Here is a 72,089-nt window from a genome sequence, read left to right on the forward strand (position 1 = left end):
ATCATTTAATGATAAGCCATATCCCTGGGTACAAAAAGCAAGAAACGCTCATCAAGACCGATACATTTGGTCTTTCACATATCCGATATCGACTATGATGGCTGTCCAAATGTCAAAGAGTTCAATGGTGGTCACAGTAGAACCTTTGGAGCAATTCAGTTGAAAGCACCATTTGCGCAGAAATTGTTTAAGAGCACCACAGTCTTTCCTTAGTGACATTTAAACGGCCGTCTGGCGTAAATATCGAATTCTGTAGACCAAAAATCATTCATTATGTACAAAAAACGTCAATGGAGGTTACATAAACATTTGGCACCCGCCTTGGCTAAAAGTCATGCTTTTCGTCGGATTTTGGTCCGATCGACCAAATTTTGCATCAGATTTGACATGTTTTAGACGATGAAAACTACCTCCAATATCATAAAGTCAGCTTGAGTTTGCTTTGCGAGACAAGTGGAATAACATTCCTCGGGATCACATTAAACGTCCGGGATGATCAATTCCACGGCGCTGTCGAGATTGCGCTTCACCACGGGGTTGTAACATTTTTTGTTAGGACTGTTAGTTGATGATTCGACATTGGATGTTTCGTTTACCTATTGCGCCCGAAAGATGACAAATTAAACATTTTTGTTTGATATCGATCTATTGTTAAAATAGTTAATTTTCAAGAACAATTTATTTTGAGAGATTATCATTTCTTATATAAATTTTATTTTTGAAAAACCAAGTGTTGCGTTTTCATTGGCACTCAGTATATATATTCAAAATGCAAATGATAGAATTATGGTCACTTTTGTCTTTTTCAAACTACAAAAAAAAAATGAAGCAGTAACCCTTGTTAAAGTTGGACGGCCATTTGATTTGTCGAGGTGTATAATTACCAACAAATGTCAGAATGGTTGAGCCAGTGTTGCAAGGATTTTTTGTCTTTATTCAATATACTTTTATTGTCCAGTGGCACTCCAAGTTTTATTGACCTTTTTTTCACCCCAGATGGCATCTATTGCAGGACCTACCTATTGTATTCAATGTTGAATTGTCCTCGTCCTTAACATAAATGTAATATTTGCCACTGGACATTTAACAAAATTACAATATTATAACTACTTCATCAATTCTAATGTGCTTTGTCTGTGTTTTTTTTAGCTCATCTCCCAAATGGGCCAAGTGAGTTTTTTCATCATTTGGCGTCCGTCGTCCGTCGTCCTCGGTGAACTTTTTACAAAAATCTTCTCCTCTGAAACTTCTGAGTAAAAGGGCCAAAATTAACCAAATTAGAACACAATCATCATGATTTGGGTATTTTGTTTAAAAAATATGTCCGATAACCCGGCCAATCAACCAAGATGGCTGCCATGGCTAAAAATAGAACATAGGGGTAAAATGTAGATTTTGGAATATATCTCAAAAACCAATTAAAGGTTTCCTTGTTACATATTTGTTTGTTGTTATAGTGATTAAGATTGTAACTAATTTGTTGACTGATATACCCCTATGTTTGACATTTTTACCTATTATCACTGTTAGTTTTGTTCACATATCGTTGTCAATATTTTATACCGGACTGTCATACATGGGATTTTTTATTTATATTTATAAACCCAGGTATAACCTACTATTTTTCTACATAAGAAAATGCTCGTACCAAGTCAGGAATATGACAGTTGTTATCCATTTGTTTGATGAGTTGGAGCTTTTGATTTTACCATGATTTCTCTATGGACTTTCCATTTTCCTCGGAGTTCGATACTTTTTATTTAAAATATTGTTCCGAATCAATTAGTCCGTGGCAGATTAGTGGGGTGTCGGACCAAGGGGGTGTCGGACTATTGGGGTGTCGGACCAATGAAGTGTCTGACTAATGGGATGTTGGACTATTGGGGTGTCGGACTAATAGGGTGTCGGACTAATGGGGCGTCGGAATAACGGGGCTGCCCCGGAAATGGGAAAATAGAGGTGTTGACATTATTTTTTAATCAGAATATAAAACAACTGTCCGTGACACTTGGTCAAAATTAAAACTGTTATATTAAAAACTGAAATATAGCTTCTAAGCAAATAAAGATATAAGATCATATAGGTCACCGATAACGAAAAAAATTAGTTTGCCTTAAAACCCAAAGTTTTGGCGGGAAAATGGTGAAACTGGGTGAATTGTCATTTTGAGTCTTTCACAGATACATATGATAACGATTTTTTTTAAGTGACAAAAATAAAATCATTTAACATCATTTATCAATCAAAATATTAAAAGAAATAAATTATAGTGAATTTTCGACACAAACGTTTCGTGTGCTTGCTAATTCAGGCGTGAAATTATGCGCAGTCGAATTGTCGGAGGATTTCAACTTTTTAATTGCCCAAATATAATAAACTTTATTTTTGCAAAGTATGGAACTGCTATATCGGCTTTTTTTAAATGCAGAACAACATGCACTACTGTAAAGATTATCCTCAGGAACATGATGAATCAAATAAATGTAATCATAATTAAGGGTCTGGATTTTCATGTAGAAACTGTATTCTTGTATTTTTAATGCCAGTTTTCTCTGAACTTTTTCTCTATTTTTAGCCTTTATCACTCTGCACCTTTTGTTCCTGATTACCCATTCGGGTATACCATCCGGACCCTTACAAAACCAACACGATACTTCGAACAATTAGAAATGACAATATTTTTTAAATTTTTTTTTAAGTGGTAACAAACTGCTTTATTCCCCCTTTCAACTACATGTATGTGTTATTTAATTTATTTTATCGAATGTCTTTTAAATTGAATTAAAGAAATTAATTGGCTTCCTGCTGATTGATACTTCGCTACAAACTTCTACATAAGAACATGCATACACAAAGTTAGGAATATGATAGACTTTGTTATGTCCTTTCGTGTGATGTGTTTGAGATTTTGATTGTCATAATTTGATTAAGGACTTTATCATAATATTGGTGATTGTACTTCAGAGATTATTTCACAAATATTCGTCGTATATATTAAAGTTAATGTGCTTGTTATGTTGTTAACGCGCTTAGCATTACCTTCAAGATATATATAACAAAAAATAGAATCATTTTTTTTTCTTTGTTCTATCATAAATGAAAGTGAAATTATAGTGAAATTATAAATTCGCTTGTAGCAGCCATTTGCCGTCTGTCGTCGTCAATCGTCGTCTGTTTACTTTTAATAATGTCTTCTCTGAAACTACTGGGCCAGATTTAACCAAACTCGGCTTAGCTACAATCACCATTGGCCAAGTTTAGAAAATGTGTCCAGGCCGTTGAACTCGCCTTCCTACCCCGTAAACATATAGAACATACATTGTAGGAGAAAAATGCAAGTGTTGTCTATCATATTAAAAACCGTTATAAATAGAGAATTATAACAAGGTCACAAGTGTTCAGAATGTTGAGTTCTACCACATTTCCATATACGTCCAAACTTTCGAAGTAATCCCATATGAGTTATTTTCCATAAATGACATTTTTTACCATTTTATATTTCAATTTTGCCTATTATCTTGAAAACTACAATTAATAGAAGATAAATTCATATGCAAAAATGATCTGCAAGACAAGTTCTACAATTAAGTAAATTTATGGTCAAAATCGTCAGTTGAATTCTGATTTAAGAGTCATTGCCTTTTGTTAAATATTTTTACTTTTATTGGCTGGGGGCGGGGGGGGGGGGGGGGCTATTTTGTTTTATGTTTTAAAAAATATAATATGGATAGAAAACTTGAATAAGCAAAAACGACGAACAAGACAAGAACTTCAATGAAGACAATATAAAGGAAATCGTTTGACGAATCCTTATTGGACTTATTGCCCTTAGATAACAAATTCAATCATTCTTTTTTATCATTTGGCCTTTACTGCCCCTTTAGACTTAGAAATTATAATATATAGAGAGAACTTTAAATTGCAAAAGCGATCAACAAGACACGTTCTACAAATACATGTAAGTTTCAAGGTCGAAATCGTAATTAAACTCGCTATATTATGTATTGCCCTTTGATAACGATTTTTTGTTTTTTTGCCTTAATATGTCTTGTTATAATAGACAAATAGAAACTCAAATAAGCAAAATTTATCAGCAAGTCGAGATCTGCAATCAAGACAATTGTCAGAAATTCCTTATTTTGGATTTTACCCTTAAATAAACGATGTTTTTTTATTTGTTATGCGTTTTGTTTTATATGATAAATAGTATAACAGACAAATAGAAACTTTAAATCACAAAAAATGATCAGCAAGGCGAGATTTGTTTTTTAGAAAAGATCGAGAGAAATTAAAACTGACTATGAATGCTCATGCTGAAGGCTGTACGGTGACTTACAGTTGTTAATTCTGTATCATTTTAGTCTCGTGTGAAGAGTTGTCTCATTGGCAACCATACCACATCTTCCTTTTTGATATTCACAATACAAGATCAACAAAAGACAGATTTTATTAATGAATTCTATGCTCATCTACAATGCTGGTAAGTTTCATTTGTTTTACCTTTACCGAAGTCTATATTAACTTTTTAGTTACACATTTGAATTACATCCACATCAATAATACATACAATACATACATATACACAAACTATGTAACAGAATAGCAGACGGTGTTGTAGTTATACATAAATTTTATTTTAATTTTTCGGTTCTAAGCTTAAAAGATCTAAATATGAACTTACCTAAATTACATAAGCCTTTATATTGTTTGTACACATTAGTTTGATAAATTTTTACATCGATGTTTATTTCCAGTAATGTGGATTAATCTAAAATGTTCAAAAACCTTTTAAAAAATTGACATTTGAGGATGAAATGAATCTCATCCTCTATATCATTTTTACAAAAAATACATGTAGTGTTATTTCTTGTTATACCATAACATCTTCCATTTTCTATAGCTAAGTTGTGGCTACTCAATCTTGTTTTCGTTCTACATGTTTTTAGTGAACATAAGGAATTCAGTGGTTTGTATAAATAAAATTGTAGACAAAACATATCTCGCATATATATATATTTATGTTTGGACATTTAAGAGAAGTATGTGAAATATAATCACATAAACCTATAACAAACAGTTCATTCTTTACAAAACACAACCAGTTAGCCTTCAGCCTTCAGCATGAGCATGTAACTGGTTGTGTTTTGTGCAGTAGGTCATTATGCATAACTCAATAAAGAATCGATATTACTAGTATCAAAAAGTGACATAGTTTTAAAAAAAAATATTTGGACACCTCTCTAATTCGCAATACAAGAATACAAGTAAGTATAATAGCTTTTCAATATATACTGTTTGAAGTATTTATCAATTTAAACTAAAATTTGAAATGTTACATTTTCCTGTGAAAATAGAAGGCAGCCTATCTAGTTCTTGATATAACATAACATTTTTGGTAGACAATTTAACACAAAAAATGTTCTTACAGTAGGTCATTATGCATAACTCAATAAAGAATCGATATTACTAGCTAGTATCAAAAAGTGACATAGTTTAAAAACATACTATTGACATTTCTTCTATAAGCAAACATAGCTTTTTTACCTTGTTCTGAAAGTTTCTGTTGTAACATCTTATATTTGTCATTAAAATCAAAAGTACACCAAGGTAGGTAAAATTATCAATAACTTTATTTTGTTTGGTTATCATTATACCATTCAATCAACATGAACTGTACCACCTTTTCTAAAAACTACCATTTTAGTTTTATTATTAACACTCAATGATTATATTGATGTACATTTACATCATTATATAATGTATCAAGCATATTTTGTAACCCTAAAAAAGTAGGAATAAATTCAATTCTTTCATTTCATATGGAATGGCATTACTGTTAAGTAAAGCCATTTCACAATCATTAATATAGCGAAAAACGTATGGGAGATAACACCTGTCCCTGCATCAAACCCAATTCATTGGTAAAGTAATCTGAATTAAAACCATTACCACATAAACAAGTAGACATATTAGTATGAATAGATTTAATAAAAGTTAGGAGTTTACCTTTGATCAGACTTGGGGTAATTGTAATTGTAATCGTTAATCAGCTGTAATTGATTACAATTTTTCAAGTAATCATTGTAATCAATAATCAGCCAAAAATCTGATTTCATGTAATTTAATTTAATCAATTACTTTTCAAAACACCCTGTAATCCTGATTACTTTTTGATTACATTCTGATTACAATGCATTTTTTAACTGTGTATATGGTCAAGAAATGAACCTTTTTGTTATACTTATTTAATAGATATTTAACATGTTAAGATAGTTTGGTTTACTTTATCATGTTTATAAAGCATGTTGATAAATGTGTATACTTCAGTAAAAAATAAACTGTTACAGTATTGAAAAGTCATCATTAGCCTAAGAAGAGACATATAAATACAATTATGTCTTTGGACTTAGTAAGAGATAATGCACATATATTGACAATTTAAATATGTACATATATATATATATATTTGATAATAACTGTTATATTCTAGTAATACTTCTCTTTAACCATGAATTATAATCTTTTGTTAATATTGTGATTTTTGTCAACTTTGAATTGACAGGTAGGAAACCAATTAAGGTTTGTTTTTATTGCAATTACCAATTGGGTATAACTGTAGGACAACAATTTTTCTAATTAGCACAAACTAAATCATAAGTTGTAAAAATCTGGTTTAAAAATAGTAAAATTGTATATGTATTTGAACTGGACATGTAAAATGCAATGATTTTTAGTACTTGTATTTTGTTTACAATTTGATTAAACAATTTTACTAAAATTTCACATAGATTTTTACTGGTAACTTCATTTCATCCATATTTTAACTTCCATAAACTGCACCTTGAAATACATATTAAGTCTGGAAGAGGTGTAGTGAACTTTTATGGTTTATTAAATAGATGAAGTTTAAAGTTATCATTTTATAATTTATGAAACATAGTCCTTCTAAAAATGCTGTAGTATATTAAACGTTTATTCATTCACCTCATTCAAAATGTGTTTTCTTTAAATTCATTGTAATCGGATGTAATCATGATTACTTTGCCAATGTAACCATTAATTTAATCAGACACTTTCAGAAATGATGTAATCATTAATTTAATTTAATCGTACAAATGACAAAGTAATTGTAATTTAATCAATTACATTGAAAGTAATCGAACCCATCTCTGCCTTTGATACCACTTTTTGACCATTTATACTATAACATAAGCCTTTTAACAGTATCGCATGCTTTTATGTAATCAACAAAACAACAGCAAAGTCCTTTGTTTGCTGGTTACGACATTACAATTACAGAGATAAGGGCAAATATGACATTTACAGTTCCAAAGTTCCAATTGGGAGTCAAAAATGACATCAGAAGAATCAGACCAGTCCACCATACGTTGATTTAATACGACAGTAAATAATTACTTACAAGACAAATACCTCTGTATAATATGTCCTTAGTCAGGAATCTGATGTTGAGTGGTTGTTGTCTGTTTATGTAGTTATAAGTGTTTCTCTTTTTCCCCGTTTGAATGGTTGTAAACTAGTGATTTTTAGGCCCTTTATAGCTTGCTGTTCGGTGTCAGCCAAAGCTCCGTGTTGAAGGCCGTACTTTGACCTATAATGGTTTACTTTTATAAATTATTACTTGGACGGAGGTGTTTTATTGGCACTCATACCACATCTTCCTATATCTATAGACCAAAGTAAGCGACACAGTCCCTATTTCAACCTAAAGTGCATCTTTATATCTACAGTATGTATACGTGCAATGCATTGGTATATATAGTTTATTTGTTGTCCTTTTTTAGCTTTGATTTGATTTTGGTTGTTTAATATTTATCAATATTCATATTACCAAAAGTGATAGAAACATCAGAAGACATTTGAATTAAAACAGTCGAATAAGATTACAATAATTGCAATGATTTGTTTACAATTATCTTCATGCATAAAATAATAAAAAAAATAACACAATACTGTACATTTATATGTTTTGACATTGACCAATAAAATTATCCTAAAATTAAAAAAAAATTAAATTTGAAAAAATATTGTGTTTTGTATGGGATCACTGTAGTCACAAAAATTGAAAATTACTAGTAGTATATAAAGACATTTACAACATATTTTTTCTTAAGAGTGAAAATAAGAAATTTAGCAAGTTTCTAAAAATAAGTTCTAACAATATTTAAACTATTGATCTAATTACATACTTGATTTGATATGCGACTATGTGATACAAACAAAGTCAACAGTAGTATACCGCTGTTCGAGATTCATAAATCGATTGAGAAAAAAAAAGAAAAAAGATGATTATACGTCACATAGTTGTGTTAAATACCAGCAGTGTCGTTGCTAACTTCGATGTCTATTTTTCTTTTACGTTTGTTATGTCGAATGTAAGATATGTTGCAATCTAATTAAAAACCGATCTCTCATCGCTCCTGTTTCTGATATGTCGCGTGGGAGATCTAACGAAACCCGTTTTGAGGTCACATGTGAGTGACCTCGTAGGTGTGTCTTTTTCGACCAATGAAATTGAGTCTTCCACGATCTTGGAAGTTTAACGTAAGGCAAAGGGATGTAACTCATTTTATTTACGACAAAATCGTCAGTCATAATAATTCATAAACTTTTTTGATTGGCTTATTAATAGGTCGTCAACTCATTTGCATATCTTTATAAATTCATGACTTTTAGTTCACTCACATGTGACCTCAAAGCCGGTTTCGTTAGATCTCCCACGCGACATATCAGAAACAGGAGCGATGAGAGATCGGTTTTTAATTAGATTGGATATGTTGTCACCATGAGCAACACGACAGGGGAAACACGTAGGGCATACCTAGATTAAACCTCCCGGGGGCTAATAGATCACTCCAAGTTTTCGTTCGGGTTTCTGTTGCTCATTCTTTAGTTTCTTATAATGTTTTGTAGAATGTTGTTAGTTTTTGTTCGCATTTTAAGTTATTTTGTCTTGATTCCATCAGTTTTTCATTGACTTGACAGTTTTTAATTTACCCTTTCGTATCTTGTTTAGGTGTCTGAATATTATTTTTTGTGGAATTGGTAGATTAAATAAGGTAGATTGAAAGTATTTGTGATCATAAAAACGATTTGTCAGAAAAATAAATACTAGTATACTGGAAATGATTTACATGATATATAAATAATTATGAGGTCTCGCAAGGCTAGTTTTATTTTATTTTTAATTTTCAAGGCTCGGGCCTATTCGAAGTTTTTGTCAGAAGTGCTGTATGTTTTGGTTTTTTAATCTTTACAGCTCAGAGTGAATCAAATTGGTCGAAAAAAATAGGGGTCCCAGACCACTTAGGCTCAAAATATTACTTCTAAACAGGTATGTAAAAGGAACCGGTTTTCAATGGATTGATAGGGAAAATAGGGGGTCGTCCCGATATTCCGACACCCCATTTAATAGTCCGACACCCCGCAATAGACCGACGAAGGCAAATAACTGCCGTCATATATAAAAGGAAAGAGAATAATGGCAAACCGTGAACTCATATGAAGATAATGACCAAAAAACGGCAAAATTTCCTTAAAATTACAAATTCAGGGGCTGCAACATAACAACGGGTTTTCCTATTCCGTTCCGAATGTGAGAAACATTTTCCAAAATGTCAGATTTGCTCTTTTGGTTTTAGAGATGATAAGCCAAAATCTAAATTTTACACGTGGTCTATGTTCACTAGATACAACATGCACTACTGTAAATATATATGTATCCAATTATTTTCAACAATACATATCTACCGATCAACCTTAATACTCATAAGTTGCATTACCTGTTCATAGTATTCGATGGACAAGGTCAAATGAGTTTTGATATATATTCAAAATGCAAATGATAGAATTATGGTCACTTTTGTCTTTTTCAAACTACAAAAAAATGTAGCAGTAATTAAACCCTTGTTAAAGTTGGACGGCCATTTGATTTGTCGAGGTGTATAATTACCAACAAATGTCAGAATGGTTGAGCCAGTGTTGCAAGGATTTTTTGTCTTTATTCAATATACTTTTATTGTCCAGTGGCACTCCAAGTTTTATTGACCTTTTTTTCACCCCAGATGGCATCTATTACAGGACCTACCTATTGTATTCAATGTTGAATTGTTCTCGTCCTTAACATAAATGTAATATTTGCCACTGGACATTTAACAAAATTACAATATTATAACTACTTCATCAATTATGTTATTTTATTATTATGAGGACACTCAGGAGGATAAGTTTTAACTAATGGAATTATCCTCTTGAAATAAAGATCCTTCATTCTTTCGTTCATTTTTTCCTAATGTGCTTTGTCTGTGTTTTTTAATTTTTTTTTAGCTCATCTACCAAATGGGCCAAGTGAGTTTTTCTCATCACTTAATTGGCGTCCGTCGACCGTCGTCGTCGGTGAACTTTTTACCAAAATCTTCTCCTCTGAGTAAAAGGGCCAAAATTAACCAAATTATACCACAATCATCATCATTTGGGTAAAATATGTCCGATGACCCTGCCAATCAACCAAGATGGCTGCCATGGCTAAAAATAGAACATAGGGGGTATAATGTAGATTTTGGAATATATCTCTAAAACCAAAGGTTTCCTTGTTACATTTTTGTTTGTTGTTATAGTGATTAAGATTATAACAAATTAGTTGACTGCTATACCCCTATTTTTGACATTTTTACCTATTATCACTGTTAGTTTTGTTCAAATATCGTTGTCAATATAGTCGAATTTTATACGACTGTCAAGAAAATGCTTGCACCAAGTCAGAAATATGACTGTTGTTATCCATTTGTTTGATGAGCTGGAGCTTTTGATTTTACCATTTCTCTATGGACTTACCATTTTCCTCGGAGTTCGATACTTTTTATTTAAAATATTGTTCAATTAGTCCGTGGCAGATTACAGTGGCGGATGCAGGAATTTTCGAAAGGGGGGGTGCTAGCCCAGGGCAAAAGGGGGGGGGTGCAGGGGGGTGCAAACATATGTCCCGATTCAAATGCATTGATCGGCCAAAATAAAGGGGGGTGCGGACCCCCGGAACCCCCCCTCTGGATCCGCCACTGGATTAGTGGGGTGTCGGACTATTGGGGTGTCGGACCAATGAAGTGTCGGACTAATGGGATGTTGGACTATTGGGGTGTCGGACCAATGGGGTGTCGGACTAATGGGGCGTCGGAATAACGGGGCTGCCCCGAAAATTGGAAAATAGAGTTGTTGACTTTTTTTTATCAGAATATAAAACAACTGTGTGTGACACTTGGTCCAAATTAAAACTGTAATATTAAAAGCTGAAACATAGCTTCAAAGTATAAGCAAATAAAGATATAGGTCACCGATAACGAAAAAAATTAGTTTGCCTTAAAACCCAAAGCTTTGGCGGGAAAATGGTGAAATTGGGTGAATTGTCATTTTGAGTCTTTCACAGATACACATAATAACGATATTTTTTTGAGTGACAAAAATACAATCATTTAACATCATTTATCAATCAAAATATTAAAAGGAATAAATTATAGTGAATTTACGACACAAACGTTTCGTGTGCTTGTTAATTCATGCGTGAAATTATGCGCAGTCGAATTGTCGAAGTTCCCACTTTTTAATGCAAAGTATGGAAATATATCAGGGTTTTTTTTAATGCAGAAACAACATGCACTACTGTAAAGATTATCCTCAGGAACATAATGAATCAAATAAATGTAAACATAATTTTGGACTTTTTCATGTAGAAACTGTATTCTTGTAGTTTTAATTAAATTTAATGCCAGTTTTCTCTTAACTTTTTCTCTATTTTTCACTATTTTTAGCCTTTATCACTCTGCACCTTTTGTTCCTGATTACCTATTCGGGTACACCATCTGGACCCTAACTATGATGAAGTATACAAAACCAACACGATACTTCGAACAATTAGAAATGAAAATATTTTTTTTATTTTTTTTAAGTGGTAACAAACTGTTTTATTCCCCTTTCAACTATGTGTTATTTAATTTATTTTATCGAATATCTTTTAAATTTGAAATTGAATTAAAGAAATTAATTGGCCACCCGCTGATTGATACTTCGCTACAAACTTCTACATAAAAAAGTGCATACACAAAGTTAGGAATCTGATAAACTTGGTTATGTCCTTTCGTGTGATGTGTTTGAGATTTTGATTGTCATTTGATTAAGGACTTTAACATAATATTGGTGATTGTACTTCAGAGATTATTTCACAAATAATTGTCGTATATATTAAAGTTAATGTGCTTGTTATGTTGTTAACGCGCTTAGCATTACCTTCAAGATATATATAACAAAAAATAGAATCATGTTTTTTTTCTTTGTTCTATCATAAATGACAGTGAAATTATATAGTGAAATTATAAATTCGCTTTTAGCAGCCATTTGCCGTCTGTCGTCGTCAATCGTCGTCTGTTTACTTTTGATAATGTCTTCTCTGAAACTACTGGGCCAAATTTAACCAAACTCGGCTTGGCTACAATCACCATTGGCCAAGTTTAAAATGTGTCCAGGCCGATGAACTCGCCTTCCTACCCGTAAACATAGAACATACATTGTAGGAGAAAAATGCAAGTTTTGTCTATCATTTTGAAAACCGTTATAAATAGAGAATTCTAACAAGGTCACAAGTGTTCAGAATGTTGAGCTCTACCACATTTCCATATACGTCCAAACTTTCAGACGTAATCCCATATGAGTTATTTTCCATAAATGACATTTTTTGCCATTTTATATTTCAATTTTGCCTATTATCTTGAAAACTACAATTAATAGAAGATAAATTCATATGCAATCATGATCTGCAAGACAAGTTCTACAATTAAGTAAATTTATATCGTCAAAATCGTCAGTTGAATTCTGATTTAAGAGTCATTGCCTTTTGTTAAATATTTTTACTTTTATTTGGGAGGAGGGGGCAATTTTGTTTTATGTCTTAAAAAATATAATATGGATAGAAAACTTGAATAAGCAAAAACGACGAACAAGACAAGAACTTCAATGAAGACAATATAAAGGAAATCGTTTGACGAATCCTTATTGGAGTTATTGCCCTTAAATAACAAATTCAATCATTCTTTTTTATCATTTGGCCTTTAGACGTGGAAATTATAATATATATAGAGAACTTTAAATTGCAAAAGCGATCAACAAGACACGTTCTACAAATGCGTGTAAGTTTCAAGGTCGAAATCGTAATTAAACTCGCTACATGTATATTATGTATTGCCCTTTAATAACGAATTTTGTTTTTTGCCTTAATATGTCTGATTATAATAGACAAATAGAAACTCAAATAAGCCAAAATTATCAACAAGACGAGATCTACAATTAAGACAATTGGTAGAAATTGTCAGAAAATTCCTTATTTTGTTTTTCAGCAATACAAGATCAACAAAAGACTGATTTTATTAATGAATTTTATGCTCATCTACAATGCTGGTAAGTTTCATTTGTTAAACCTTTACCGGATCTATATAAACTTTTTAGTTACACATTTGAATTACATCCACATCAGTAATACATACAATACATACATATACACATACTATGTGACAGAATAGCAGACGGTGTTGTAGTTATACATAAATATTATTTTAATATTTCGGTTCTAAGCTTAAAAGATCTAAATATGAACTTACCTAAATTACATAGCCCTTTATATTGTTTGTACACATTAGTTTAATAAATTTTTACATCGATGTTTATTTCCAGTAATGTGGATTAATCTAAAATGTTCAAAAACCTTTTAAAAAATTGACATTTGAGGATGAAATGAATCTCATCCTCTATATCATTTTTACAAAAAGTACATGTAGTATTATTTCTTGTTATACCATAACATCTTCCATTTTCTATAGCTAAGTTGTGGCTACTCAATCTTGTTTTCGTTCTACATGTTTTTAGTGAACATTAGGAATTCAGTGGTTTGCATAAATAAAATTGAAGACAAAACATATCTCGCATATATATATATTTATGTTTGGACATTTAAGAGAAGTATGTGAGATATAATCACATAAACCTATAACAAACAGTTCATTCTTTACAAAACACAACCAGTTACACTTACAAAAAATGTATTATTTGGACACCTCTCTAATTCGCAATACAAGAATATAAGTAAGTATAATAGCTTTTCAATATATACCGTTTGAAGTATTTATCAATTTAAACTAAAATTTGAAATTTTACATTTTCCTGTGAAAATAGAAGGCAGCCTATCTAGTTCTTGATATAACATAACATTTTTAGAAGACAATTTAACACAAATAATGTTCTTACAGTAGGTCATTATGCATAACTCAATAAAGAATCGATATTACTAGTATCAAAAAGTGACATAGTTTAAAAACATACTATTGACATTTCTTCTATAATTAGCGAACATAACTTTTTTACCTTGTTCTGAAAGTTTCTGTTGTAACATATTATATTTGTCATTAAAATCAAAAGTAAACCAAGGTAGGTAAAATTATCAATAATGTTTTTTGTTTGTTTGTTATCATTATACCATTCAATCAACATAAACTGTACCACCTTTTCTAAATACTACCATTTTAGTTTTATTAATATTAACACTCAATGATTATATTGATGTACATTTATATCATTATATAATGTATCAAGCATATTTTGTAACCCTAAAAAAGTAGGAATAAATTCAATTCTTTCATTTCATATGGAATGGCATTACTGTAAAGCCATTTCACAATCATTAATATATAACGAAAAACGTATGGGAGATAACACCTGTCCCTGCATCAAACCCAATTCATTGATGAAGTAATCTGAATTAAAACCGTCACCACATAAACAAGTAGACATATTAGTATGAATAGATTTAATAACAGTTAGGAGTTTACCTTTGATACCCCTTTTTGACCATTTATACTATAACATAAGCATTTTAACAGTATCGAATGCTTTTATGTAATGAACAAAACAACAACAAATTCCTTTGTTTGCTGGACAGTGGTTACGACAATTGCAAAGATTAGAGCAAAAATTACATTTACAGTTCCAAAACCTGGGCGACAGTACAACTGGGCGTAAAAAATGACATCAAAAGAATCAGACCAGTCCACTATACGTTGATTTAATACGACAGTAAATAATTACTTAAAAGACAAACATCTCTGTACAATATGTCCTTAGTCAGGAATCTGATGTTGAGTGGTTGTTGTCTGTTTATGTAGTTATAAGTGTTTCTCTTTTTTCCCGTTTGAATGGTTCTAAACTAGTGATTTTTAGGCCCTTTATAGCTTGCTGATATGTGTCAGCCAAAGCTTTGTGCTGAAGGCCGTACTTTGACCTATAATGGTTTACTTTTATAAATTATTACTTGGATGGAGAGTTGTTTCATTGGCACTCATACCACATCTTCCTATATCTCTGGACCAAAGTGAGCGACAGTCCCTATTTCAACCTAAAGTGTATCTTTTTATCTACAGTATGTATACGTGCAATACATAGGTATATAGTTTATTAGTTGTCCGTTTTTAGCTTTGATTTGATTTGGGTTGTTTAATATTTATTAATATTCATATTACCAAAAGTGATAGAAACATTAGAAGACATTTGAATGAAAACAGTCGAATATGATTACAATAATTACAAAGATTTGTTTACAATTATCTTCATGCAAAAAAGAAAAAGAAAAAATAACACAATACTGCACATTTATATGTTTTGACATTGACAAATAAAATTATCCTAAAATAATAAAAAAAAACTGAATTTGAAAAAATATTGTGTTTTGTATGGGATCACTGTAGTCACAAACTCATCACCACACTAATTGAAAATTGGTATATTAATACAATGAAGACATTTACAACATATATTTTTCTTTAAAAAGACAATAAGAAATTTAGCAAGTTTCTAAAAATAAATTCTAACAATATTTAAACTATTGATCTAATTACGTATTTGATTTGATATGCGACTATATGATACAAATAAAGGCAACAGTAGTATACCGCTGTTCGAGATTCATAAATCGATTGAGAAAAAAAACAAATAAAAAAGATGATTATATGTCACATAGTTTTGTTAAGGATGTTCGCTACTCTGTTAAAAAATAACAAGCTTTTTAAAAGACAGTTATGGATTGATAGTATATAAATAAAGAAACTAAAAGAGAAGAACAAAATGGAGGGTCCGTGTGCTCGTTTTCGAGATATAAGCCATTGAAAATTTGGCGGGAAATAAATCTCTCTAGATTTTTCATATATTTAACATTGGCACCTTATCTGTTTCAAAAGCTATGAAAAAATAACAAGAATTTTATAAAATTTTGAAATATGGCTTTTCAAGCTTCATGTAATAAAATTGTGAAAAAAAAGGAGGGGTTAGTGGGCAAATTTTTTTAATGACAATACATGAATAAAACCAGAGGATTTCGAAAATCTGGCAAAAAAATCAAAAAATGGAAGAGCAAACATCCTTAAATACCAGCAGTGTTGTTTACTTCGATGTCTATTTTTCTTTTACGTTTGTTATGTCGAATGTAAGATATGTTGTTACCATGAGAAACACGACAGGGAACACACGTAGGGCATACTCAGATTAAACCTCCCGGGGGCTATAAGATCACTCCAAGTTTTCGTTCGGGTTTCTGTTGCTCAGTATTTAGTTCATTATAATGTTTTGTAGAATGTTGTTAGTTTTTGTTCGCATTTTAAGTTATTTTGTCTTGATTCCATCAGTTTTTCATTGACTTGACAGTTTTTATTTACCCTTTTGTATCTTGTTTAGGTGTCTGAGTATAATTTTATGTGGAATTGGTAGATTAAATAAGGTAGATTGAAAGTATTTGTGATCATAAAAATGATTTGTCAGAAAAATAAATACTAGTATACTGGAAATGATTTCCATGAAGTGGGATACTTTATGTTTTTAAAAGACTTCTTATTATACTTATTACTGCTAAATGGTGGCCCTTGTGAAATTAGACCCATTTGCTCCGCTGCGCCGTTAACTACACTCTGCTGCCTAAGTTATTACATCCTTATAAATGACTAGCATATATCACGTCGAAGATACCAGTTCTTTTTCAGATATAAAAAAGGAACTATGCAATGTTATGTGTTGTTAGTGTAACGAAAATGAAAAAAAATGAAAATAAATTGAGGCGTCCGTATCACACGTTTATGGTCATATTTATAAATTAACTGTTTACAAAACTTAGGAATCATAAACACTAGCCTGTAATTCAGTGGTTGTCATGGTTGTCGTTGATTACTGTTTGCATTTTGAATGTTCCTTTATTGTTTTAACCATAAGTCAGGACGGTTTATTTAATGAATCGTTTCACTTATTTTTCACGTTGGGGTCATTTATAGTCTTGTACTATACAGTAATGATTTTGTTTATCGTTAAAACAGTGATAATTTATAGTTGTTTACATCTTCGTCCTTCGTTCTCTGATGAAAATTTGTCTAAATATGACATTTTCTTATTTTTATATGAAGCTTTGTGATTTCTATCGTCTATGATTGTTGGTGTGATAATTCACTGTTTCAGAGAAAAGAAGTTGATATCCCTGTGAGATTTTTCGTACACTGAATTTAAACAAAATTTATATATCAAAATAGATAAAACTAAAATCTTATAAGATATAATATAGAAAAAATCTTAAAGGTTAATGTATAACAAACGTTAAAGGTGAATGTAAAACAAACGTTGAGACCGTGTATATTTCATATTAGGTTTGTAGGGAGGCGGGGCTTATTTCATACACGGTTAGTAGTGGTTTTACATCCCTTTATATTCCATATTAGGTAAGAAGGGAGGCGGGGCTTATTTCATACACCGTCACGGTAAGTAGTGGTGTTGCGTCCCTTAATAAAAAAAAACGGTACTCAGAAAAAATCTTAAAGGTTTCAAAAGACGAAGAAATTGATGATTAAGATGGAATTAAATTTATAAAACACAATTAAACCTAACAAGTCGTTATTGTTGGCATCTGTTTTTGCTAACAGTATTGAAGACTTGCTCATTTTGATAGGTCACTAGTCTAAATTTTACACGTTAAGATAGTCGGTAAGATAAATTCGTTACATAGTGGCTTTGCTCTCACCCATATGGAATTTACTGACCCCATGTATACCGTATTAGGTCACAAGCACACTATGTGACTAAAAATACCCGTCATATTACATTTTCAATGGCGATCAAATTCGTGTTTGTAAATGTGATCGATTTATCAAAATAAATTCAAACCTTTATCAAAAGAGGGACGAAAGATACCAAAGGGACAGTCAAACTCATAAATCTAAAACAAACTGACAACGCCATGGCTAAAAATAAAAAAGACAAACAGAAAAACAATAGTACACACGACACAACATAGAAAACTAAAGAATAAACAACACGAACCCCACCAAAAACTAGGGGTGATCTCAAATGTCTTAAATCTAGTCTGAAAGGCTAAAATATATATTTTTTGTACTTAAAATGACATATACAACACTTAACTATATAACAGTATTGCAATGAATTTTATATGAAAACTAAGTATTTTAAGCATAATTATTTCATTCGCATTTAATAACCAAATAATTACTTTGTTCCAGGTAATGTGTCTCATTTCGTCTCTTCACAAATATTGAAAATGCAGCATCATCGAAATATTTTTTTTTTTATAAGACTCACAAAAACAAACAGTGTAAGGTCTTCGTCCTGATGTGTGCATGCATTTTCACGACACTTGGTACAATGCGACACTTCCATCCGTGTAGCTTAAACAGACAATCTTCTTTTGTTTGTTGTAATTCACTCCATAAGGATATTTAATTCCATCACGCTCAGTAAGTAAGACTTTGCTATCTTTCCCGTCATGTTGTATTACTATGAGGTTATTGGAGGTTTGACCAACAACAAATACGTTCTGATTAAGATCCACTGATAATCCTTTCGGTTTGACAATAGACTTATCCTTGAATACCCAGATTTCTTGTCCAGTCGTACTACAACAGTGTACTGTATTACTGTTGCGGTTTGTATAGTATATCCTGTCGCTAATCGTTGTTATATGATACACATTCAAAACATCGATATCGATTGCATTTAAAGTCTTCCCCTTCAGGTCCATCACTACTATGCCTTGAAACAATACAATAACATACAGCTTATGGTCCTGGTAAGATATTCCCCAGCAGTTAGCATCACAAATCACCCTCTTCCTTTCACTAGTATTCTTAGTGTTTATAATCTCTAGATACTTAGCCTGTCCATATGTGACAGCAATACATTCGGTATCTACTATTGTAAGACTATGTGGTTTATCAGAAACAGTAATGTCACGTATGTGTTGACCATCGTTATTGTATTCCATTAATTTGCCACTTCCATAATAGTCTGCAATTATAATTCGGTCGTCTGGTAATATGATGCAGCCAGATATTGGTTGTTTTGATCCTTTGATATCAAACTTCTGTTTCAGCTTCAGATTTACATTTTGAATACTTTGCGAATATCCATGTATCTGTATCTGAGCCTGGTCGATCTTTGCATCTTTTAATTGTAGATTGGCCATAGTTTCCATAACTTTGATTTTTCCAAACTGTTTTACCTCATTCACTAAGGAACTGATCACGTGATTGACCTCTATCTCCATGTTATAATTCGTATTATCCCTAATTTCTTCCTTGAGCGATCCGATTTTTTTACACAAAGATTGGTTTAATTGACGCGTTCCTAGAAACACTTGAAGATCAGATGCAAAACGTTTCATCTGCAGTGTCTGTTCTTTCAGTTTTTCTACCTCTTTCTCCATTTGCTTCAATTGGTTTAGAATTTTCACGACTTTAAATTTATAGTTTTCATGTTTGGATTTCAAATCTAGCAGCAGTTTTCTCTCGAGTTCATCCAAGTATTTATTGAGATTCTTCCGTGTGTCTGTAATAGTTTTGCGTATTGTTTGTTCATCTTCGTTCACAGTTTTCAACGCCATTTCTCGGTCTTTGATACAAAGCTTCACGTTGTCTATCGTTGTTGAGATAGTTCCTTCTAAGTCTAAGAGTGCACTTGATTGTTTAGCATTTTTTGTTGCATCATCAATGGAGATGACATCAGAAGAGGAACAGGATTTATGTTCTGAAGGAATACAGACTACGCATACTGCAATATCGTGCTTCTTGCAGTATAGATCAAGCTTTTTACCATGAATCTCACAGTTCAGATTTACTGAAATGTTTTTTATTTGACGAAAGTTCTCAATAGAAATCATCTTGTGACCTCTCGAAACTTTCATAGATTTGTGGTAATTTTCACATTCTCCACAAAATCCCTCTTCACATATAGTACACCATTTCTTTGCAATTTTCGAGATGTCCTCATATCCACATGAACCACATGATATGTTTAGTTTCGATGCCATGTTATTTTTCCTGCTCAAATATAAGGTACCTCAAGTAAATAAGAAGATCTAGAATTCATTGAGGTAAATTTTGATATAATTGGTTGCTGGTGGGTGATTGCTGTAACCTATATCTTGACATCCAGTTTTTATTTGGTGAGAAGTTCTTATTTAGATGCTAGTAATTGATTTGTGGTTTAAGGGAACATATCTTATAATAGCACTTAATAAATGGTATGTGCCGAAAAACATCTCTGGATTTACCTCCATCAAAAACGCTCAGAGTCAAATATTTGAAAGTCTTGTATGTCTAATGTATGTTCCAAAACACGCAAAGAGCAACATGACCAAAATGTTGGATGTGTTATGATTGATATTTTAATCTTAGAAACTTGATTTTTTTCTTGCTAGGTATTATTGGCTATGAACCGTCTGTCAGTTACTGCGAGATATCTCAGATATGTACTGTATGTAGTCGTGTTGTAAAGGATGTATAAATACCGTGCTACATCCGTGCTGTTATGTTTCTGCTTTATATCGATCCGATTGTTTTTTTATAATATTTTCTGATTTTGTGATGTTCCAGGTTATGGGAGGGTTGAGCGCTCATAAACATGATTAACACCACCATTCTTTATGTGCTTAACCCAAGTCAGATGCATGTCGTTCAGTGGTTGTTTTGGTAAAATTGTTTTGTTATAAACCAGGCCGTAAGTTTTCTTAATTTTTGGTCATGTCGTATCTTTTTAGAGCTTACTATCAAATAAGGGTTTTTCCTATTGATGAAGGCTGTACAGATATTTATACTTTCACAATCTCTTAATGCTCTATTTCGATTAAAATTAAAAGAACACATATGTGTTTTCATCTTTTTTTTTCAAATAACACACATACGTTTTTAAATAAACGATTGTTGTTTTGATATAATATCCAATCAGTATGGTCACCGATTTTGTTTTACTTTTAAATGTGTCGACTTATTCGTAAGTAGATCGAGTTACTTTTCTTTATCTCTTTTTTTCTTAGTTTTGCTATAGCTACTGGCTGTTAAGAAATGAGCATGATTTTTTTCTAAATCATTTTTTTTAAATAATTGTCGTTCCTACATTTTCTTAGTATTTTTTTTCTAAGGTTCACGGACATGGACATCTACCCTCACTTACTTTTCTATATATTTAAGAAAGCAAGAATTCCCTAAATATTTTTTTCTCATACTACATTTGTTGTTTACAAAGCTATTAACTGTGAAGAAATTGGTATAATTCCTCAACTTAACAATGTATGACATAAAGGTGTCGGGTATTCTTTCATTATGATAAACAAAAATAGTGGTAAGGCTTTAAGCTATACGATTCGTGCCGATATAAATATTATATGTTACTGGAACACCCCCGCGAAATCGCGGGTATTTAGAGCTTTGTTGAAAGTATGTATTTATAGTTGTAGAGAGAAGTTTTGTAAAATATTTTGTGTCAGGAGAATTTCAGTAAAAGATTTCATGTCTGTAGAATTTCTTAAAAGGTATCAAAATTCATTGGTACTTGGAAACAGTTTAACCCCGCTCCCTTGTTTCATTAGTCCGTTATTATTTTTTTCGCGTTAAATTCCATCATTTTCGCGTTTCTGTATACTATGAACATACGAAAACTAGAAACATAGTGTATTTGCTATTAACTATCAATTTCAAGTTTCTTTTCCTATGCGATCATTTGCTATATTATGTAGAGAGTTTATATCAAAACGATAATTATTGTCCTGTCCCCGCAAGTTTAAAACAGGAAGTCTTTTTGACTTAAAAGCGAAATCGCGAGCATTTTAAGCTTGGTTGAAAGTATGTTAACTATTTTAGGATTAGATTTGAAAATATTTAATGTCTGGGGAATTTAAGAAATGATATCAAGAATCATATATGTACATGGAAACAGGACAATATTTTTAAGCCCTCTGTCTTTTTGTAAAGTGCGTTATTATTTTGTTTTCTCTTAGATTCCATTATTTTCGCGTGTCTGTATACTTTGAACATACATATCTATATAATGAATATTAAAGTACATTTAATTTTCTATTAACTGTTAATTCTAAGTTTCTTCTCCATGGCGATCAGTGCTATATAATATAGAGAGCCTCATAGAGACAAAATGAGGTCTTCTCGTTTAATAGTAGAGATACGGGAAAACAACCCAACACATATAAAACGTTTTTACAATCGAAGTTAAGTAGCTAAAATGGTCGAGCGTCAAACTCATTATTATAAATTACAGCAGTGTTTCGTTATCGGGGACAACAAGTTGTCTTCTTGCCCTCGAGTATAATACCCCCGAAATCGAAATGATAAAATGCTTCCTTACTGTGGTCATCACGATGGTACGGTACCACTATAATTGAGTAACTATTACTTATCCCAAAACGCACAAAAACAGTTCAGTGGCGGATTCGAGGAGTCTCGGGGTTTGAACCACTAGCCCCCTATTTTTGACGATCAATACATTTGAATAGGGACATATAGTTGGAAATTGCATCTCCTTAATTCTGGGTTGGGACCCCCCATTACCGCCCCCACCCCCCATTTTTGTTAAATGACATGATCCGCCCATGCAACCCCGACTGCACTCCGGATTTACAGAGACTTACTGTCCAATCTTTTATATTATATAGCAAGTGACCACAACAACAATTTCTATCAAATTATGATAAGAGTTTGTTGGTTTCTATTACTAGTATGTTAACTCTGTCATCATTTTCAGTATTTGAATGATACCGTAGTTATGTCAGCATTAGAAGATAATTTCAACATATCATTTACCAAATTCTTTTACAACACGTCACACTATAACCATTAAAGTAAAAAGACAAAGATATTGAAGAGACAATCTTACCGTGCCACGGTGGTTTATCGTGTTATGACTCTGTGTTATGAAGCAGATAAACAGAAAGAAAGCTAGTTACAGTTTTTGGTGTTTACTTATATATTGCTGATACACTATTACTGTTATTTACCTGAGAATACAAACTATTACAGCAACAGGAAAACATACGATACTATTTTTCCCAACTTTCGTTTCTATCGTCAGTCAAAATGAGTGTCTGCCCAAATAAATCACATGACCGGATTGATTGATATATAAGATTAGAAAGACGCGGGTGTATTTAAAGAATGAGAGATAAAACGCTTAAAAGGGCACTAGCTGTCAAATTCATGTTCACTAATTTGGCTTAAATTTTCAAATTCTACTTATATCACACCAAAATGTATAAACCGAAAAAAAATAGTTTAAAATAAACAATTTATGATGCAAAATTATGTATCAGCCTTTCGTTTGTATTTTAGTCTAAGACGCCGTCTGATTTTTCATCATCAAGGTGACCTTCCGACGACTACCGACAGTTATATAATCCGTTGTAAACATAAACATAGATATAAATAGAGAGCGAACTTGTGCAATTGGATTTTTTCAAGTCTGTTTGATTTCATGTGTTAGGTTTAACCAATATGTTAAATATCTTTTTACCTGTATAAGAATGCGTTTTTGTAGATCAAATCAGTCAATCAAATGTTTAACCCTTTTTCACTTTCAATGTTGACTTTTTTTCCTTTTACTGAGCATGCCTACTTCATGCGTAACCAATCTGTAGGTAGGAGGTTTAATTTAAGTTAACTTAATTACGAATGTAGTGAGATCGAATTGGTCACTTGGAAGTGAACAATTCATCAGCCATGTTTTATGCCTATTTTGACAAAACTAAACCTGACTGGCTATTAAAAGCGAATTTTTATTTTACTATTTGACTTGCATTATTGATTGAACCAAACAAAATCATATTTTATAGTTTTCTTCATCTCGTAGCTAGCTATATATAGTTCTCTTGTATCATATGTATTCGTTATCACATTAAATACATCAATAGTTGTTCAACGTTAATTTCAATACGTTATATTCTGCATTAAATGCAATGAAGAATAAAATACATATCCCAGAATTATCATATTTGATGGTGCAGATATTTTTTTTTAGAGTAGACAATGATTGGGGAAAAAATATAAAAAATAGAGAAAAAATAAACAAAAATTAAATATAGAATAGACAAAATTGAGTTGCTAAAATATGAAGAATAAATAATGATGGCCAAAATTATAAAGAATAGAAAATATGAACCATACAGACCCTCTTATTTCAAGGAAGAGTTTTGATAATATTCTGTTTACTATGAGAATTACCAATGTCTAAGTTTCATACTTTGGAAAGTTCTATTAAAACAGGATGATCATCTTAAAGATCTATGTACAAAAAACCAATGCTATTTAAAAATAGCCGTTTCAAAGAATATCATTGAGAATCAATAGACTACTGACAATGGGAGCACTATAAAAACTAAATCCAAACATTGAACTTGCATAAACTATTAAACTTGTGGATAGCAAAATTTAGAATTCACAAAAGGGGCTCATAGAAGATCTAGATATCCGGACAAAACCAAACAGCTCCATGGTAAAAGGACAAACAAATTCCAAAGAAAACTAAAATTCGGCCAACACAAACCACAACAAACACAAGGCTTTTACAAGCACAACACTGTTATATCCCTGTTGTAGATAAGTACACATAAAAAGTGGTAGAAGAAATATGTTGAATAGAACCAAAGACTCTACGGTATGATAAACTCTAAAGTATGACTGTTGAGCTTATTAATTCTATGTAATGTACAAAGGTTGTCACTAAAGTGTGATGGCATGCATTTTAAAGTGCATTGTTTTAGAATGCTAAAACATGTTATGCTGCTTTAGCTAGAAATCTTTGTTTAATGTGGTTGTCTCTGACAATTATTGCATAAGAAAAATCACAATCTATTAACGCCTATGTCAATAACAACACAAACAATAATGGCACAGAAAGATAAAATATCGAGTACAGTTATCAATTATGGACTTTAACGAGGTCAATACGTTATATATAGACATGTTCAGATTATAATGACAAGAGCAAAGTCCTAGTGTATAATTTAATAGGTCCATATATAACGTATTGACTGAGTGACTGACTTAGCCTACATTATTTTGAAATTATTTATTAGAAAAATGACGTTCGTTCTGTATATTTTTAATTCTATTTTGCCAGAATTTTAACATGTTATTGAAAATGTTTTTTTAACAAAATTTTAGCTTATTCATTAGCATTCTTGTATTCTTATCGTCTGCATTTAACATAAAATATTTTGAAATCTCCTGATGAACTTGCACATTTTCTTTTTTGATGCGGCGCTTCCTCGGTGGTTGTTATGTGTGACGTCATGACTTCTTTAATCTGAATTTAGCAACATTTTTTTTATATTGACCACCACTATACGTCTAAATAGAAACATAGCGTCAATATAAGTAAAAATAGAAAAAAGGCGTCAACTACGTAAAATAATTTTTAAAACGCGTGATCGTCATATCCAATGAAAACAGTAGAATGCTACACTATATGCAAAATTATAAAATACATTCAAATACAAAATGATATAAATTGATATAAAACGGGTACATGTACGTGTAAATAAATCAAACAACCATATATAAGAATAAAATGGACAAGATTTCTGTTTTTATGTTTTTGTTTCAAGCTGTCCGTCTTTTTGACGAGGTTAAAACATCGTTAAGCTGAATTTCAATTTTGCAGTTTAATTAAATATAATGTTATTCATTGTTTTTATAAGGATCTTTTTTTTTAATGTAGCAAAGTCGTGTTGGATACAGTCAAACTTCCCTGAAGTTCAAGCTCTGATTTGCATACAACTTTTTACAAATGGAGAAGAACATAGTCCGGGAACAGAATCAATCTTTGTTAAATTATTAAAGGTAGAAAGAATATCTAATGATCTATAGATAAAAGGTTGTGTCATATCTACATCTATTTTGGTGTTTAAAAACTTTGCTTAATGAATAATCTTGAAGATTGTTTCTGTTTTATGGTCTTTGAATTATTTAGAGCTTTCTATAATGAATATGTTGAATATAATGTTATTTATTATGTGACATATTCAAAGTAAATAATGATATTTTTATCATGTGACAGTTTAAAGGTAATATCATCAGCTTATTTCATCTCAGAATGGTCTTATTACTTGCAAGACTTCGGCTTTATTTTTAGGTCCTTTTTGGTTTGCAAAAAAAATCTACATTTTTAATAAGCTGTGGGTTTTCAAATATTTTGTCCTCGAACATCACTAAATATACTTTAAATGTAAAAATACTCATCTGGTGCAGCAAAACTGGTACTGTTAATGTAATAACTGTTACCCCAACATCATGTTGGGAAGCGGGAATGTAAACATTTCCCGTATTTCTATTTGTGTGACTGTTCATTATTTTCGGATACTCTTTGCATTCTGTGTTTAAACTATATCAATTTCATCAAAATGGCAAAGTAAAACAATTTGGATTTAAACAACGAGAGCTGGAGGTGCTTGTTGTGTGTGGCCGGATAAAAAAGTATATGTACATGACTATATATATAAAGTGCATGTGTACTCGCTATGGAACAACATGAAAGCTCGTCAATACTCCCTTTTCTGTCTTTCTCTCTAATCATACAGATAAATGTTCTATTTTCCGACAATGAACCAAATTATATTATATATCAACTCAACAAAATCGTTGTAAGTGTCAATTTCTGTATTTTCATTATGATTACATAGGATATCAGTTAGAAAGTTACTTTAAACAACACGATGGCGGGTGTCACACATTTTCCTGGTCTAAGCACCCCTCCGGAGCAGGTGAGATCACTCCCATTTATGAATAGGTCCCTGTTAATTAGTTTTTTAGCATCTGGTGTAGTGATTGTAGGATGTTATGGTTTTATTTTGTTTTTTGTTGTAATTGTTCATGCAATGATTTTGCCAGTCTCAAATCGACTTTGAAATTTGTCTAGGAGCAAAAGGCGTTTGAAGAACTGTGGAACTGTCAGATAAATTTATAAAAATTGAAAGTTATTGTGGTCATTAAATGATTTGACAAGGACAAAAATACTAACTACTAATAAATAACCAACCCTCCGACGTATAAGGCTTGGGATATCTTGTGTTCTTAAAAGACCTTTTTATATTGTTGAAGCTAAATCTTGCCATTGTGAAAATAATCTTATTTGTACCGCTACCTCGTTCATTCCACTGCCTGATTTATGACATACTCAACGCGTTATCATACTTCACGTTGAAGATACAACTACTATTTCAGATATCAGATAGGAGTTAAACTTGCAGTTCATCATGTAAATGTCCGATTTCTATATCTCAATTACCTTTGAATATGAACGCTCAAACTTAACATTTTAATTCCAACCATTTATATTTAATTCCGTGGTTGCAGTTAATTTCAGTATGATCAGTGTCAACTTTGATTGCTCCTTGGACGTATCATATTTCAAAAAATGTAATTCGATATCATTATGCAATTTTCTATTCACTCAAGAACATCTCAAGAACATCTGTATCGTTTTAAAAGACCCCAAAAATTCAAAAGTATCATTTACCAACACCTTAAGAAGCACAACCATCCTTTTAAATATTTAGCAGTTCAACCTTTAGAAGTAGTAAATAAGCAGCCTGGTGAATCTCATTCAAAGTTTGTACGATCACGGAAAATAATTGAATTAAATTGGATTAAACCGATTCCGTTAACATTTTGGATATAGTTTCTTAAACTGTTCGTAAAAACCGTTCTCACGGTAGTAGAAAAAATCGCAATCAAAGAAAATTTCGGACCAATCATACCAATATTTCGGACCTAATTTCTATTTCAAAAAACAACGGCAGACATTATCTGTTAACAAACCTCTGTTCATTACCGGTTAATAAGTTAAATAAAATTTTGGAGGATTGCAACACAATTTCATATAGCAGTCCTAAGTATGAAATTGTTCAAATTATTATGGCATATTGTTATTCTAAACTATTTCCCAAAACTGATCGCCCTGAAGATCATAAAAAACATTTTATTAAAATAAAGTATGTCAATAAAGGTTTTGTTTTTGTAAATATTGCCGGTATATTAAACGACCATTCTGTTAAAGAACAAATTCCTGGATATTTTGACAATAGTGAGCTACCTCTTATTTGTTATATTTACATGAAGTCTACCCGGAAATTTGTGTTTAATTATAGTCAACTGTGTAAAGATGTTAATATCAGTGAAAATACACCTATATGGAGTTTGATGCGACTGTCATACAAGTGAGAGGTTTAGCTAGCTATAAAACCAGGTTTAATCCACCATTTTCTACATTAGAAAATGCCTGTACCAAGTCAGGAATATGACAGTTGTTATCCATTCGTTTGATGTGTTTGGACTTTTGATTTTGCCTTTTGATTTTTGATTTTCCTTTTTGAATTTTCCTCGGAGTTCAGTATTTTTGTGTTTTTACTTTCTACTTCATGTAATTGTAGTACCTCCGAATATATTTATGAACCCATTTCCCATGTTATAACAGGAGATCTTAACATCGTTCAAGACCCAGAGTTAAAATCATTCCTCAGTAAAGGACCTAAATATCGTCCCCCGTCAATTATTAATTGGAATGAGTGTCGTAATATCATCCACGACTCACTCCATACTTACTGTATGAAATGGATAAAACGGGAAAAAGCTGACAAAAAATCTTTGGACTCTTTTTTTAATTCAGTAATGAAGATAGTTGATATACGTATTCAACATTTTAAAGAACATTTTACTATTAACAATAACCACAAAAAACCTATTTCTCGTATCAAACAAACTAAAAGAACTAGCCAAGAAATTTGTTTTTGTCCCGGCCGATAAAGCTGCTAATAATATTATTATTGTTTGACGTAAATTTTACATTGAGGTTCTGAAAAAAGAAATCACCAATTCATCAACATTCCAACTGACTCCATTTTCAGAAAACGACATCTGTAACAAATATAAACTTTTAGCTACCGCTTTACAAGCAGAGCCAAATACAACGAACGTCCCAACTATGTACTGGCTTCCGAAGCTACACAAAACACCTTACAAATATAGATTTATTTCGTCTTCAAGCCATTGTTCCACTACTAAATTGTCTATTCTTCTTACCAGCACACTTGGTACAATTAAAAACCTGATAATAAATTGTGCAAATAAGGCCTTCGAAAATAGTGGAATTAAATTACTTTTGGAGTGTCAAGAACTCGTTGGAAGTACTTGATAAATTGCATGCTTATATTGGTGATTTTGAATCTGTTTAAAGTTTTGATTTTTCTATCCTGTATACCACATTGCCTCACATTCTCATTAAGAAAAAATTCACACACCTAATTAAATGGGATTTAAAAAGTCAGAATGTGAATATATATGTTCAAACTCTTTTAGGTCATTTTTTAGTAGCAATAAACAAAAAAACTATGTCAATTGGACATGCTTTGATACTATATATGCCCTTGAATTTTTACTAGATAACATTTTTGTTCGCTTTAGAGATTCCGTTTTTCGTCAGATTATCGGAATTCCAATGGGGACTAACTGTGCACCACTTATTGCGGACCTGTTACAATTTATGACATAAATAAGCAAAGACCCATCGAAACAACATCTGATAAACAAATTTAATAATACTTTTAGATATTTGGATGATATTTTGGCTCTCAATAATGACGACTTCAGTATGTATATTAAAGAAATTTATCCTGTTGAACTTACTTTAAATAAAGCTAATACTAACAATGACCACTGCCCTTTCCTCGATCTTGATATCTATATCATTAACAGAAAGCTGAATACTAAAATTTATGATAAAAGAGATGATTTTTCATTTCCTATCGTTAATTATCAATTTTTAGATGGTGATGTTCCCTTGTCACCATCTTACGGTGTTTATATATCTCGACTTGTACGATTCGCTCGTGTATGTAACAATGTTTTAGATTTTAGATTTTAACGAGAGAAGTTTATGTATTACTGAAAAATTATAACACCAGGGTTTTCGATATCACAAACTAGTCAAAACATTTACTAAATTTTATCATCGGTATAAGGACATCATTCGTAAATATAGCTCAACATGCAGACTTCTTATACGTTCAGGTATTTCACATCCAATTTTTTATGGAAATATTCTTTTTAAAGCACAAAGGTATCAGTATTCGCCTCAAAAACTAACAAAACCTTTGAATAGACTTATCAAGAAGGGATATAGTTACGATACTGTTGTCAGGTCATTAAAGATTGCATATTTTGGCGTTAATATTGATTCACTTATAGCGTCTTTGCATCGGAACTAAACACATTTATTCAAAAACCAGTTGTTGGCATGACACGGGTTATGTTCTTCTCATATATGTTATGATGGTATGATACTAAACCCCCAACGGAAAGGATTGTGCCTGATGTTCATATGATGAAATCACAATCTTTCAGTCAGTTTAATTGAAGTCTGGAGCTGGCTTGTCAGTTAACTGCTAGTAGTCTGTTGTTATTTATGTATTATTGTCATTTTGTTTATTTTCTTTGGTTACATCTTCTGACATCAGACTCGGACTTCTCTTGAACTGAATTTTAATGTGCGTATTGTTATGCGTTTACTTTTCTACATTGGCTAGAGGTATAGGGGGAGAGTTGAGATCTCACAAACATGTTTAACCCCGCCGCATTTTTGCGCCTGTCCCAAGTCAGGAGCATCTGGCCTTTGTTAGTCTTGTATTATTTTTAATTTTAGTTTCTTTTGTACAATTTGAAAATTAGTATGGCGTTCATTATCACTGAACTAGCATACATTTGTTTAGGGGCCAGCTGAAGGACGCCACCGGGTACGGGAATTTCTCGCTACATTGAAGACCTGTTGGTGACCTTCTGCTGTTGTTTTTTTCTATGGTCGGGTTGTTGTCTCTTTGGCATGTTCCCCATTTCCATTCTCAATTTTATTCTATGCATTTTACATGTATAAAAAAAAACTATAAAAATGGACATTTTAATAATATTTTGAAAGGTATAACTCTTTTTATAAAAGTTCATCGGAAGATAACAAGACCTCGATGATAAATATTTGTATCTGCTTAATTCACATATAATACATGATGGCCTTGAATATAAAAAAAAAATAGGTGTGGTATGATTGCCAATGAGACAACTCTCCACAAGAGACCAAATGATACAGAAATTAACAACTAATGGTCACCGTTGTAGGTTGGTGTATAGTTCCAGGTACTGATGTTCTTTAACATCTTTATTACGTGTTATAGTTTTCTTTATATTTTTCTGTTTGTTTTTAACCTTTATTAATTCGTCCATTTTTTGGAAATATCCTTTTGGTGGGACTCGGTATTCATACATTTCGCCATTTGTTCTTTGGTTATTGTCTATCATGTCTGCCTATGTGCTTTTTCTGTTGAGTGTTTATATGTTATTTTGTCTTTCTTTGTTGAAATAGTTGTTTGTTTTTATATGATTAAAAATTGTAACACATTGTTGAATGCTGTACCCAAACGTTTTCACCTATCATGTCACACATATTTTGTTTTTCTTTGTTCTGTTGTTGAAATAGTTGTTTGTTTTTATAATGATTAAAAATTGTAACACATGGTTGAATGCTGTACCCAAACGTTTTTACCTATCATGTCACACATTGTTGTAAATATAATGACATTCTACGCGACTGTCATACATGTGAGAGATTAAGTCAGCTATAAAACCAGTTTTACTCCATAATTGTCTACATAAAGCTAGGGTTACACTGATGCTCAGATCAACTCGATGATCCCGATTTTCCAAATTTCCACGACCAAGCGAAACCAAATTCTTGATCGGGCCTGTTTACGACTTCAACCAGACTGCTATCCGACTGTACACACCTTAACACGACCATTCACGACTCCTTGAGAACTCCATCACTACTCCAACCCGACCACTGATTGAATACATATTCGATGATTCCGACCAATTCACGATCTCTACACGATCATTACTCGACTAGCTACACCAAATCAACTATACTCGATCTCAGTCTGATCTCGGCCAGACCAGATCGACTTGATCGTATAGGGGTCGTAAGGAAAGTCGGGCATTAGTCGGGTATGTACAATGTCAGTTTAAAACGTCTGCATTTTTATATTACCCGCTGCAGCGGAGGGGGTATCAATGTTACTCTTGTCCGTCAGTAAGTACGTATACGTACGTCCCAACAATTATTGTCCGTTATCTAATTTTATTTTGCCTCAATCATGAAACGTTTGGACAATGCTTAACACCATAACACAAAGATTGAGTGCAAATTTGGGAGCGTCACTTTTATCGTTCTTGGGTAATTATATAATGTCTCTTTATAGCGTTATATGCAAGCTGGGGCATTTTCTGTGTCCCATATGGAAACATTCAACGTTTATTTGATTAGATTCAGTAGTTCACAGAAAGTCGGAGAAAAATTATACATTTAAAGTATCTACATGGAAATTAAACAGTTGGATTATTTGGCAAGGTGGTAAGAGCTTAGATAGACAGTTAAATAGCTGTGACGGACCCTGACGAGAGCATAGAAGACGATCAAAAAGGGGTAGACAGCAAAGGGTGCCGAGAATCTGGATGATGCAGTGGCTAACACGGCGACCACTATGCGGACAGTATAAATTGTAATCACAAAAATACTGAAATCCGAGGAAACGGGAGGTCCCTAATCGAATGGCAAAATCAAACGTAAGAGAGATGTGTAGGTGTTCAACAAAGAGGATCCCAATAGTTATAAACACTTCCTAAAAGTAAAGTAGGACGCTGTTATTGGAGTTTGACTGCTCTTTGCTTGAGATTTGTCACTCGATAAGTACTGACGCAATATACATTAATTTTATCATCCCCTTTATTAGCTTTCTTACAAATAAAGCTTACTGTTTGTGTCATATATGTGCATATGTATGACTATGTAATCAGTATTTTCCAGAGATCGTATACCCAGTAGTTGAATGATTCAATATATTTCTTTTTGGTGTATCCATTGCAACAACCTACTTGTTTTACTAATAATATTGCAAAAAGGGGGTAAAGATGTCACATGTTTTCCCAAAATTAGAACTTCAATCTCCTGGAGGATACCTTTTCTGAAACTGTTTACATATATCTTTCCCGAATTCAAATAAAACTCATTTGTCTTACGTGCCATTTTTTGGGGGGACAAAATTGCATCAAAAAGCGTATGAAAAAAGTTTTTTGTAAACATTCGACCGTACTGTGACATAAAGCTGTTAATTTCTGTGTCATTTGGTCTCCTGTGAAGAGTTGTCTCTGTTTCATCCACAATTATTCCACATCTTTTTTTCTACTCAGACATAAGGAAAATACGGACAGTCAAACAAAAATAGCTTATTAAACAGGTAAAATATAATATGGATGTTTTGAATAACTAATCTTGGAAGCTAAATTAGTCTTCAGCTGTCTAATAGATAGTTTAATGCACATGAAAAATTCTCTTGACCAAAATTCGGGATCTTCTTTCCTTCCAAAACACCTGAGATCATCATGAGGTGCTGCTTTTTCAGTGGAAAATTTCACAAAACAATTTGTGTTCATATTGCAATGAAATAAATAATTATAATCATTTTTTCATTACATGTTCATATCATAAAACATTCTGGAAATCAATGAAAGTTTTATTTAAAAAAAGTCTTCATAGGCGAACATGTAATAAGTCTTCATTCGCTGGTTATAGGATACAAAATTCATGACGATGCATACTATGCATACTATGCGCTAAATCATCTGCTAAGCTTAATGCTCTTTTCAGTCTATAAAACACATTATGTTTCTAATAAAAAAAACCAAGGCAGTAGACACAAGAAGAATTTATGAATATGAGGTAGAAAATACTGTAGAACTATATAGTATGACCAATATAGAGATCAGCAGTTTATTAACAAAGGTGTTGAATATTTTGAAGAATAATAATGAAATCATTTTATAGTTAACTTAAGTTACATGTATAGTAAAAAAAAAACCAGATGCTATAGCTCTAGATTATGTGTGATTGTATGTGACTTTTTTCCTTTATTATAAATGTACTATGCAAGTAATTATCTATAAGTACTATGCCTAAGGTATGAGTATGTGTGAAAGTTATGGAAAGAAATTTGTTTGTAAAATGTATCATGTGACACTGAACAAGAATGCCTGTATGTGCAGAAGTTTGTTTGTACAATAATGATTACTATGAATGTTAATGGGGGTAATTCAGATATAATTAGTATATGTAGGTGTGTGTGTGTGTCTTTGTCAATTAGTAGGTACTTAGACACTTGTACTCTACATTTGTGTACATTGTTTACAAACTTTGGCAGGTAAAGGTCACGACACGGTACTTATCTGAGTCAAATCAATAACAAATTTAATAAAGATTGAAAGTGCAACTATGAAAAATATATTTACGCTCCAACTTACCTTTTCGCAATATTATTCCAAGCTTTCAAAATCACATCGAAATTAATAATCCAAATTCTCGAAACACTTCAAAAAATATTGTCCAAACACGAGGAACAGCAAAGTCGTGTGAGGTCACTTGACCGCAATTCGTTTCTGATTAGATAAGAAAAGAATCCCAAAAGTCATTCCGGATGAATGATCAATTTCCGTAAAACAATTATTGTGTAGATATTTTTTTATGAATATATCTAAAAATACTTTTTGTGAAGTAGCAAAGACTATTTGTAACAACTATAATAATAGTTTAATGTGTGAATTAAACCAATGTAATGTATTAGTTAATTTTACTGAATATTATCCCTGGGTATTCAGTGGTAATTTAACGGGGAGACTTGATGAAATGCTGTACACCACGTTTAATTGTTAAACAGCAATATGTGCAATAAAGAATCAATTAGAGTGTTAAAAAAAAGAGATCATCCCAGGCTGTATTGGGTTTCGTGTTGCTAAGTTTTAAGTTTTCTATGTTGTGTTATGTAGACTGCTGTTTGTCTACTCGTCGGCTTTCGTTTTCGACCTTTGAGTTTTATTGCTCCTTTAATATCTTTTGTCTCTTTTAAAATTTTACACCTCCTTGCAAAAATACAGACGCGTAATGTACATGGAAGAATTTGTGCATTGTTAAACAAGAATGTATCCATTGTACATGGATGCCCCATCCGCACTAAAATTTTCTATGTTCAGTGGATCGTGAGAATGGGGTAATATCTCTAATTTGGCATTAAAGTAGAAATATTATGTCATATGGAACATGCGTACTACGTTTCAAGTTGATTATACTTCATCAAAAACTACCTCGACCAAAAACTTTAACCCGAAGCGGGACAGACGGGCGAACGAACTGACGAACGAACGCACAGACCAGAAAACATAAATTGGACATAACAATAAATAGAGACAATATATAGTTTTGCAGAAGCAAAGTTACGGGAGTTAATCAGAGCTGCACACATATTTAGAGAATCGTGTATGGCCGAGCAGTGATCGAAGAGTGGTCGAATGTGGTCGCGTAGAGATCGGGTATTGGTCCAGTTGTTCTGTAATGAAAAAAATATAGAAGTCGCAATGATTAAGAAGCGATCGGGCATTAGTCGAGTTATCTGGACCTCATTTCGAACAGGTTGGCGTTGATCGGGAAATTATCGTAAATAAGTCGAGAAAAAGATCGAAATTATCGAGTACTAAACGGTAAACTATTTGTATTCCGACCAGACTCGATCTCTACTCGATCAATTCGACCACTACTCAACAAATTTTCGATCTCTCCTCCAGTGACTGACTTCTCGATCCTTACTCGAATGTTTTTGACATGTCAAAAACTCTCGGGTTGAAAGTCAGATCGATGACGACCATTGTAGACCACCCCGAACATTCTTATCGATTGAGTCAGAGGCTTAATTTGTCTTGATCGGGATTGATCGAGTTGGTATGATCGGCAGTGTGAATCTAGTTTAAGGCTCTACTAGTCTCGACGAGTCTTGACCTTCAAATTTAGTCTTTACAAGTCTGAATCAGTCCATCTAACTAAATTAAATAAAGATCTTACAACATTCCAGGTAATTTGGTTTTTTGGTTCATTGCTGTAAAAATTCAATTCATAGAAAGAAAACAAGTGTTAAATTCAAATAGTCATCTTTGATTATTTCTTTTTCAAATCTACTCAGATTTTCATAAAACTCTACAGCTATTTCAATTATGCTTTGATCTTACAGAATGACAGGTTGGTTGGTAGTTTGATATATTGGTTTCAAATTTCAGAATTTAATAAATAGGTTAAAAATAAGCTAGAATTTTCAGTCGGACCATATAATCATTGTACCCATGGGTCATAACTCTTTTCAAAATAATTGATCAGCGCTAATTTTCGATCTCGCCCAAGATATAAACCTTTACTATATGTTTCTTAAAAATCAGGCAAGAATTGCAAACATGAGAGCGCTATCAAGACAGTACGATCAGACAAACAAACTGATGGACACCGGGTATTTAAAAAAAGTCCATAAAACCTAACACAATCAAGGGTAGCCCTGTATCAACCAACGAAACGATTGAAAAACATTGGTCATATTCCGGACTTGACACAGACGTTTCCGGAGACAATATAGCTAGCTAAACCTCTAACTTGTATGACAGCCAGCTATTTATAAGTCAATGTTATTGGCTGAACCAGGTGGGCAACCTAAACAGGCATAGTTGGTAAATATAACAATAATTGGCATCAATCAACCAAAAATGTGTTAACATATTTCACAGACCTAAAACAAACAACGGACTAACACGTTTAAACATACACACAAATACAACTGATAAGAGAGACGTATAATATCAAAAATACATCCAAACTCATAAGTCACAACAAACTTACAACGCTTTATCTAAAAAAGAAAAATACAAACAGACAAACTAGGGATGATAGCAGGTACCGCGGAAGGGTAGGTAGATCATGCCTCACACATTTATCGCTTATCATGTTGCTCAATTTAGTACAAATCCGATTGTAAGCATGATTTGGTAGGTCATATTCGTGGAAAAATGGAAAAGGAATGTATTTCAAATTTGGAACATACTTTCTATCATCTGTGAAACGGATATTCCGTAAGGGTCAACCAACTCGTAATGACGTCTGTATAATTTAGGAAGGAATGAGTTTGACTTGAACATTTGGACCCTTGGTATAATAAGTTCAATGTAAGCAGCAAACTTCATGAAAGAGAATAATGATTATATTTTTTTTATTATATTACAAACCTGGAAAATCGCATCATCTCAGAGATATTAAAGGTCCGTATACCGTATTTGTTGCTACTAAGAAATGAAAAGTTCACAATTTGGAAGTCATCTTGATGTAACTCGTGATATAAGGCAGACTTATTTGTATCTGTTGTATCCTTTATATCAAGTTCAATGGGATACATCCGTTCAAAATGCATTAACAAAAGAGATATTGTAGTTGGTAGTAAGGAAAGATTATCCTTATCGGTAAATGTTTGATCGTCTTTGTAAATGGATTTGAATTAAATGCACATTTTGGAGAATATTATCAGCCGATTTTTTATAGATACAAACAGTATTTTACTTCTGTGAGCGGTCCTTAGTGTCCATCATCATCTGTTCATGGACTTCATTTTTATCAATCGACCAGTGGCAAGCAAATTGTGTCAAAATAAATCACTAAAATCAATTTAGTTTGAAAAAATAACCAAAGATCTGTCTAAATTGACATTATGCAATGTTGAGAGTGACGCGCTGTTTTGAAGATCTTATACCTTGTCCTGTTTGAATTTTAATCTCTATCATATTTCAGATGTGATGGTATATGGTGTTGTGTTTGTTATTCTTTCATTTTGATTGGTACTTGGTCAATTTATCATTTCTTCTTGTACTATTGATGATAGAGACAATAGAAGTCGAAAACTATTTCAACACCTCATCATCAAATATGTGTATCTCACTTGCATTAAAACCAGTTGAATATGATAGTCCAAGTTCGAAATATTATTGTTAATAAAATACCATGAAGACGCACATTACAGACAAAATTTTAAAATTAAATTTGGTACAAATGATTACAATGGTTGCAATAACTTGGCTATAGTTATATCATAAATAAAAGAATAATGAAAATAACACAATACAATATATATTTATATATCTACGTTTTGACATGGTCAAAGACATGTATCCTAGACTATAGAAAAAAAGAATTAATGAATCTTCAAAAGAATATATTCTCTTTTGTAAAGGCCGCAATTATCTTATGCTTTTAAATATCACAATTGTGAACAGATGTAATAACCAAATTCATAGTTTATAAATTATTCATGACAAATGTGTCTACTTACATGAAAAATAAAAAAGAGTCTTAATTGTATTTATAATGTAATTTAAATAATTGTTTAAAAAACATGCTTGATTTAATATGTGACTATTTGATACAAACTATGAAGATGAAAGTCTGTTAGAAAATTATTTTTATCCTGTGACCAGTCAATTATTGGCAAATATAAGATACAAACATGTACATGTACACAAATTCACGTTTACCTTATTTGTAAGGTTACCGATAAAGCCTACTGGGGGTATCCTAAATTCGCTAAATAAATACAGACTTTGTGTTTCAAATATTTGCTGTTACAAAACTTGTAGTTAAGAAATATATCATCCTCGTCCAGTGCTTGGCCTTGACCGACTTTGACTTTACTTCGTAGTCCTGTTTGGTTTATCAAGAGAGATATTTATTTTTTTCAATGTTTTTTACTAAATATTTTTGTTAAGAGCATTACTGTAGAGATATTATCGTCAAAATGCTTATCTGGTGCAGCAAAAATTGTATTGCTAATGTTATCAGACTGAATTAAATTCGCTCCTCGGAATCTGTAGTTTATTGAAATACGTTTTCATGTGATACTTGCACCTACGCATGTTAGGCAAAAAAATTATTTTTCGAATTTAAAACCATTGAAATAGGGTCCATGTTTCAAACTCTTTTAGATCATTTTTTAGTAGCAATAAACAAAAGAACTATGTCAATTGGACATGCTTTGATACTATTTATGCACTTGAATTTTTACTTGATAACATTTTTGTTCGCTTTGGAGATTCCGTATATCGTCAAGTTATTGGAATTCCAATGGGGACTAACTGTGCACCACTTATTGCGGACCTGTTTTTGTATTGTTATGAGTTACAATTTATGACTAAAATTAGCAAAGACCCATCAAAACAACATTTGATACAAAAATTTAACAATACTTTTAGATATTTGGATGATATATTGGCTCTAAATAATGACGACTTCAGTATGTATACTAAAGAAATTTATCCTGTAGAACTTACTTTAAATAAAGCTAATGATAACAATGACCACTGCCCTTTCCTCGATCTTGATATCTATATCATAAACGGGAAGCTTAATACAAAAATTTATGATAAAAGAGATGATTTTTCATTTCCTATTGTTAATTATCCATTTTTAGATGGTGACGTTCCCTTGTCACCATCTTATGGTGTTTATATATCTCAACTTGTACGATTCGCTCGTGTATGTAACAATGTATTAGATTTTAGCGAGAGAAATTTATGTATTACTGAAAAATTATTACACCAGGGTTTTCGATATCACAAACTGGTCAAAACATTTACTAAATTTTATCACCGGTATAAGGAAATAATTCGTAAATATAACTCAACATGCAGACATCTTATACGTTCAGGTATTTCACATCCAAAATTTTATGGAAATATTCTTTATAAAGCACAAAAATGTCAGTATTCTCCTCAGAAACTAACAAAACCTTTAAATAGACTTATTAAAAGGGGATATAGTTACGATACTGTTGTCAGGTCATTAAAGATTGCATATTTTGGCTTTAACATTGATTCACTGATAGGGTCTTTGCATCGGAACTAAACACATTTATTTCTAAAAAAAAACAGTTGTTGGCATGACACGGGTTATGTTCTTCTCATATATTTTATGATAGTATGATACTAAACCCCTAACGGGAGGGATTGTACCTGATATTCATATGATGAAGACATAATCTTTCAATCAGTTTAATTGAGGTCTGGAGCTGGCATGTCAGTTAACTGCTAGTAGTCTGTTGTTATTTATGTATTATTGTCATTTTATTTATTTTCTTTTGTTACATCTTTTGACATCAGACTCGGACTTCTCTTGAACTGAATTTTAATGTGCGTATTGTTATTCTTTTACTTTTCTACATTGGCTAGAGGTATAGGGGGAGGGTTGAGATCTCATAAACATGTTTAACCCCGCCGCAATTTTGCGCCTGTCCCAAGTCAGGAGCCTCTGGCCTTTGTTAGTCTTGTATGATTTTAATTTTTAGTTTCTTGTGTATAATTCGGAGTTTAGTATGACGTCCATTATCACTGTACTATTATGCATATTTTAGGGGCCAGCTGAAGGACACCTACGGGTGCGGGAATTCTCGCTACATTGAAGACCCATTGGTTGCCTTCGGCTGTTGTTTGCTCTATGGTCGGGTGGTTGTCGCTTTGACATATTCACCATTTCCTTTCTCAATTTTATGTATTCGTCTTTTGAAAAATTTATAATATAGGATGATTCAAATAGTGTACACAGTGTCAAGCAATCCATAACACACAGATAAGTTCGTCCTTATGGTGTACACATGTATTTTACGACTCTTGGTACAATGCGACTCTTCCTTGTTCGTAGCTTAAACAGGCACTTTTATTTTCTTTGCTGTAATACATTGCTATCGGATTCTCAAGTCCATCACGATCAGTAAGTAAGATCTTGCTGTCCTTCCCGTCGCATGTAATTACTGTCAGGTTGTGAGACTGTCCACCAACAACAAAAACATTCTGATTACTATCTACTGATATACCTCGCGGTTGAGAAATAGACCGATCTTTGAAAACCCAGATTTCTTCTCCAGTTATATTACAGCAGTGAACTGTATTATTTCCCACGTCTGTATAATATATTCTGCTGCTTGACGTTGTTAAATAAAACACATTTGAAACTGCTATATCTATTGTATTTAATGTCTTCCCGTCCAAGTCCATCACTACTATGCCTTGTTGAAATACACGGACAAACAACTTTCGATCCAGGTAGGATATTCCCCAACAGTAATTACTACATCGTATTTTCTTCCTGTCACTAGTATTTTTAGTGTTTATGATCTCTAGGTAGCAAGAGCGTCCATATGTAACAGCAATACAGTCAGTATACGTATCTACTAATGTAAGACTATGCGGTTTATCAGAGACATGAATGTCGCGAATATGGTTTCCATTGTTATTGTATTCCATTAATTTTCCAGATGCATAGTCTGCAATTATAATTCGGTCGTCATGTAATACAATGCAGCCAGTGATTGCATGTTCTGATCCTTTGATATCAAACTTCTGTTTCAATTTCAGATTGACATTTTGAATACTTTGCGATAATCCGTGGATCTGTATCTGAGCCTGGTCGATCTTTGCATCTTTTAATTGTAGATTTGTCATGGTTTCAATGACTTTGATTTCTCCAAACCGTTTCACTTCCTTCATCAAGGAACATATCATGTGATGTATCTCTATTTCCATTCTGCTTTTCGTGAAAACTTTTGTTTTAGCTTTGAGCGGTCCAATATGTTTACTTACTGACTGGTTTAATTGACGCGTTCCTAGAAACACCTGTAAGTCAGATGCAAAACGTTTCATTTGAAGTGTCTGCTCTTTCAGTTTTTCTACCTCTTTCTCCATTTGCCTCATTTGATTAAGAATTTTCACGATTTTAGATTTACAGTTTTCATGCTTAGATTGCAAATCTAGAAGCAGTTTTCTCTCAAGCTTATCCAAGAATTCATTTACATTCTTTCGTGTGTCTGTTATTGTTTTACGTATTGTTTTTTCATCTTGATTCACATTTTTTAACGCCATTTCTTGGTCTTTGATACAGTGCTTCACGTTGTCTATCGTTGCTGAGATAGTTCCTTCTAAGTCTAAGAGTGAAGTTGATTGTTTTGCGTTTTTTGATGCGTCATCAATGGAGATAACATCAGAAGAGGAACATGATTTATGGTCCGAAAGAATACAGACTACTCATACCGCAATATCGTGCTTTTTGCAGTATAGATCGAGCTTTTTACCATGAATCTCACAGTTCAGACTTACTGAAATGTTTTCTATTTGACGATAATCCTCAATAGAAATCATCTGGTGATCCCTCGTAACTTTCATAGATTTGTGGTATTTTTCACATTCTCCACAGAATCCCTCCTCACATATGGTACACCATTTCTTTGCATTTTTCGAGATGTCTTCATATGCACATGAACCACACGATAGATTCAGTTTAGATGCCATGTTATTTTTCCTGATCAAATATAAGATGTGTTAAGTAAATTAGAAGATCTAGAATTCATTGAGGTCAATTTTGATATAATTGGTTGCTGGTGGATGATTGCTGTAACCTATATCTTGACGGCCAGTTTTTATTTGGTGAGAAGTTCATATTTAGATAATTGATTTGTGGTTTTCGAGAATATATCCTATAATAGCACTGAATAAATGGTATGTGCCGAACAACTTTTCTGGATTACCCAACATTTAGACAGCATAGAGTCAAATATGCGAAAGGCATGTGTGGCTCATATGTAACAAAACACGCAAAGAGCAACATGCACAAAGTGTGGGATGTTTAATGCATGATATTTTTTTTTATCTAAGATAGATGATTTGCAGGTCCTATGTATTTTTTGGCTATGAACTATCTGTTAGTGACTGCGAGGAAGATCGGTTCTGTACTTTGTGTCGTCGTGTTGTAAAGGAGGTATACATATCCTGCTATGTTAAATCTGTGTTTTTGTTAGATATGTTTCTGCTTTGCTTCGATCTGATTAGTTTTTATATTATTTTGTAATGTTGTGATGTCCCAGGTTAACGTTATTGGAGGGTTGCGCGCTCACAAACATGTGTAACCCCAATCTTTATGTGCTTAACCCAAGTCAGATGCATGTAGTTAAGTGGTTGGTTTTGTAAAATTGTTTTGTTATAAATTAGGCCGTAGGTTTTCTTAAGTGCATATTTCTCATGCTGTAACCTTTTAGATCTTACTATACGATGAGGTTTTTTCTCGTTGTTGAAGGTCGTACAGCTATCTATACTTAAATCCACTTCATTTGTATATTTGTTTAAAAGTTTGACTTTTTCGAATTGCAGTTTCACAATCTCTTCATGCTTTATTTCGATGAAAAATGAAATTAGCACATTATGTGATTTCATCCATTTTGCAAATAACACAAATACATTTTTAAATATACGATTGTTGTTTTAATACAATATCAGATCAGTATGGTCACCGATATTGTTTTACTGTTGCATTTGTCGACTTATTTATAAGAAGAACTACTTTTCTTTATTTCTTGTTTCATTAGTTTTCCGATAGATACTGACTGTTGAGAAATGAGCATGTTTTTTTTCTAAATTATTTTTTCAAACAATTGTTTCATATTCATTCTCGACTCGTATGGGTGTTAAGCCTAGCATGTTGTGTAGACGATTATTTGTTATTAAAGAGCTATGTTGTTTTCTAGGTTTTCTTTTGTTTTTTGTTTTCGTTTTTTGTTTTCAGGTTCACTGACATGGACGTATACCCTCATTTCTTTTTATATATACTTGAAAAAGCAAGATGTCCCTAAATAATGTTTATCTCATGCTACATTTGTAGTTTATCAAGCTATTTTAAAACTCTACAGAAATGGAAGTAATTGCTCAACTTAACAATGTATATAATAAAGGTGTAAGGAATTATTCCATTACGATACGATTACGATATGAATGGGGACATATAGTTTGGAACTGCACCTCCTTAATATTGGGTTTGGACATCCCCCTTTTTTTAATTGCTTGATCTGCCTATGCAGCTCCTACCGCATCTCGGATTAACAGAGACCCTACTGCCCAACCTTGTGTATTATAAAGCAAGTGACCAAAACAGCAAATCTCTATCAAATAATGATAACAGTTCTGTTAGTTTCTGTTATGAAAATATGTTGACACTGTCACCAATTTCAGTACACATTTGAATGGAACCGTAGTTTCGTCAGATTTAGCAGATAATTTCAGCATATCATCAAATGAATACCAAATAATTCTTTTACGGCACGTTAAACTATAACCCTTTAAGTACAAAGACAATGATATTGAAGGGATAAGCTTACCGTGGTCGATCGTGTTATGACTCTGTGTTATTGTACTGGAAAATAAACAAGGAAGCTAGTTTATAACATTTTTGGTTTCACTTTGTTATTTAAAAATCTTATTCAAAATATGTTTGATGATATATTATAACCGTTATTTACTGTGAATATAAACTACAACAGCAACAGGAAAACTTACGATACTATTTCCCCAACGTTCGTTTCTATCGTCAGTCACCCTTATAAATCACATGACCTGTTTGTGTAGATATTTAAAATGTGAAAGACGCGGGTAAATTTGAAAATTAAGGGGAAAAAACGTTTGACATATGTATCCGTTAATCACATAAAAGTTCTTTAACGTAGAGTTCATGAAGTTATATCCCACATTAAAAGTGATGAAAAATGAAATACAAATCCAAGAATGATCGTATTACGGGGTGTAGATGTGGGTTTACAGAATAGAGAATTATGAACCAAAAAATAAAGAATGCTAAACTATAAAGAAAAGAGAACAGTGAGCCAAAATTATAACAAATTGAATAATACATATATGGAGCGTCCCCTATAGACAGACCCTCATATGCTGTTAACAATAAAGATAGACAATGTCGAAGTTTCTGATTCGGGGAAAGGTCCATTAACGCATGACGTTGATGAACTGTGTTTATTGCATGAAAGCGACATATATTTTCTACATTATAAACAAACACGAAACGAACGCACTCTTAAATAAACAGTTTAGTCAAATATAAAGAATAAATATAAACAGAACTCAAAAAATAAACGAAGCAAAATTTTTAAGAAAATGACAGATAAAAAAAATAAAAAGAGGAGAGAACCACTTTCAAGAAAAAACAATGCTATTAAAAGAGGTACGTAATAAAAAAAACAAATGAGAAAATCGTAATATATTGTAACATTACAAACCTACAGTTATAATCTGTAATCTGATGACTAAAAAGTGTCTCATTGTAAATTGATATACCCATGATCTCTGGTTAGTATACGTAAATTTGGTAACATCTCTCACAGCTGTATGCATTTCTTAATCTTAAGTCTTTCCTCCTGTTAGAGTTTTAGATGATTTTTAGTATTTGAGTTCTTAAAATGTTTATTTCAACTAGAAGATACCGTACATTTGTACACACCATACGATATTGTCATGTAGAAGAGATGATTCCAGCTTTCTCCATTTAAGATGATGTTTAGTATTTGACTGAGTTCTTAAAGTGTTCATTTCAACTAGAAGATATCGTACATTTGTACACACCATACGATATTGGCATCATTGTCATGTAGAAGAGTTGATTCTAGCTTTCTCCATTTTTATGCCCCACCTACGATAGTAGAGGGGCATTATTTTTTCTGGTCTGTGGCTCCGTTCGTTCGTCCGTCCGTCCGTCCGTCCGTCCGTTCGTTCGTTCGTTCGTTCGTTCGTCCCGCTTCAGGTTAAAGTTTTTGGTCAAGGTAGTTTTTGATGAAATTGAAGTCCAATCAACTTGAAACTTAGTACACATGTTCCCTATAGTATAATCTTTCTAATTTTAATGCCAAATTAGATATATACCCAATTTCAAAGTCCATAAAACATGGAAAATGATAGTGCGAGTGGAGCATCCGTGTACTTTGGACACATTCTTGTTTTTTATCATTTACCCTTATTATTTTTGTTAATTGTTGTTATTTTATCTATATAGACTGCAAACATGGTATGATGATGCACATGCGCCTGGTAGATTGTTTGAAAAACCGGGGATCAATTAAAAAAATCATTAAAACAGATAACAACAACACTCAAAATTAAACCACAGACAATTGTATAAAAATGTAGAGTTAAATCGAATGCTGGACTGAAGTGGTCATATGTTCGTTAGTCTGAATAGCAGAAACAACACCCAAAGATAGAGCAATAAAAAGAACGATGCAAAATCAATATAGGGAGGCGACAAAAGCTCTATTTGATACAACAAGTGAGAAAGCAAAAAACCTACAATTTCCATGTGAGGAAAATGGAGCACATTTCAATTGATTAAAATACGGAAAATTTTATATTTGAATTTTCAAAATAAGCACTATAAAGAGACTAATATTTAAAGAGAATAGACAAAAAGAAAGAGGGGACTATGAAGGGGAAATAACTAGGTCGGAAAAAGAACAGGCTAAATAAATGCTGCTACAAGGCAGCACTCGCACCCGCAAAGTTGAAAGGGATTAATATAAGTTGCGATAACTTGTTTCCATATCCACTATAAATAAAGATGTTTAAACTAACTATGTCGGATTTAACATATTTTGTAATATTGCGTTTAGATTCTTGTGTTATTTGAGAGGAATAAAATGGATACAATAATGTAATATAATATGTATTTGAGATTTTATACATAATCTGTGTATAATACTGAAAATAAGATTAAATATCCAAATGGTTTAATCTTTCTTTGCATGCAACATTTACAGATTTATATTAACGCTTTGTTCTTAAATAGGGAAAACAATAATAGTGTGACACAATGTAATAGTATATAGTTAATCTCAAATCAGAAAGAATAATTCACGAAACTTTCAAGTACTGGCGTACTAAATTATAATCCTGGTACTTTTGATAACTAATTTCAAATAATCCTTAAAAAGTTTTTTAAATATTGTACACCAAAACGAATAAATAGTTAAAAAGAATATTGTTGTTTACAAAAGTCAAAGAGTTTCTAACATCCAGAATGCTTTATAACGAATTCGCCATCATTCATACGATTGGTGATAGTTATATAAAAACTTGCATAACGTCCAGTGACAAATATTTCATGCAAATGCAGGAGGAGTAAATTAAAATTTAATGCACTAGATGGTTTACGAATATCTTATTCGTTTAAAATAATCCTACATTTTGGCTGCCCTTATTTTGCAATTTAAGTAAACTGTCAACTAAAAACTTCATACAGTTTCTCTTTACTGAACAACAGTAATCCACAAAAGTAATCCAAATGTGGAAGAATATACGAATTGTAAAATAGAATTTAAATCATCAGAGAATTCTAAATTGTCTTCTTTGAGCGGTCGGACCACACAAAGACAGAACTTGACTCGCACTCTTCAAAAAAAGACTGCATTTCTCCATATAAGGTGGAAGAATTAAAATGTTGAATTTATTGAAGTACAAATTGAAATGGTTGTGTCTATAAGAAACATTTGATGAATCCGCCAATTAAGTTTAAAAAGACTGCTATTGGTTGAATATTGAAATAGAATCAGTATCCTGTTTAAATACACATTATCAATGTCTCATACCCTGTATATAAATATTAAATTTATAAAAGTTCCAGTTGTATGAGTAGTAAGCCGGACAAACATTGATGATTATAAGTTTGTAATTTGTTTGTCATTATATATGCATATACCATGTACACGATGTACAGAGTAAGAACTATCTTATGAAGCGCGAAACAATTATTTTTAATCTATTTATAAGAAAAAAGTTGGTTTTTTATTAATTTTAAAACTGTTAAGATAGATACGAAGTACTTAAACTTTTGATTTACAGTAAACCAACACCTGAACGTCAAAAAAAGCAGACAGAGTTATAATAAGATGTGGTATGAGTGCCAATAAAACAACTTTCCATCCAAGCCATGATTTGTAAAGGTACACCATTATTATATGTCAAAGTACGCTTTCAACAGGGAGCCTTGTCTCACACCGAAAGGCAAGCTTAAAAGGTCAAAACAATGACTAGTTTAAAGCCAACCAAACACGAAAACCAGCGCTAATCATTAAAACAACGGGAAACAAGAAACACTTATGAAACACATCCACAAACGACAACAACTGAACACTAGGTTCATATGCATGTCCAGATACGGGATTTTCTCGCTATGCTGAAAACACATTGGTGGCCTTCGACAGTTTTTCTGCTCTTTGGTCGGGTTGTTGTCTCTTTGACACATTCCCCATTTCAATGACACATTCTTCAGTTCCATTCTCAATTTTATATAACTTCAACTTGAAACTATAGTCAACAACCCGTCGCCTTTCCATGGTGGGAAGTATTCAGAAAATTTACTTATTCACAGAAAATATAGATTTGTAGTCCAGAGAAAGTGTTTATCTGCAAGCCAAAGATATTGTACATAATTGTCCGGTTAGGGCTGATTTTGGCCTCAAAATTCAGGTTCATCTGACGAATGATTTTGGACACTTTTTAAACAATTAGGTGTCTATTTCAGTTGATTCAATAAGTTTTTTGGGAAAGATTTTAACTTATTCAATCATTTAAAACGCTCCAATTTAAGCTTTAATGTGAAAAATCTATCAAATATGCCCAAATTATTTTTTTTCAGATGTTTTTTGTCCATATTGAAAGTGGCCACAACCGTGTTCATCTTCAACCTTATGTATAATCTTTAAATACAACTTACATTTCAATATTAAGGATGAACACAAATGCGGCCACTTTCATTTTAGACAAAACCCAGTCAAACATTTAACTAAAATGCTAGAAGTATGAAGATTTCAGTAATTTAGCATGACTTAATGATGCCATTACCCGATATATGTGCATTGTATTATCAAAAACAGCCCATATTTATGTAGCAGAAGCATTCTCCTTTCCAATAAATAACTAAATAACTGCTATATTTTGGGGCCAAAAAGGGGTCTTACTGAACCTACTCCTTTGTTTTAATGGAGTTCGTTGGTCCAACACTTTGACTAAAGCTCGTATGACGTTCATAACATTTTAATAGATATTAACATTGCCCTGTTGTCAAATGTGTATACAAATTTAACACAATTTACAGAAATAACTAAATTTAATATATGTAGCAGTTTGACAAACAACAATTTTGATTTTTGAGAAGCTTGTTTTATCTCAACTCAAATTATGTTATTCGAACGTTTATTTGATTTTAAAAGAGTTAATTTCCTTGTAGCAATTTTTCAAGAGGAATATTTTATCAGACGTTTTATGCAAAATATCTATCTTCTTTAATAAGATTCTAAGACCCTTGAATTGATTGTTAATAATTAAAACGATTTCAAATGTGATGAATTTGAAATACAATCAGGTTTCTCTTTTTGATAAGAAAATCAAACAAAGGTCATTTTGGAAATTTAAGTCCTTAAAGATAATCAACTGTGTACTACATTTGGTCTTTAGGGAGCTACCATTTGATTTTTATGGGGGGGGGGGGGGGGGGGGGGGGGCTAGGATGAAAAATGTTGTCCTGCATTTTTTTTAGCTGTAATCTCTGTCCTGCCTTTTTATTTTTCACTCTGTTCGGTCCTGCCTTTTTTTTTTTAGTTTATCCTGACTTTTTTTTACCTAAATTGTCGTCCTGACTTTTTTTTTGTAAGTGTCTCATCCTGCCTTTTTTTTACTCAAAACTCCTGTCCTGCCTATTTTTTTCAAATTTCATCCTAGCCCCCCCCCCCCCCCATAAAAATCAAATGGTAGCTCCCTTAACCTTTTTCTATTCCAATGTCACTGGTTAGACTTTTGTGGACGAAACACGGGGCTGGTGTAACATAATTATAAAATTTCGGCTATTTTGATAACCGTTACAAAATTGTATAAAAACATTATAGATAATTTAATTTTTTGTAAATGAAACGAAAAGCAATTACGCCTTTGGCCATATAACCATTTAGGACACTGTTTTAATCTTAATTTATATTATTTATAGTTGAAACTGTCCTACACTTTTATACTGATACTACGTCATTGAGTTTGATGAGTATGAACACGGTAGTGATAAGATTTTCAAAACAACAAGAACTATTTACTTTGCCTTTAGAAAATATTACGCATGTTTTCTTACACATTTTGTCAAAATTTTACCGAATGACCGCCTACTTGTAGTTATTTTTGGTAACACGCCACTCGATGGCTGCGATTTTTTATCGTGTAAAGAAAAAAATGCGTAAAAATACAATTCAGTTCTAAACAGCTAGTCCTACTCTATTCTAAAATTACCATGCAAAACATTGACAGCATAATTTGAAGTTCATGTCCAATTGAAAGATAATTGAATCTTTTGTTTATGTAAATCAGAAATAAAAGTTTTGCGTCTGCAATTTTATGATGAAGATTGTTTTGGTGATCAATGTATTGATTTTAAGAAATAGATTTGAAATTGCTTAATTTGTTAGATTCATCAGCGAAAATTAAAATGAACGATATTTATTATAGTACTATACTTTACACGTAATATCTATTGAAATAGCGAAGATGCCCCGCCTAACCAATGCCTTGAGTGCAATATGTAGGACTATTCAGAAATTGAACAAATGCAGAATCACAATCATATATTATGAAAATAATGATGAAAAGAAAAAAAAGACTTACAGATACATCGACTGAAAAGTCTATGATAAATTTTAGAAACTGTTACATTAGACATTTTAAAGATAGTAAACATGCGGTATGGGTTTCCTCATTGTTGAAGGCCGTACGTTGAGCTATAGTTGTTAATTTATGTGTCATTTGGTTTAGCAATCATACTACATCTTAATTCTTTTTATACATCATTATAGTTGCTATCTAAGGTTGTATACAACTCCTTTAAGCTTTGCTTGCCTCCAAACTGTTATATTTCATTTGGTAAGTTTTTACAAAATGACCCATACAATTCATTTTGGGGGAAATGTGTGGTTGCCTCATTGCCATCCTTTAAGACTAGAAACCCAAACTAATCTGATAAAATCGCTTGACGTCAAAACAATCCGACCAGTGACATGTGATGATCAGAAACTGATAGACAGGGTCCCTGTCCTTTTTCTGTTTGGCTCTGACAGGAATATGACAACAAAGGTATCTGAGATACCCGTATGTTGCAAGGGAGAGGATCACTCCAGCCTACAGAAACCGATAGCTCTTCAATAACACCTGAATTTTTCGCAAACGTTTTGATGGGTTGGTGTTGCTCAGTCTTTAATGTTCTATGAAATATTTTGCAATTGTTGTTGTCCTTTTATCTTTAACTATTTTTGGCAACTGTGTTGTCTGTTTTTTACTGGACTTTGGATTTTTCAATGACCTCTTGATATCTTCTCCTTGGTTGATTGATTGTTGGGGTTTAACGTTAATTTTACGTGCCGTTTTTGGGGCTATTTCGTTGCGGTAAGTTTTTGTTGGTGGAGGATGCCGCATTGGCCGGAGAAAACCACCGACCTTCGATAGGAAAACTGACAATCCTAATATTGATTCACTTATAGGGTCTTTGGATCGGAACTAAACACATTTATTCAAAACCAGTTGTTGGCATGACACGGGTAATGTTCTTCTCATATATGTTATGATGGTATGATACTAAACCCCTAACGGGAAGGATTGTGGCTGATGTTCATATGATGAAATCATAATCTTTCAGTCAGTTTAATTGAAGTCTGGAGCTGGCATGTCAGTTAACTGCTAGTAGTCTGTTGTTATTTATGTATTATTGTCATTTTGTTTATTTTCTTTGGTTACATCTTCTGACATCAGACTCGGACTTCTCTTGAACTGAATTTTTATGTGCGTATTGTTATGCGTTTACTTTTCTACATTGGCTAGAGGTTTAGGGGGAGGGTTGAGATCTCACAAACAAGTTTAACCCCGCCGCATTTTTGCGCCTGTCCCAAGTCAGGAGCCTCTGGCCTTTGTTAGTCTTGTATTATTTTAATTTTAGTTTCTTGTGTACAATTTGGAAATTAGTATGGCGTTCATTATCACTGAACTAGTATATATTTGTTTAGGGGCCAGTTGAAGGACGCCTCCGGGTGCGGGAATTTCTCGCTACATTGAAGACCTGTTGGTGACCTTCTGCTGTTGTTTTTTTCTATGGTCGGGTTTTTGTCTCTTTGGCACATTCCTCATTTCCATTCTCAATTTTATTTTAATTGTTTTTGCGCCATGTGGCAATGTAGTGTAAGGACAACGTACTAGAATAATGTTTCCGGATAGACCTAAATAACAAGATGGATACAATCTATAGCCTTGCGAGTCCACCTTGACGTAAAAATAAAGATATGTCTTATTTACCGATAAGAGTTATGCGTGATTGTTATACAAATGAAAACAAAATGTTAATGAAAACCTAAACGGTAAATAAAAACAAGAGGCTCTCAAGAGCCTGAATCGCTCACCTGAATTTTTTTGGTTTAATCTCTCATCAATGATTATTTTGGCTTTTCAATTTATTTAAATGTTCTTTGAATCGTCCTATTTTCTTCAAAAGCAAAAAAAAATCATTTTCTCCTATGTTCTATTTTAGCCATAGGAGCTATGTTTCTTGACATACAAGGAAATGAAATATAAAATTTATACTAGATACTCTGAAACTCTGAAACTCATTTAGCATAAGTTTGGCTGAAATTGATACAGCAGTTTCATAAGAGAAGATTTTTTAAAGTAAGTCAACATGGTGAACAAATTGTGAAAAAAGTCTTTAAAGGGCAATAACTCCTAAAGAGGTCAATTGACAATTTTGGTCAAATTGACTTATTTGTAGATCTTACTTTGCTGATCATATTTGCTGTTTACAGTTTATCTTTATCTATAATAATATTCAAGATAATGACCAAAAACTGCAAAATTTCCTTAAAATTACCAATTAAGTGGCAGCAACCCAACAATTGGATGTTTAATTCATCTGAAAATTTCAGGGCTGATAGATATTGACCTAATGAACATTTTTACTCCATGTCAGATTTGCTCTTAATGCTTTCGTTTTTGAGATATAAGCCAAAAACTGCATTTGACCCCTATGTTCTATTTTAAGTAACGGCGGCCATGTTTTTTGACTGATCAAAAATCAAAGCACACACTATGTGCAGGATAATCTAAGGAACAACCATGCTAAGTTTTAACCAAATCCATTCAGTAGTTTCAGAGGAGAAGATTTTTTAAAGTTAGCAAATATGATGAACAAATTGTGAAAAATTGTCATTAAAGGACAATAACCCCTTAAGGGGTCAATTGACAATTTTGGTCAAATTAACTTATTTGTAGATCTTACTTTGCTGATCTTTTTTGCTGTTTACAGTTTATCTTTATCTATAATAATATTCAAGATAATGACCAAAAACTGCAAAATTTCCTTAAAATTACCAATTAAGTGGCAGCAACCCAACGATGGTTTGTTTGATTCATCTGAAAATTTCAGGGCTGATAGATCTTGACCTAATGAACATTTTTACTCCATGTCAGATTTGCTCTAAATGCTTTCGTTTTTGAGATATAAGCCAAAAACTGCACTTGACCCCTATGTTCTATTTTAAGTAACGGCGGCCATGTTTTTTGACGGATCAAAAATCAAAGCACACACTTTGTGCAGGATAATCTAAGGAACAATCATGCTAAGTTTTAACCAAATCCATTCAGTAGTTTCAGAGGAGAAGATTTTTTAAAGTTAGCAAATATGATGAACAAATTGTGAAAAATTGTCATTAAAGGACAATAACCCCTTAAGGGGTCAATTGACAATTTTGGTCATATTGACTTATTTGTAGATCTTACTTTGCTGATCTTTTTTGCTGTTTACAGTTTATCTTTATCTATAATAATATTCAAGATAATGACCAAAAACTGCAAAATTTCCTTAAAATTACCAATTAAGTGGCAGCAACCCAACAATGGTTTGTTTGATTCATCTGAAAATTTCAGGGCTGATAGATCTTGACCTAATGAACATTTTTACCCCATGTCAGATTTGCTCTAAATGCTTTCGTTTTTGAGATATAAGCCAAAAACTGCATTTGACCCCTATGTTCTATTTTAAGTAACGGCGGCCATGTTTTTTGACGGATCAAAAATTGAAGCGCACATTTTGTGCAGGATATACTAAGGAACAATCATGTTAAGTTTCATTCAAATCCATTCAGTAGTTTCAGAGGAGAAGATGTTTGAAAAATTGTTAACGACGACAGACGACGACGACGACGACGACGACGACGACGTCGACGACGACGGACGCCAAGTGATGAGAAAAGCTCACATGGCCTTTTAGGCCAGGTGAGCTAAAAATGGCTATAATGTATGTAACACAAGGAGGAAACTTGACATAGACATTAAACCAAAACGACCTGTGTTTTCAAAAAAACTGACTGTAGTATTTAAATAACAATAAAACGCAATGAAAATAGTGAGAAAAACATCATTCCTGTTATTTGATGTCTTTTCATTTGTACAAATGGACAAGATTATTGAGTAAATGTTTCGCAATGTATAACCTTTTATTAAGTGGTTGTCGTTGGTTCCTGACCTCATTTTTTTCATAAACAACAGCAAAAATAAAACATAATAGGTGACACGAAATCCACCAAATATTTTGGGGGAATTCAGGTCCCCGAAAAGGTCTAATATTCCTGCTCGACTAGACTAAGTGACTAGGCATTTTATAGAATGAATTAAAACTAAAAACAGCGTATGATCGCTTCTTGAGTAATTAACTTACATGTGCATGGAATGTGACTCAAAATTTTACAGACTCAGTTGTCTTCCTTTCATCAGAATAAAATGCACCTAATAACTTGTTTAACGATTGTTTCGTCATTGCATCGTGTCTAAATTAATGTCTTGTTTCTTAATTTCAACTTAGAATTTAAAAGTAATGGTCTAAGTGTTACATTTGACAGCAAGACCGAAAAGATAACGGTTAACAGATAAATAGGAAATAATGAAAATACTCATTTATAGACGTATACAATTGATAATGATATAAGAATTGAATTTGAAAAAGGTTGGCGAAATTTAATTTCAACTGACAAGTAATGGTATTTTGGTTATTATGTAACATTATGATGATACTGCATAAACTGAGGAATGCAACTGCAAATACTAATGCTGCTCTACTTGACCATGCTGACATATTTTGATCATCTCCTTGGATTCATATCTAACAATTAGTGTTACAGGTTTCCAAACTGATGCAATTCATTTGTTATTCCATTTATAACAGCTGATATATATTCACACCAAATTCTAAATTATGGTTAGCAATGGAAAATAGTCATATATCGAAGAAGGACAGACGACACTGCTATAAAAAGATAAACTGAAAACATTGGTCCACAAAACACAAACATAAAAGTTTGAAACATCATTCAAATATAAACAAGAAAACAACGGCAGTTTCACTAAGGTCTCAAAAACACAATAACATGTAATATCCATGAGAGTCCAGTTAGTGTCATAATCAAGACATAAAAAGCTCACCCTTCCCGAACCCCGTTCTTCAAAACTTGTGAATGTAATATTCTTCCTTTTTTGAGCTTGCACATAGCTTTTATCCGTCTTTCGCGTTTGACTTTTTTTTTTATTGAATAACAACCTGGAATTCAAACTGGTTTTCTGTTAATATTCACTTTGGTTTTGTGACTGAGTGTATCGTTGACCACTCAAGGTGGCAATATCACAAGTCAACTTACAATGTTGCATCTTTGTTCACTGGGTTTTTTCTTTTTTTAATATTTTTTTTAATTTTGTGTATTGCTCTCGAGTTATCAGCCTGCACTGGTAATACACAACATTTCAAACTGTTGCTGCTTTAGTCAGAAATTGATTATTCACAGCAATAATTCTTATTTCTTAAGGAATGTTATTTGAAATAGAAGAAAATTCTAAAATTCTAGAAACAGTTTGAAGCCTAGTTCTTAACGATTCTCGCGTTTTTCACAATTACTTGAGAATCTTTTTTTATCATAACTCATACTAACAAATGTAATGAGCAAATTGTTACTCGTGTTTTTTCCCCGGATCTCGTGCACAATAGTGTTTTGGTAATGGTTTGTATTTTTAAATAACCAGAGCACTATCAATAAAACAATTTTAATGTCAAATAAATTAAATATTAAACAACAAAATATGGAAGTTATTATCAATTTTATATAGACAAGAGAAATAACGAATACAATTAAATACCACAAATAGTTACTTTTTAAGAACATTTGTAACGAACTCATAGCCCTTTTGAAGTAAAGAGTTGTTATGTTGTAATTTTGCAAAAATAAGAAAAATCGATGAAATATGTCTTTGTGAGATAAATTCGCATGAAGTATTGCCTCGTCACTTCCATTCTGACTTCTATGCATGTTTTTGAAATTAGCTTCATTTCAAGTTTAATTTAAAATACATTCTAAAACTGTATATAACAAAGGAAAATGTTTACAAAATACATTGTTTTTTATGTGTAGTAATGGTCTAACTTGTTTCTCAGTTTGAACAAACAAATTATCAATGCCTAATGACGGGAAAATATAACAAAATTCCTGCTTGTGATGAAAACCGGTAAAATATCACAACCAGTTTACTTCCGCTCACTCTAATTACATCTTCGATAGTCTTGCTAAATGTTCAAATCATTTTGTAAAAAATTATACGCCAAGTTAAAGCAGATATGATTTACACCAATGGTTCTCCAACTAAACATCACAACGTTCGGTTAAGATTCCCCGATTGGATTGTCGCCTTGGTAACCAAAGAAAGACTCATGTGGGTCTTCTTGTCTGCAAAAGAAAGGTAGAAGCAAAATTTAGTATACATTAGTCTTTAACTACAGCGTTAATATAAAAATAATATGTATATAGTTTACATACGATTACCGTCAGTCGTAATCATCCAAATAAAATGAATAAAGGACCCCTTAATGGCGTTTCCATCTACTACTATGGACAAAACTACTAGTCAGCTGAATAAAAGAAAATAGTTTTCGTCGATTATTCCTTTTGTACATCTTGTTTTAGTTTCAATATGGAAAAAATCAAATCTCTGTCTTATAACTAATTCATTTTGTTCAATGCATTTTTTTTTATCCCTATTATTATCACTTCGGGATTATTTTTTTTGTATTGGGAACTGACAGGGATATTTATTAAAAAACGTCTAAACTTAAATATGTACATATCAAATATATTATAATTATGTAAGTTTTCCTGTTTACTAAGTGGACTATTATCACTGTGTATTACCTATACAAAGTAACAATAAGCATTGCTAACCAATAAAATTAGGAGATAGGCAACACATGGACGATTTAATTTTTTTCCCTTCATAAGCCGGATGATCATGTTCAGGACAAAATATTTAATTTAAGCTCACAAGTAAAATCTGTGGGAGCGATTGGTTCAAAACCCTAACAGTGTGTTACTAATAACAAAATTCAAAAATTCAAATATTTATTGCCATGTAAACTTTAAACATTAAGTTTGTGACATACAAAATAATAAACAATATAAACAAATAATTTAGATCTGTCATGTATAAAATTTAGTTTGTTCTGACTTTTTAACATACAAACTTGCAATACTTTTGTATGTAAGATTGCAATTGTAGACAAAATCAGTTTAGTGTCATGCAAACCGAGTATTTCATGCTTGATATTTTTTTGAAAGAGCTCATTTAGACGAATGATAAATGATAGACTATCTTAAACCAGTACATCTAATGTCAAAATTTTCTTTCATCTTTTATCGAAAGTACATTATGAAACACACGTTACGAACAAATTTCATTTATTGGGAGGAAATCTTCAATAATTAGATAATTAAATAATATCGAAAACTACTAGACATCAGTATGTTTTATCGCTCGATCTGTTTAAAAACTCGCCGGGGAAATTAAAACAAATAGAAATGTACATAATTGTCATTATGTGTGATAATATTGGTACTCATCCCAACAATGTTATATCAACTCAAATAACTTCATTATTTAATTAGTTTGTAATTTGATACAGTATCTAGCACTGTTGAGACAAAAATACAAAACAAGACGAATAAAAAGGTGTTTTATTACTTTATATGATAATCTCAGCCTTATTTAATATTTATATTTCAAATCCAGTTTTATTACATAATGAATTAATTATCTGTAAGATACATGGCTGAACAGATGTCTTTTCTAAATGCGGAATTGGTTGACAAAAATAAAATCTACATTAAATTTAATTTATCGCCATATTGCAGTCCTCGTGTACGATAAGAAATTATCATTATGATTATATTAAGACTCTTATAATAAAAACATGTGATGCAAATGCTCGAAAAAAAACTTCTGCAGATGTATTTGATCCCGAACAGTTGTAAAGCCAAAAACATATTTTTTCAAGTTTATAAAAACCAGAAAGAGTCTAAAGAAGACATTCGTATTATAGCATAAGATAAATTTTGCCCAAAGAATTGAACATTTCGTCTTAGCCGAATTTGTTTCTATTGTTGGCTTTTTGTCTCACTGAAGATTATGAACTAAGTGCTACCCTGTACGTATGCAAACAGGTGCATTGCACTACCGAAGACATACAAACCTTTTAAAAAAGCTTTGAACATAACATCTTATGATTTTCAGACATACAAAAGAGCTTGGACGTGCATAAGTTTATACTCGTATAATCAGAAAATCTTCAAATATTTTGACGCTACTAGTTAGAACGTGACAAGACCTTCACTGTATAGATAACAAATCTAATTATTGTCTCAGATGTTTGTAAGAGAATATGTCATAGTTTATGCATAGTCGATTTCCTACTCATTAGAGAGATCCGTATGTATTTCTCCCATAACCACACACAATAATGCTATTAATTTTTTTTTTCGGTATGTAAAGGTAAAACATCGTTTCAAAGGTATAGACAAAAACAATAAAGTTCGTCGTTTAAGAAAAAAATGATGAAAAGTTAAACAACTCCTGCATTTACAATTTAATCAAATCAAATCTAACTGCTCTAATTTCTTATTATATTACATTCCGATAGAGATTCATATTTATTCTTAGTCTTATGGGTTCGAAAGCTTTGCAATAAGGCGCATTACATGTGCGCGCTTTGTGGGTATTATTATAAATGCACGCAATGTTTTACTTACTATACGTGTTTTATATTTTCTTTTTTCTTTTCAATTCAGCTGTAAAATTAGACAATATTAACGTTCTAAGCATTTATCATTTTTTCCTCTCTATATATTAATCAGCTAAGCATTTCACAGTAGTTATTACTTTCGTACTCCAATGATTAATAATAACATGACTTTCTTAAGTTATCCGTTGTTAAGTTTTAGAAATTATTAAGGTAAGGTTGGCCTTTGGTCGAATTCAATAACATTAAAGAAACATAGGTTTCAACTTCATCAGGCAAAGTTGACCTCGGGTTAATTTCAAAACAGACGACAAACATGTTTAAAAAGCCGCACAGAAGCAAAATGCTCCTGACTTGGAGAAATACAGATAAAAATTCATATATAGACAATAATAGTGCATTGACTTGACATATCAACGATATAAGGATGAGGCTTAGAAACGGGGAAATGCGAGGCTGTGCCGAGCATTTTCCCCGTTTCGGGCCGAATCCTTATATCGTTGATATGTCAAGTCAATACACTATTATTGTCTTTATACTGCAATCTAAAAATAAAACATTTTCAATTGTTGTTTATTGTGTTAATGTTATTTTTTTAAATTTAAATATTGGGAAAAATCCCCCTTTAAAAAGGCCTCATATCACACAGACGGAGAAATATAAAACACGATGAAATGTACATCATTACCGCAATCAATGGTGAACGAATTCGTTGCAGACTAAAATATCAACAATAAACATCAAACATAATGATTTATAGGTTGAAAACAAAAAAATATTAAAAAGTGAAATATGTTTTCCCGAAAATTGCAAAAGAAACAAGTTAGAGTCGTTAAACGCATCGTTGTTTACATTGAAAACAAGAACAGGTTGAAGAGATCGTATGAATAATTAAACATAATTTATGAGGAAAAGTGATATCAAGTCAGTGACTGTATATGACATAGAAATATACGGTCAACGCATTTTGACTGCTCAAATAGAGAACGAGTGCAGTATAAAACAATTTAACATTAATTTTGTTCCCTTTCAACAAACGACATTTCATTCAAAAGAATAATTATCAGAAAATGTGAAAACTGGTTTAGAAAGTAGAACGTTTGAATATAAAATACTCAAACTTAATGTATCGAAATCGTTAGGACCCTCATTAAATTAAAAGCGTGACATCAATTTGAAATTGACATGATGGAATTTGTACCTGACAAATCAAAACATGGAAATTAGTTATTTTCTTGAAATTATCGTATAATATTATTGATGTTGTCACTGATTCAATAATGTTGCGGTTTAACTTATAATTCTTTAATCAAATGATTACAATAATAACTATAGGGTAACTACATAACGATGAAGTGTGTAGAAGTGGGTGAACATGGCATGGTTGGTCGTAAGCCTTTCTGGTGCCAGGTAAAATACTGCCGATTTGAAGCAATATGGAGTTGATACGAGTTCCACATGAAGTTGTAATTTTATCACATACATAAGAAAGAAAAAGAAAACACTCCAAAATAATAAAATAAATATATCTTGTACATGTATCATATTATTCCTTTAGTTATTAGAATTTATCCTGCAATTGGGTGTCCTATTATACAGATACAGCCCTACAGATATCGCTATGCTGTATCTGTATACTATATACAGATATCGCTTTAAAGCTCCGCCCACTGCCGGACTGACTATTGTTTGAACCTGTATGACCTCAGAATGTGTATTCCAGTTACATTCCAATGACGATGACAATTGTCGATTTCAAAACTTGAATGTGTCTGATTGTGTTACAAAATCAACCATGTCAATTTCAGCATGCATGTTTAGTGGATGTCAAGTCTGGAGCGTAGGACAACTCGTACACTTCTGTTTCAAATTTGACAATGTTTTGTTATTTGTTTTTACTGTTGAAATTAGTTTTTATGTTAAAATAGATAATTATTCACCTTGAGCGATGTATTATTGTTAACCATTCGAGATTTTTTTTTTTTGCGAACCCGTCTTCAGCGTAATGTATGATTTTGATATAACTACGCGGGCCCCAAGGGATTACAAATCGAAAATAAATGCTAAATATGTTAGTTTTTGTGTCTTTCAAAACACAAACAATATACAGAATTAATTGCAGGATAAAGACAATAACTGTTTAGTGTCATTAAATATCAGCTGTATTTGTACTCGGCTCGAAACAGGTGTAGTAGCTCGCTAAAAGCTCGCATACACCTTGTTTCCTAGCCTCGTACAAATACAGATGATATTTAAAGACACTAAACAGTTATTGTCTATATAAATGTTATGCATACCTGTATATAGCTATTATGTTCATTGGAAAATGAAAAAAATGATAAAATGTTGTGCTTATACTGATAGCCGATGCAGCACCATAAAATACACATTTGGAACAACTTTAAGTAATACTGTAATTACTTAATACACACTTTCTAATATGTTCTTGTGGATACAGCTATTAGAAAATGAAAATTACACTTGATAAGCCGTCATAAGCGCTCTTATGGATTTACCCTTATCAGGAACACTCAAATATTTGAAGGTCAAGGGTGTAGTCGAACAGAAAAATATGATATAAAATTACCTTTTATAAAATTATACCCAAACTCCATAATGTACATAATCTGTTACAGATTTGATTCAATTCTACATTAATAGTAAATCCCCTGCTCAGCATATAAAATAAAATCGGTTTATGAAACAGTCCTAAAAATAATATATATATATATACTATAGCAATGTCGATCGAAAGTGTTGTCAGATTAAAAAAGACTTCATACCTACGAGGAATAATAACGTTTATAGACTGCAAATTCGATACATACAACATGTAATTTCAATAGCAATGGTGATGATAATTAACAAATGAATAAATGGAAAAAGGATATAATGTAGATTGTTTTAAAGTACGAAACCTTTACATCATGTCTGGGTCAATGCTTACAATTTTTCGAGGCATTGGTCTTTCTTATAAATCATTATTTTCGTATAAGAAATCGGAACAAAAGATAATAGTTTAATATTGTTCAAAACTGAAGCGTTTGAAAATACATATAGAAAAACTTGAAGAAAAAAACTAGAACACTTTACAGACAACCCTATTTTTTATAACTGGAATTCAAGACTATTTAAGATAAAAAAAAATCCAATGTATTATTATTCATCCCTGTTGTAATCAAATGAATATAACATTGACCAGTACACGAAGAAATTTGCATTTTTATCATTTCTTTATTGTTCACACTTTAATACACTTTTTATGACTGTAATACATGTCTCTATGATTGTATTTGATTCCATGTGATCAAGAAAATTGCAATTGACAAGCTGCCTAGTGTAAACCAAACTATTTATTTATTTAAGGACTTCTAACGACACATCAAACGAAAGAATAAAAACTGTCATGTTCCTACCTTGGTACAGGCTATTACTTATGTAGAAAATTGTGGATAGAACCCGTAGGACATATTACTATTTTTTTTATCAAAACATATCCCTACTAAAACCTGGAGTAAACTCAACGTGCTCTATGATGGTGAGCAGTTCTACCACTGATTCATGTCAACAGTAGATAATTCAACCTGCTGCCCTTGTATGGTGTCAACCATGTGTTGTTTTATTGAAAAGATTGTCAAGCTCTCTTGAAATGCCCAGAATGCAGGATTTTGCACCATTCCTTCCATACCCTGCCAAAAACATTTCTCCTCGATTAGCTCGGCTCAATAAATCTGCCTCACTAAAATAAAATGCCTAGTTACGGTCTGGTTATTTCCAGGTATAATTATACTAGTACACAGGTGCTAAACTTAAAGTCATAAGAAACGAGTGACCGGTGAAAAATAATGTTCTTCCAATTCTTGAACCAATGCATACAAACATTATAAACTTAGTCTTCTGTGCACGAAATTATCATTTTTTTCGTGTAAATTTCGTATAATCGTCAATTTTTTTTTCAATCGGTCAGTGTTATTGTGAAAATATGGTAGGTAATTAAAGTTCGTGTTTTGAAGCCGAAGTTTAACGATTGTCACCTGTTTGTCAACAATCGACAAAAAAATCAACAAAAAAGCACGGAAATTGAGCACGTGTTTAACATGTAAATTCAGATAATTATTAGTTTATTTTAAGGACATCCATGCGTATTGTGATCAGCGGATTTTTACGAGATGGGTCACACTGAGGTCACTTTGCATACGGAAAATATGTCGGGGGAATTGCTTCCTGGAATGGAAGGAAGCAATGAAAATAAAGTAAACTTCTTCTAAATATGAATAAATTAAAGAATGTTCTTCAGAAAAAAGTATAAGTACATAAGTTTTATAATGAAAACTATCCATTGAGTTATAAAAAAAAACATATGTATAATTGTTTTTTGATTTGAGGTTTCTTATGACTTTAAAATTTTAATATCAAATTTTTTTTCAGGTCATCCATAGCAGCAACCACACAAATAGTTCATGGTTTGTATAGTTCATTTGTTACACTGTAACCAGCACCTCACTATGCCAAAACAAGCGTGTTTGACCAACATCATACTTTATAATTAATAATCGTTCATCAATGAAAAATATTTGAACCAAAAATCTGATTTTAAAATGATAAAGCACGTTGATTTTTTGAACGCACCACAGAATACGTCATTGTATAAAATGACGTTGTAATTATAAAGATTCACACTGATAAGAAACGCTTCAAGATAAATAAATAATTCAAGTGTTTCCGGAAGTATAAATAGCCAAAATGGCTGCGGTTACAACACTTTAAACAAGTCGGCAAGGTACATTCATTACCCTTAATTAATTATAATATACCTTCACGCGATGTTTGCTATTTTCAATGAAATCATTAAAGGAGTTATTGTGATTTTTATTATGCTGTGAACATATTTGAAAGGTTCAAGCAGTGGTCTATCTACGTGCTGCACGCAAATACCACAGTGCAATGTTTTCGTTAAACACGATTTTTTTTGATTTTTCATATCTGGTTAAGAATTTTTATTCTGACGTGAGGTCGCGGGGGATGAAACAAATTACTTAACGCTGAAAAATTCATTAAAACGAAACAATTATTTGGTTTTGTTCCGAACAATCAAAGATTTTTTTTTTTATTAAAAATGTAAATTGACAACGAACAGAAATGTAACATGAAACTATTTGTAGTTTGTTGAACAAATGATTCAAGACCAAGAAAGATTTAAAAAAATTACAACTTAACAACTTAAGTTGAAAAAAAATATAAAGAAAAGAAAAATAACATTAATACTCAGATACGCCAAAGAATATTTGTTGGATTGTATTTTTTTCAGCAGAGAGAGGTGGAGAGCATAGTACTTGTTATTTAGGCTTTCTTAACCGATGTTGTGAATCTTAAAATAAAGAGAAATTTTTCTAAACTTTAACTTTTGAAATTTTTTAACTTATAAACCAATGCTACAGCCTTGTTTGTTTTTTTGTATAGAAAATGGAAAACTCAAAACAAATAAATGGTTGGATTTCTTTACAAGCCTTTGATAAGTTAGTCATAACCTATTAGAACACCAACTTAATATCTGTGCGATACAGAGGTGTGCAAAAATTGCATTGATACAGATATTGTTATCACTTCGTACCCCATACCAAAAAATGAACAGATTGGTTTTAGTAGCCAGACAGTCACGAACAATATATTCGCTATCTTTCCAAGTCCACATTGCAGAATACAAATATGTCAGCAATCATTCTATCCATGAAGGATAAAAACCTTGAACTGTCTAGATGGTACCACTGAACATTGGTATGAGTGATTTATCAGGTCATTCTAAGCGTTTGTTGATACTTAAATCCACTGTCATTCACTCTAATTATGTGTATTAAATGTACAGAAAATAGTGACATACACTTCAACAAATTGAAGGCGGTCACTTCATAGTCGTAGTAGAATCATAAACGTAGAAGGAGCAATACAATACCCAAATAAACATGTATACGTCATAGAGAGTCCTGGTCAAGCACCGACAGATTATTATAAGCGCAAATCGATTTAAACTTAGAGGACGAGAAGAAGAATAGCAGATATCAGTCTTAAAACAAATTGGGAATCCTTTTAATTATCGATTTAACAATTTGATAATTATAACGTGTGACAAAATCGTTTCATTTTATTCACCCTTTGATACCAAGACTGGACAACAGATTTCATCCTTAAAACTCAAGAAAAAAGCGTTTTATGTTTGTACAACCCGGCAAAGCAAACATCTATATCGCCAATGTTTGACGTACATTCGTAAAATACTATACTAGAATATGCCAAACCTAGATAATCAATCGAAATACTATCTTTTCTAGTACTTCTTCTGAAGAAAAGTTTTAAATGATCACATTTCAAAAAACGATTAATAAACCGACACGTACTTGACATTCCAATCAGAATGTACTGTGTCTCTGTTGTAGCAGATTTATTATTTAAAGTTATTAATTGTAGTTAAAACTAAAATTAAAACTATATAAAAAAAACCTGAAGCACTAATTGATATTATGTAGAGGGAGGTTTAACTAGCTATAAATGCAGTTGTTGTTTTCCATTCGTTCTGTTGTTTATTATAGTCCTACGTATGATTTCGGCATCTTTATGGAACGCAACCTTTTAAAAAGTAAAATCACAAAAAATGAACTCCGAGAAAAATTCAAAACGGAAAGTCCCTAATCAAATGGAAATATATTGACGTCCGGTAGTGTTGTAAATACTTTTTTCATAGAAGTTTACAAGATAAATTCCTCTGGAAAGACTAAATGTTTCTAAACTTATCAATGGTATTTAAACACTTGAACTTACTCTTGGTTAATCCAACATTTGGGATGGCTATTGTCATTTATCATATTTGAACAAAAACAATATCATAGGTTTGTATTAGTCGATACCACTGTTCGCGGACTGTTAGTGACCGATGATATCATCGGCATAGAAGTTTTTGCTTCGGTATTAACATAAAGGATTATACAATTCCCTGAGAGAATTAGCGTAATATCTTTAAATAAGCAGTTTGTTTCACAGACATAATCTTCATGACGTATTCTGTTCTTAAAACAGATGTGTAAAATATAGGTGTTTATGTACTAGGATAAATTGGAAAAAATGTGCCTTAGCTGATTGATTATAACAAAAAATTGAGATTATTGCAGACTCTAAATGTCTCGTAAACGTTGACATCGTACTGAATATATATACGCTGCATTTGCAATAATGAGAAAAAGACTCCACGTCCAAGTCTACTATACTGTAACTGTGTGGAGGTTGTACAATGTATATTCTATTGTGCAATGTATAATCTATTGTGACAAAAGACGCTCGTTTGAAGAGTTCCTTTGTAGTTTATATGTACTGTTTATTGCTAAAGTATTATATTGTTCTTATATTTTTGAATAGCTATATATATATATATTTATATATATACAAACCTCAGATAAACTTAAAAACATTACAATAAGAGATCTCAATCGGCGTTACGTTGTCTTTTATTTAGCCCATTTCTGTAATATGGTTGAGATAGAATAAATTAGTTGTCTGAAGATGCATTGTCTATTATATGTACTAACAAATCGTTAATTTCTAGGCTTTTTTTTTATCAGTAACCTAAATAGTTTTAACAGTTATAAAATGTAAATTGTTCTATAGTCTAAAAGAAAATATTCTTAAAACGTTACCCAAAACATTGTAAAAAATTAGTAATATCCAATTTGTTTTTTGAACAATATACAGCTTTTGGAACAAAGTTAAGAAAAGATATTTTTATTTTTTTTATATTATCAAAAAATTAACAAATGTCGCGAAATTGAAAACAGACTGTACTGATAGTAGTTATTTGTTAAGTCTACGTATTATTGTTATTTTCAAACTTTCGCATGCAATTTAATATGTTGCAATCAACGGAACCTACGTTAACATCAATTGTTTTTCATGTTATATGATAGTATTTTTAATTTTCACCTAAACGCCTAATCAAATCTATTTTTGTGCAATTTTAATAGTTATTTCAAATAAATTTAACTACAAATCAATAGAATTTTGATTCGCAACTATCTGAGGAAGCTAAATATAAAGCTTATGTGAACGAATAATCTTAAAACTACAAAAAATGAAAGCTATAGGAAAATACAATTATTTACATTGAATTAATATCACCTAATTGTTAATTTATCACCTATTTAAAGCCATATTGTACGGTATCTTCAATAAACACATGTAACATCATGACATTGGTAAGGTTTTCTAGAAGTAATTACATTGGGATTAAGTAAGGTACCATGTCCTTTCTCTGTGAAAGGCGAAACCACATCGTAATACGGATTAATGGTGCAGTTCTTGATGTTTTATATCACGCTGAGGATTTGAAATTAAATAAAAGCATGGCAAAGGTTATGAAAACATTGACATTCATTATATTTACTCCTACCCAGATTTTGAACTTTTGACGTACCGAAACAGTTTAGTATATTATAAAAATAATTTTAAATTGCACAAATACCGATTTCAAAAGTAAATTTAACCAAATAAGAAGTTTTAAAATGACAAATTTTAAGGTTGGACTTCAACTATCAGATTCCTAACAAAGCGATATGTCATTTCTGCGAATATTAGAAGATTTGTACACCAACATTGTTGCTATGTATTATGATAAATATTGCAACTCCTTCTATTCGAAAATGTTTAATAATTGACAATATGAAATATATATATATATACTTCATGCCTTATATATCATGTACTGTAGTACGCCGCTAGATTAAAACTGACGAGGAAAGGTAATACACGGCCAGCGAAAGCTCTTTTTTTGAGAGCCCAGGTGGTCGTGTGGTCTAGCGGGACGGCTGCAGTGCAGGCGATTTGGTGTCACGATATCACAGTAGCATGGGTGCGAATCCCGGCGAGGGAAGAACCAAAAATTTGCGAAAGCAAAGTCACAGATCTAACATTGTTGGGTTGATGTTTAGACGAGTTATATATACATTATGTACACAGCCATGTATCACCATCATTGATGGCGATCCGATGGATACATCTGTTGTAGAGCTGTCACTGACTCAGACGTACTTATAAATATAATTATTTTCTGTGACTGTATATTACATTAATTTGTAGGATCCTATACTATAGATAATTTAGCTGATCTGTAACAATAACATCTTCATGCCTTATATGTCATGTACTGTAGTACGCCGTAGTATTTGTCTGTCTCTTTTTTTTTTCTTTTCATCATTATTTTCATTTTTTTCATAATATATGATTGTGATTCTGAATTTGTTTAATTTCTGAACAGTCCTATATATTGCACTCAAGGCATTGGTTAGGCGGGGCATCTTCGCTATTTCAATATATATTAGAATGAAATTCAAAACAGTGTGGCTGTGGCTATTGATTGACACATTAAATTTATCCATTGGCTGGGACAATTTAGGTGAACGTTTGTATGTAACGACCACTGCTCACTATATACTTTTTAAAGACACTTAAACTATGGGATCACCAAAGGTTCACAACACCTTAATAAAGTAATTCGAAAAATTAATCAGAAATAACACGATGTTTTGATTTATACGAATTATATAAATCAAAACATAAAGGTTATTCCGGATTAATTTTTCGAATTATTTTATAATAAAGGCGTTAAAAAACCTTTGGTGACCCCACAGTTTAAATGTCTATCGTAGACCTGTACGTCGTGAACAGTGGTCGCTACAGACAAACGTTCACGTAAATTGTCCCAGTCAATGGATGAATTTAATGTGTCAATCAATGGCCACAGCCACACTGTTTTGAATTTCATTTTTAAAAAACAAAACATACAAAAGTAAAATATAATCAACACTTTAAAGATTGGATGTGTCCGATGAAAACATAAACATGCGTGTTTTAGTTCATTCAATTGATATCATCTTCACTAGCCAAGGGCTACGATCTAGAACGGAAGTCGATCGTAACCCTTGGCTAGCGAAGATGAATAGATATAGACATTCACGTGTATTTAGTGCATATTGTTTTATAACACTCTACTGACGCCGAAATTGAGATTAATTACTAAATATTCAAATATGCGTTCACTTTTAAATAATGCATCCATTTTTTAAACTGGAATACCTACAGTTTTCTCACTTATTTGTTTTAAGGTTACAAAACAATCCCTATCTTAAGTACTGATTAAATATTATCCAATCTTAAATAACCAAACTAGCCCATATTGCATATCTTTAGTAAAGTGACATCGACATCCAAATCTTGATACAATGTAATACTCTTGCGAAATGCAAGGGTAAAGTGAATTATTGCAAATACAAAAATATTTCCCTCACGGTTTTGGAAATAATTAGGGAAGTAGACAGTTATACCAGTTGACATCTAACTTTTTGATCAAATCAATATATTTTGTCTCATGTGTCATCATCTGTCATCTGTCGACAAATACTCTAAGCTAATTTTAAAGATGTCTACATTTCACAATTCTAGTGAATGCTTTGTTATCGCATAAGGTACAGGTGGTAAAAAAAGTCTGTAAATAAACTCATCATAGATACCAGGATTAAATTTTGTCTTTACGCCAGACGACGTGCATTTTGTCTACAAAAGACTCATCAGTGACGCTCGAATCCCAAAAAATTACATTCTGGCTGATTTTGAATATACAAAAAGGAGATGTGGTATGATTTTCAATGAAACAACTATCCTCCAAAGTTAAAATAAGCAGATATAGGCAACCGTCACAGTGACAAAACACATACTGTGTAGTCGACTTAAAAAAAAAAACCGACATGAAACATGTGAAACAATTCAACTTAGAAACTAACAGCCTAATATCACAAAGCAACCTACTCAATCTAGATATATTAAACACGAAATATTTTCATTTTGTGGCCGGTAAGCCTCAAGCCTCTAGAAAATCTAATTTTATCTTTTTAATTGCAGATTACCAACAAGATATTGGAAATTATTAGTGTTCGTGTCTAGTGTCCAAAGCTTGACACAAATTCAGTGGTTGTCTTTATCTCTGGAGCCGTCAAAAATTAAATGCCGATTTTAAATTTAAATAGAAATATGAATATTATAAATATTTCAGACATCATATGATACCATACTTTTAATTTTTTTTATCGAAATAGTATATCTTGCAGTAATGTTTGCCAAGGGCAAATTATAATGTATTTAAAAGCATTTTCTCTGTGTATTTAAAAGCATTACATTTTAAGATTAATTTTTTTTATCCTAAACATTTACTAAATATTGTCTACCACACTTTCAGTATTCAATTGTTTAAAAACGAGTGTAACTGAAATCTATATCGTATACTTCTTTATAAAAACAACATGCCAATCCCAATACAAGAAAAAAAAAGATAAAAATAAAAGATAAAGCTTCTAACTATAGTTGCCATAAAAATGATAACATCGTGCATTTTCGCATCATAAAACTTATCCCAAAACATTGCCGACAGTACAAGAACAATGTAATGTTTTATATCTACAAATGTTGCAACAGGGACCTTGATAGTTGCAGATGAGTAGCGCTAGTCAACGTCCACATTTTAATTAAATGGAATATACAGCAATCAGGAATTCACTATCTTTAAACAAGCTGCAACACACAAGGTTGCACCATAGAATCAACAATAGATCACGATATAACACAGATAAACAATAACCCAATCTTCGATTGTAATATAATAAAACGTCCTTTGTGGCTAGATTAATAAAATAAAAAGAAGAGATCCTAGTGATAACACTGGTGTGAAAGTTATCAGTTGAAATGAAAAACCGTTGATGACCTTTTATTGCTATATCGGAATAAATTGGGTTTAGACAAGACAACTTTGAGAAAACAAACAACTAAGTTGGGACATCTATTAACTCTGCAACTCTATGAATTCGTAATTACTTTAGTAAATCCAGTATATCACAATTACCTATATACAACAAAAACACACATTTTCCTTTCGGTTTGTATTGGTAAAAGATTTACATAATGTATTCCTCTCAATCGATTTAATGACTTTTGAATAGCAGTATACTACTGTTGACTTTTTTTTGGTAATGTATTTGGGGTTCGAAGTACCTTCCATTTACGCATAATTCGATTTATAAGAAAACAACTGTTATTAAGACGTATTCTGGATTTATAAATAGCATTAATCTAGTGAGTAGATTTATAACATGAGGAAGGTAAACAGACTTCAAAGAATTGAAAGTATAGGCATTTCAAATTCCAATTGTGGCGAAGGCATTCATTTTACTATTACTAGATACTCAGTATAGCCAAGATGAAAACATAAGGATTAGAGCGATGAAGTAAATACCACGTGGGAAGATATAATGTATTATGCAGTTTCTTATCAACGTGATTGATCTCAAATGGAAAAAAATGAAATTTAGTTTCCACCCAAAGTGTAACCATACACTACATGACGATGACTGTGGTATCAATGAGTACAAAAGATCAGTAATTAATTGGTATGTCCGACGTATGATGTTATTCCAGTTGAGTGTAACTTATGATACACATTAGTCGTGCAGCCACATAACTGTTTAATTACTTTATTCGGCATTGAATCAATTTATCTTCCTGCATTACATGTATCAATTTTACTTTTTACTCCCTAATTCTGTGATGTAACTTCTGTTTTGAAGTCTACATGAACTAACGTTTGAGGTGAACATGTAAACAGGGATTAATAATATAACAGATACCATGAAAATGAACAGTAAACGAATTCAAACTGATAGAAATTCCGATCCTGTATCCACGTTTTG

General features: G+C 32.0%; 2 protein-coding genes across 3 annotated transcripts; both read right to left on the bottom strand.

Annotated features, from left to right (window-relative positions):
• Window positions 1-18,498: 18,498 nt before the first annotated feature.
• Window positions 18,499-23,476, bottom strand: LOC139511870 (uncharacterized). 2 transcript variants are annotated; one of them, XM_071298999.1, is made up of 2 exons: window positions 23,416-23,476; window positions 18,499-20,411 (listed from the first exon to the last, which is right to left on the bottom strand). In XM_071298999.1, exon 2 carries the CDS (start codon window positions 20,399-20,401, stop codon window positions 18,722-18,724), a length of 1,680 nt encoding a protein of 559 aa, XP_071155100.1. In that variant the 5' UTR covers window positions 20,402-20,411; window positions 23,416-23,476; the 3' UTR covers window positions 18,499-18,721. The 2 variants fall into 2 exon arrangements, with proteins under 2 accessions (XP_071155100.1, XP_071155101.1); XM_071299000.1 differs by having other exon boundaries at window positions 23,265-23,446.
• A 17,386-nt stretch (window positions 23,477-40,862) lies between these two features.
• On the bottom strand, window positions 40,863-44,575 carry LOC139511871 (uncharacterized). Its single transcript, XM_071299001.1, has 2 exons — window positions 44,516-44,575; window positions 40,863-42,669 (listed from the first exon to the last, which is right to left on the bottom strand). The coding sequence occupies exon 2, from the start codon at window positions 42,231-42,233 to the stop codon at window positions 40,977-40,979; it is 1,257 nt and encodes a 418-aa protein (XP_071155102.1). The 5' UTR covers window positions 42,234-42,669; window positions 44,516-44,575; the 3' UTR covers window positions 40,863-40,976.
• Between the last annotated feature and the right edge of the window lie 27,514 nt (window positions 44,576-72,089).

The sequence above is a fragment of the Mytilus edulis genome, chromosome 2 (assembly GCF_963676685.1).
Source record: "Mytilus edulis chromosome 2, xbMytEdul2.2, whole genome shotgun sequence".
NCBI lineage: Eukaryota > Metazoa > Mollusca > Bivalvia > Mytilida > Mytilidae > Mytilus > Mytilus edulis.

Coding starts and splice junctions, on each gene's coding strand:
- LOC139511870 (XM_071298999.1), bottom strand. CDS start 20,401: ATGGCATCGAAACTAAACATATCATGTGGTTCATGTGGATATGAGGAC.
- LOC139511871 (XM_071299001.1), bottom strand. CDS start 42,233: ATGGCGTTAAAAAATGTGAATCAAGATGAAAAAACAATACGTAAAACA.